Below are 72,089 nucleotides of genomic sequence, written 5' to 3' on the forward strand. Positions count from 1 at the left end.
CTTGGTTTCTTTTGAACCATACCTTTTGTCATGACACAGCTGTTCTGACCACACTCTCCTTGCAAGCCAACACTGCTGTTACTCGCTGGGTACCTCCAGCCATGATTTTATTCAGAAAACCTGAAGATGTGCTGTAAACCCCAAATTCCATATCTGTATCCATCAGAACTGTTCCTAGTGACAGACATGTTCCGAAACAAAAAATGTTTTCTTGTGTATGTAGTAAAAAAACAGCTCTTCTGTGCATGAGTTACGCAACACTCAGGTTTTTGGCAGTTTCTTTTCAAGACACCTAACTTTTTTTTACACTTAGAAAGTCAACAGAACAGGAATCTGACATGCAGAGGAGGCAAAGGAATCCTTAATTTTACAGTTAGGTTTTTGTGTTTTTTTTTTTTTTTTTTTTTTAATTTCAATCAATAGTTTAACAAGTGCTTAAACTTCCCCAGCAGTTTAATCTGGAACATAGTTGAGAAGAAAAATATCTTCTATAACTTTAGAAAAATAAAACGATTTTTTTTTTTCTTTTAAAATCCTGCACTTTAGGCAAGCACGCTCCAACTCAAGCAAGACTGACATTATATCTTAAAATACAGACTTCTGTTCATAGAAATGACATTCTACCCCAAGACAGCAGGCACAATACGTAAATGGTATAGAAACAGAGCAAGAACACTTGTTTTGACTTTTCTGATCCCTTTTGTCCTAATAGAGGCCATTGAAAACAAGAATTCCTTTAGGATGCCATTTTTTTCTGTGAGGTGGATCCTTGCGTTTACTGAGAGAAAAGCTTTCACCTGTCCTGGCAACACTGGCAGGAGCTGAAGATACCAACATTAATGGATTCCTTTTTTTAAAACCTTCTGCATTTCAGCAAGGGACAGATCACCTGGTTTGCAGGTCTTCCACTGCTAAACCACTTGCAGCTTAACTTCTTTAGCAGCCAGGGCTGCCAGCACATGAGGTCAGGTTGGAGAAATAAAATGAATGGAATATATTGTGTCACATATGTATGTGGTGCTGTGCAGCAGTTAATTTAGTGAGTGATGAAACCAAAAGAGGGAGTAAGCTTAGCTCCTTGTTCTGTGCCTGCAAGCCAGGAGAAGCCTCACAGAAAATACAGACTAGCACGTAAACTATGCACTCCAAAGACTTACAGCTTTGTCCAACTTGACTTGAATTGGCTAAAACAAAAATTAAAAATATATAGGCACATGGAGGGAAGTTGGTGCAGCAAGTGCTAGGAACCCAGATCATAAAAATATGTTTCTGGTCAACACTACAAATAAACTACAGAAGTCCCCAATCAGATTTCATGTAATGCATTGTGAAGACCTTTTAAAAAATACTTCCTTTTTAAGTGTCTTTAAATAACAGGGGAAAAGAGTGCATTTATTGCACAATTTGTACAGTGAGTCACATTTTCATGTAGTCTAACCATAAACCTTGGAAAACCTAGACCTTTGCAAGTCTACGATTCAAAACACAGCTGAGATATGAATGTGCTTTCAGAGGTTATAACTAGACAGATCTTTCTCTTGAACTGTTGCAACTTTTTTGACATTAGACAATTTACAGGGGAGCCACAAGGCACTAACAAACTGTAGATGATTGCCCAGATGAATATAGAAAATTGTGCTGTGGAACAGTTCCTTTGGTCTTCGGTTTCATCCTCATCACAAGCATGTGCAGATTTCAGCTGGGACCGAGCTGTGTGTGGCACTTACAAATAACAAGTGACATAGTCTGAAAACTAACCATGGATCTTTTTTCAGAGGTAGGACCACATAGTGGTCCATGGTGGTGAAAGCAGCTTGTCTTGTGTGATCTAAGGAATGCCACACAATACCCATCCTTTTAAATAAAAACTACTGTGAATTCACTCCTGCTGCTAGATCTTAAACAGAAGTCAGAAATGAAGCAGGTACTTAGGGGACTTGTTTCACTGTAACAGCTCAGTAACCCAGTTACAGATTTGCTGGTGTCACTCTGCTGACTACAAAACTCAGTCTAGAGAAAACCAAATGCCATGCTGTTCATAACTGCTCTGTCAGAGGCATCCTGTCTCCTTTGACCCTCTAGTCAAAACTGTGCTCCCCACCAGCAGCTAATGGCCAGCTCTTCAAGTAGGTTTGACGGCATGGAGCAGAAAACTATCAAGAAATGCTGATCAGAACAGCTGTTGTTCATAGGGCTCAACTCACCATGGTGAATTGGCTTTCAGACCTTTCCAACAGCCTGAAGAAGATCTGACATCATATGGATGGATAGACACTTTCTCTGGTGACTACTGAGCCAACCTGAGCTCCATTCCTGACTCTTAAGTAACAGGTTTTTGTGACTTTTCATTTGTCTGAGGAAAAAAATATGAAAGATGTGGTCTGACTCATCAGTGTGTCTATCTAGGATACCACTCCTTCCCTCTGTCTTCCTGCTGTCTCAAAACTTGGTGAACTGATTCAGTTCTAACTCTGAAGAAATTCACATCCATGTTTTCAAGGAATGCATCTGCTATAGTAGTCAGTATGAAGACTCACTATGTAGAGTTGAAAGACCTTCATTCAAAACATACTTTTCCTAGCATACTGAAAATAATACATTAAAGGTTCTTTTTCTGACACAGTACTGGGCTGAGTAGATAGCAGCTGCTTATATTGTGAAGAAACACTACAACTTTACTCCTTTTATTTCTTACAGATGTTCCTGCTCCTCCTGCAAGCCAAAACATGTACATCAGTAAAAGCCACAGCCCAAATGCAAGATTAAGCTATACCCTCAGTTCACTCCCCATTAAAGCAGGGGAGCATGGTTCAAATATGAACTTCTAACTCCTTGCTGGCCTTAAACATCTCCCCTACTGCTTCCAGAGTCTGCTCTGATTTGCATCAGTGCACAAAAGGATATATTCACCACTGAGGGAAACCTGAGAGTTTCCAGGGCACATTCTAGTTGACAAATGCTCTCTGAGGCTGTGTCTGTCCACCTTCCCAGCAGTGTTTCCCCAAACCAATGATAATTTAAGCTCTGTGAAACCATGGCATGTGTTGGGACAGTTCAGCGAGGAAAAAAGGATGTGGTTGCATTAGTGCATCTCTTGCTCCTCCCTCTGTAAGACTGGGCTGGTGTTCCTCCATCTGAGGGTGTATTTTCCTGCTGCTTTCTTGCTCTACAAGGGACCACGGTGTGCTTGCTGTTGTAACCCTTTTCCCTGTTCTTACTTGAGGTGACATGACTAAAAAGATGCTGCTAAATAGGCCTGCAGAACACATTACATCCCACTTGCTTTACTTTGCCCACCCAGCTGACCCAAGTACTGCACATGGAATATGTAAGGCCTCAGGAATATGGAAAGAGAAGTCTTGTATTGGCAGCTTACCTGCACTCTGTGCATCTGACAGGAAAATTGCTGCTGCTGGCTGGCTTTGAGGGGGCTTGGTTGTAACTACTCGCTAGATACAAAGGGAGGCCTCGAAGCAATTACACAGCTAAGTTAATTGAATGAGAAAATACTAAACCACTGGTTATTTTTACAACTTAATGATTGTAAAAATAGGTTAAATTACTTGGAGTATTTTTTTTTTTTTTTTAATTAGGGACATCAACCATTTAGCACTTTTTGAACAGAGCGCTGTTGATTTGCCGATTCTTTCTGTATTATGAGCTGTGAGATAATGGTAAGATAAATCTTTGTGGGTTTCCTCCTCATATACATATCTACATCAGAGCTGTGAAGTCAGAGGGGGAAGCTGCTATCACAGTACTGGCACAACACCGAGCCCTCCCCCAGAGCTAAATTCTGATGAGAAACGGGGTGTTGGGGATAAGAGTACCACAACAGTAAGACGGCAGAGATGACTGAAGCAGGATCATAGAGTTCATCCTAGCAGTTAAAAAAAAAAAAACAAACAAAAAAAAACGAGACCCCCTCCCTCCCCCCAGAAGTCTGCAGTCCTAAAGTGCAATTACTTTTGTGCAGTCGTGTCAGGCCAGGGATCAGACTGGATGAAGTTCAAAGCACAAACATCAAACGAGTGCCGTTAGGGATTCGAGGAGGAAGAGGGAAGTAAGGAAAAGAACAACAGTTCTCAGGCATTCAAGTGCATCAAGGAAATAAATGTCCTTTTCTGTCTGAAGAAAAACAACCCCCAGTCTGGTGGAATCCTGGCTTTGTAGTCATGAAAAATAAGTTTTCCTCGCTTCTAGCTGAGAATGTCCCAATATGACACAGTATAAATAAACAACAAAGCAAGAGCTGGGGTGCTGGGATGTTTTTCCGGTGCCCTGCTGCTATACAGCCTGATTTTATTCTCCTCTGGTGACTCTTCGGGTCTGGGTACTGATGAGGCGCACTGAATTAAAGGCATCTGGTAGGAAGTGGCTCTTTTCTCAGGTCGGTCGGGGCTGGAGCCATCGCTCGGTCTCTGTCCATTGTACAGCAGGTACCTGCCCCGGGCATCCTGCTCCATCTTGAAGATTTCGTACTCGGTGTGAGGTAGGCGGATGCCGAGCGCGATGCAGCCGTTTGTGTGGGTGACGTCCTGCTGAACCCCAACCTGCCAGGATCCCTGTGCTCCACACTCATTCCCATTGAAGACGTTGAGCAGCGAGGCTGTGGATATATCCATGGGAGTGACCTTCATGTGATTCACTGCGAGAGAGGAAGAGGGGAGCTGTTAGCAGAGAGACAAAGACAAAAGCAAAGCCAACATGAAGATTGTGGCACACCTGTTAAAATTGTCTCCCCTTGTTCCTTCTTAAATTAATTTTTCACATTACAGGTATGGCCAGCAAATCTATGAGCATCATTTTATGTCTTCGTCTTTGTGCAAAAATTGCTTTTTGCACAGAACAACCCCCCTCCAACTCAGTTGAAGAAAACCTGATGGTCATGCATCTCAGCCAGAGATAAGGCAGAACTTTTCATAAATTCCAGACAATCCTTTACAGATAAAGCCTGGTTGGTTATACTAGGGGATAGGGAAAAGAGGAAACAATAAAACTTTACTCCTGTTTTATTACCATCTGTATTAATTTGTGAGTGAAGCATTTATCTCATATTTCTCATAATTTCTTTACATTTGCTAACTATCCTGTAAACCTAATAAAGTAATTAGTTCCCACTGGGAAATTCGGAAAACACCACAGCTGCACTATCATCCTATACTGCCTGTCCTTTTTTGCATGAATTATGAAGTACAGATAACTTAAAGAAAGACATTTTTTTCTCATCTCTAAACATTGGCTGCAGCTTGCAGTATCAAATGTTAAACTGCTGCAGCTTCTTTAGTTCTAACCTGCTTGTATTTCAAAGGAGTTTAAGGCATATAAAATTTTGTTTTCTAGCCAAGTTAAAAAAGTTGTGAAAAGCCAAAATAAATGAGCCTGCAGAAGCTGAATAGAGATTTTTTCCTGGTGTGTGTTTGACACTGTAGATCAAGAAAAGGGTATCTGAATGGATTGGTGCTGACCAAAACAGAAGAAAATAACCATCCCTCATGCCTCCCGACATACCAAAATCCCAAATCCTCTTGCAGATAATTTTATAGCAAAGTTTGTTGGGAACTCTTCCTGAGCTTTTATAACCAGCCATTTGACTCAATGGCTCTACTGTTTACATTATTTACTCTAAAAGGTAGCTGGTGTGAAAGGTAATTTACAGAAACTGAATCTAAAAGTTTTACCTAAGCCAAATTAGTGACCTTGATCTGTAGGTATGTTGGGATAGCATAAACCAGAATTGCAAGCAGAAACTGGATTTCACGCCAGGAATTGAGCTGGGACATGCTCTAAAACGCCAAAGTTCTGACAGGCAAGGGTATCTCCCGCCTCCTACAAAAATCTCAGATTCGTAAATTATTTCTTCTAGTTGGATGCTTTTCTAAATTAGACCCATGCAAGATGCTTTACACTTCTAATATGGTAACTGAAAACAGGAGAAGAGCCTACAGAGGACTTGAGGCTACCAGAGGCTCCACTGGGGCTGGTGCTATGGTGGAATGTTGTGTTTTGGAAATGTTTGTGTGAGTGGTTCAGGCCCCTGAGCTCTTTTTAAGCAGGGTGCCATGGGGCTGTTTGCACTGGAAAGCTTCTCAGCCGTGGGTGGCGTCACCACCGAGAGCTGCTTTCCAAAGTACTCAATGGGTTTGGGTTGGATACATCTTCTCTTCCCTCTGGTGTCTTTAATGAGAGCTGTCTTTAGGGACACCCTTATTTGCTTGAGGGCCCTTTGGGAGCACATGAAAAGATGCATGCTGCTGTGTCTTGTCTTCCACAGAAAATTATTTATACCGCTTCAGATCTGAAATGCCTTCTGAAGATGCTTTTTTCTCTCTCCTGAAGGCGCCCTAGGACACAGATCTAACCACTTCTCTTAGAGGCTTGACGTCTGGCCACTGGACTTCAAGATCACTAAGTAATGTGAAGTCTTATTTTCTTGTGAGTACTTAAAAACATCTGCCTCAAATGAGTACTGCTTCAGTGGTGTGAAATGCCATGCAGCTCTATAGTTCGGCTGGGCATTCACATAATGCCTGCAAACTTCCCAAGGAGTTATGAACTCCTGAAAATCACAGAATTAAATCATCAGCAACCAAGTCATTATGAGCAAACTGCTTTGGTCCACAACTACCTCCCTCCCACACTGTATCAAGCTACTCTACCTTTGAACACAAATTCCGTGCCACCCATGACTTTAGACGAGTGGACTCCCCGGCTGTAGCGCCCCTTGGCATAGATGGTGAATGTGGGGTGCTTGCAGATGGGGTCGGAGTAGTGGTAGTAGTGGCCCTCCCAGGTGTTGTTGTTGTCGTGGAAGATGAAGTGCCGAGTCAGGAAGAGCACCTCTGGCCGCACCTCGCAGCGCTGGCTCACCCACTCTCCGTGCAGCCCGATGGTCAGGTCTGCCTTGGGGGGCAGGATGGGTGGGTGGTGCTCGTCCGAGCGGTAGATGATTCTGCACGCGATGCACGTGCGGTCGTGGTTCTGAAACAAAGCAGAGAGAAACACTCAGTGAGCATTACCTGTGATACGGGGCAATGCCTCAGGCCAGCCACTGCACGCTGAAGTGACACCAGCTCCACATTTTAAGGAATGCATCCTCATTTCTGATCTTATTAGTGGTACCATTTGGTTTTATGTGTGTGACATCGCACAGCACAAGAGCATGTAAGCGTTTAATTCCCTTGACTGCATTTGCCTGAAATTAACATTTTAGTTCAGGATCTAGAAAAGGCTGACTTTATCCTTCAAATCACATGAGAAGCTAGCAGATGGGAATTTACTATAATAGGAATTTTGGAATGCTTGTGTCAGAAATCAATACATTTGCAGAGGTGTTATTTATTTGTCTTTCTTTAAGTTGTTAACATTAAGTACTGTAGATAAACATGGGTGTCATAAGGACTTCTTTCTTTTTGGATGCCACCTTGGGAGAACAGTAACCAGCACTTTTTAAACTCAGCTTTTCTGAGCCTTAACACAAGTTTGAGAAGTGTGTGATAGGGCTGGTTGCTGCTGGACATGGTGAAAGCTTTATGGCCCCCTTCAGCAGGAACAGGGTCCATGGTGCATGCCGAGCTCCAGGGTGGCTCACCATGGCCATGCAGCAGTTTCAAGCAGCCAAGTAGCCCTGGCCCCAAATGTGAGTACCTGGGGTGTCTTAGGAGGGGTCTTCAGGCTCCAAGTCTGTGGCAGGAGTGGAGGCAATTTCAGGCTGAGGCTTCCACCTCCTGAGTGACACCATTTATAGTTAATTTACACATAGACCATTATTTTACATCCCAGGGACATAGAACAGCAGCTATTTCATTGATTTCACTATTGCTGAAAAGACTTGGGATGATTATCTGGTCTGGGATGGGGCAAATAAGACACCCTGTTTAATATGTGTAAAAGAAATATATTGTGGGTGTTGTACATTGATTCTGTGAAGCTACCTACGGTCATTTATTGGAAGAATTCAGGGCACTAATGAAGCCTGTGTGAATGTCACCCCTAAAGTGAGCCGGAGCTGGAGTCAGTGAGTGGAGAAATGCTGACTTCATAGCAGCTCACATGGACTTTAAAGTAAGAGCAGTGAATATGAGCATTAATGTTATGGAGGGTGCTCAGAGAGGCCTCAGAAAAGAGGGCTGGAAAGGTGTACAAAGAAAAAGTATTTCTGTAAATCTCCCAGATGGCTGCATGTTGAGCTTTAGCTCTTAACTCGATGCATCTCAGGAAAACACTGCACAGCTTGAGTGTAGTGGATATGAGTAATTCCCCAGTGCACTCCCCTCTCTCCAGGAAGGACTGAAGAGTATCATTGACAGAAGAAGGCGCAAGATAACTGTATTGGTTGATCTGATCCAGTGCTGGCCAACAGCCCTGCTCTGAGGAGGAAGGAGACTGGACTTGGTGATCTCCCAAGGGTCTTTTCACCCCAAAATATATGGTCTTCTAGAAACCACATGTCAACATGCTCTTAAAGGGGATGTAGTCCTTTCCCACTGTGGAGCTTGTTACCAAATTTTAAGATACATTTTTTTCAGCTAAATTCTGCAAGCAGGTGCAAGGTCCATTTGTACCTTACTGAAATACAAAGAACATTTAATTGAGTAATTTAGCTGCAACTGGTGAAGTTAGTGCAGATATATATACAAACAGTATCTTTCAACTGTAATAGAAATAATGCTTTTTCTTCCTGAAGATCCAGATGCCAGTGCCTTTTAACCACACATTTCTGTCCTGCCATGGGGTCAGACTGGCTGCGCTGTTCCCTGACACATTAAGGGCACTGATGACAGTAACTTTGTGGTTCTGATTGCCCCAGTCACATAAAGTCAAGCCAGAGAGCGAGAAAAAGACAGTACTATAAAACTAAACATAGCTTGTATAAATTGAATCCATCAATAATAGGAGAGAATTTCTGCTATAGTCTCTTCTCTGCTGAAGTGAATTTGAAAGCTTCTATCATCTCCCAGAGGAGACCCTTGCAGAGCAGTATATTGGTTTGGTTTATATTCACATTTTCCTCCCAGGAATCCATTTCTGTGATTTCTGGAAGGAAGCAATTTCTGTTGCCCTTGTTCAAAATCCGAAGAAAACCAAAAAACAACTCAGCCTGTTTTCGTTTTTGGTCACCACTGGCCACCATTTACACTGCAAGCAGAGGTGACTCCTTTGGCAAACCCTAGGAAGGTCCTTGTTAACTCTCTGTTTCTTGTCTGTAGTTCACCTAGCTCTTTGACTGCTGTGGTCCTGAACTACTCTAACTGCTGTGAAGGTCTGGCCAGTTGTGCTGCTAAGGAACGTCCAACCTGATGGCCTTCTACTCAACGATGGTGCGCCCAAATGAAGGGGCTGAGGTAACCAGGCACTTTTTTCATCAAATGCCAAGTGCAGCAGGGAGAGGTTGGGGCGGTGAGGGAGGAAGCAGAAACATCCCTTTCACAGCTGTGAGACACCAGCTGGCTCCGGCCCCTCACAGGGATGTACTCTGAATGCATTGCTTTCTTGAGACCAGCATTTGAATCTAAGCCCATACAAACCTTTTTTTTTCTGTGATACTATCTTTCACAACATTATAAACTTCTCAGTGGAAGAATATGCCATGTTTAAACTCCCTCAGTACGATTTTTGCCCTAGTAATGGGCCAGGGAAAAAGCTAACTCTGTTATGAGGCAATTTGACTTAATTATGGAGTAATTTATGTTTAACAATTGACTGTATATTTTGCTCTTGCTTTTTTTAGGTCAGCTGCTCTTGGCTCTTAATTACATTATCTGAAGCTTTGCAAATCACTCCCTTTCCATGTGTTTCAGGGAAAGATTATTTTCTAAAAACAGGCATTCAAAGAAAATAGGGAACAGAAACATAAGATGTTTGAGTCCAAACACAATTAAGAACTCTCTAATAAAAAGCTCATTGGGGCATGCCATAAACTAAAAAGCAATAAAACGAGCAGAGGACAGGATGAACATCTACGTTTTTGATTATCTTAGGTGCACAGTGCAATATTTTTAATAGTGGGGCCTTCCTAGAAGGACTGGGCCCTGAAATAGCTGGAAGATCCCTTCCCATGATGTGTGGCTCCTTGCAGCTCTGCAATGCCAAAGCCATTGTGTTCCCATTCCTCATGCTTCCAGGTGTTTCTTTAAACCCAATTTCTGAACTAATCCATGAAGCCCTGTGTGCCAAAACAAGCCTGAATCTCTGGCTGAAAACTCAGTTCTTGTAGCTGGGGAGAAAATAGCTTAGGATCTGAAAATTTCCACCAACTTTTTTTTTTTTTTTTTTTTTTTTTTTTTTTTTTTTTTTTTTTTTTTTTTTTTTAATCACTCTCTCCTGCTGTCTCAGCTGAAGTGGTAATAAGGCCAGAGAGCTCTGGAAGTCAATCTAGGGGGATCCTAATTAAAAAAAAAGCAAACAACGATGAGGTTTCTTCATCTTTTTCCCAATTGCTATGGATAGTCAGGAACATAAACCCTCCCAGCACAGTTTAATTTTCTCTTAAGTTCCGTGGAATCCTAGGGCTGCCTAGCACTAATTATCTGACCTTGGCTATGCCACACAGGATGTGACAGGGTCTGTAACGTTGTACCCAGCATATCCTTGCTGCAGGAAGATGTGAGATGAGGGACCAGGCACCGGATTTCCTCAAGCACGGGCTCAGGCTTGAACTGTGTGTGCTGTACAGATCTAACCAGTATCCTGGGGTGTTGGAGGAACCAACAGCCACAGAAGTTGGGGTAGGAAAACCCTGCCATATGAATGCACATACTACCATGATGGGAAGAGCTGAAGAAGAGGGGAGAGAAAAGCCACACCTCCGGAATACCAAGTGTCACCAGCAGGACCAGGTGGGACTGGACTGAGTCATCCCGGTCAGGATGCTTCAAACCTCGCCACCCAAGGAAACACAGTTACCAGGTGTTACTGTTAGTAACTAGTGCTCCCAGGATGAGTATAAATGGAAATTCTTGGGAGAACATCAATTCAAGGACATGCTTCCAGCTCAACAAAAAAAGCTGGGTGGCTTTGCTTCACATTGCCAAGGAGCCAAGTCCCCAGGAAGGACACATGAATTGTCCAGGATAATATCAGGCTCGCTCCTCCACCGCTGTAGATAACTGCAGACCAAGACAACACTTTAAAAAACGACCACAAATTCTCCCCAGTACAAAAGTGATAATTTGCAGGCTTTGCATGACCTCATATGAAGCTGAGTTGACTAATGTGCTTTAGCCTGGCTCTGGGGAGTTGACAAGCACGGCTGACACAGTTATAACTCAGCCTGCCAAATGGAATGAAGAAAAACGAAGATTTAAAACTTTAATTAAAAATCTTGAGGCAAGTAAAATGTTGGAGAGAGCGGTAACTCCTTTCCAGAGTTGTCAGATGGATATTTCTTTTGGTGGGAACAAAGGTGCTGCAGCAGTAAGGAGGGTGGAGATATACTCAGATTTATCTGCAAATGCGTACCATATATTCTAAGATATTGAGGAATGTTTTTTATTAACTGCTCTCATGAAGGGAAAGATAGTGAAGGAATCTCAAGGCACTACCATTACACAACTGTCTGATCCATGATGTTGATTCTGTTGCACAACCCTGCATAAATCTGAAATAAACAAAACCAATATGAAATGCAAAAACCTTCTGGTTGTTCTTTTCTGGTATAAATTACTTTAGCCTGGGCAAAAGACAAGAACAAAGAGAAAACCAGACTTCTCAGATGAATGTGCTTGCCATGTCATCTATCCCATTAAAATGATACTAAATTATGGTGACATTAATGTTTTATGAAGTATTAACAAAAATAATTCCTGGAAAACCTGAAGGGACAGCTTGAATGTCCATTTTCAAGAATAAAGTATTTCCAAATAAAGCTGCCTTATGTATTTATTATGCCTTTAAAAAGTATCCTATATAGCGCTCTAAACCATGCAGTTTCACCACTGAATCCTCCCTGCCCTTTTACAAAAGATGAAGCCACTGTGCTTAGATGCCAACCACAAGGAAGGTGTCAGTAGTTTAGATACAGATGCTGAGTTGACCTGAAGGCCTGGGGTTTATTTTTCTAGGGTTAATTGTTAATTTTGATCCCCAGTGCTGCATTTGAGTTGGGACAGCCTCTTACTGCAGCTGCAGAGCAGAGAGTGCTAAGTGCAGATGTGGCACCTTCAAAGGCGCAGAGCCACAGCCGAGAGCGCTGTCGAGCACGGCAAGGACCAATCTCAACTGAAAGCTCCTTGCTTCCTCAGCTCTGCAGGGCAACACACACACTGTTATTGTTCATAAACCTGGAATTAACCCATTTGAGCATTCTTCTGGATATTCCTATTTCGCTTCCCCTCATAATTCTCCTACCAAGAACCCTTTCCAAGTAATAATGGACAAAAGGCACCCTTCAAGTGTTGCCTTCATCTAGAAGTCTAGCGGCACTACTCAGGCAAACAAAGGAGTTTTGTCTGCCAAAATTATGCTTTTTGGTTGAGTTTTGCATATTTCTCTGAGGTGCTTCACATGTTTAACATCTATTTATTAACTTACGATTGCTTTTCCCTGGGAGTTTCACAAGTACATAGCATTCCCCTAGAAGTGAAATCCCCGTGTTTCAAAGAGATGAAGACTCAAATTTTTGAAAAGCTCAGAGAACTTTGTACACTTTGTTCTTTCTTGGCTAAAGGAAAGCCCAAGCACCAGTCTCCATACATTGAATCTGTATCAGCTGCAAATTCCAGGTGTTGCTGGAAGTCAGGTCTCAGAGGTGAATAAAGTTGTAATAGAGAATTGATTCATTAGTCGCATTTTAAAGGGAAAACATCTTACTGAAAGAGTGTGTCCAGCAACTGATTGAGCATGACAAAGAGTGAAGGTTATCCTAGCACTTCTTAGGTTTCTTGTGATGTTCCAGACCATGTCAGCCTTATTCCTAAGTAATGATCTAACCAGAATGACCGGTCATCACAGTCCTGCTCTGATATTTCCCGTTACTCTGACACACGATAAAATAGCACAAGGAGTTCTTTGTTTACAAAGCAATATTGCTGAGGCAATTACATGTAAAATAAGTCAACCCAGTACTGCTATTACACACATTTTCTGTAGTTTAGAGCAGACATTTCTGAAGACACTTTCTGTCCTGCACAGAGAAGGAATACTGCATTTAAGCCTTCCTTCATGCTACAAGTCCCTGTATACTTTTGTGATATTACAACTAATCAGACAGCCTCCTTGATGTTGTCCTAACTGGGAACATTTTGATGGCCAAGCAGTTCCCCCATTCTTCCTTTCCCACCCCTGTGCTCTCTCATGCTGGCTGAAGAAGCTCCCTGTGTGATAGCTTGAATCACTTGACAAACTTGCAATGTCAAGAGACATCAAAGATGTTCATCTCCATCCATCAGCCAGTCCTAACTAGTATCTTGAGCCAGGTTAGAAAACAGCCAAGATAAATCTATATAGTGACCTATTCATCATCTGCACTCAAGAGCTTCCATGTATTCTACAGGAGGAATTTGTTTAAGGTATGTTCTTATCTAAGAGAATTCATAAAGCCTTAAGAGATGACATATTGTATGTTTTTACAAGCTCCCTGATTCTATATGAACACTTGAGATACGGTAATCTGTGGATTTATTCAGATTTGTAGCTCTGCATAAAGCTGTCTGGTTTTTGGACAGCCCTTCTGATTTACCATCCCATGGTGAAATCGCTGCAGGAATTTGGATAGGGTCCAATTCTATTTGTTTCAAGTCCTGATCATGTGGCTTTGGCATTCCTAACATATCCAGCAATCATTTGCTTTTAATTACCATTCATTTCAACCACATAAGTAATGAATGTGGCTACCACATCCAACTTACAGGCTGTGTAAACTCTTGGGCTGGGTGGAACTTTCTTCTATATAGAGGCTTAACTATAAATTTAACTCAAAATGTGAATCCTCTTAACTTATTTTAGGCAGGCCTTTATGAGTCTAAAATATAAATAAATAAAAAGGAAATGAATAAAGCCTTAAATGAAAGATTCCACACAATACACCTGATTCACTTCAGAAGCAATTTCCTGGCCTCCCCAACCTCTTGGTATGACTGTAGAAACCTTAAAAAAACAAGTTGATTTAACGTTTCTATTTATTCATGGTGTCCAGTTTCCAGAGGAGTCTGTGACTTGTAGTTTTAAACTCAATTTAGCATTTAAACTCATTTTCAGCTGGGTCCCAGTGGAGCAACAATTAGAAAGGGAAAAGAGTTCAAAAAGGAAGGGTTATAACCTTTCAACGGTATGTTTGCCTGGACTTCAAGGAAAAAAAAGAAAGAAAGCACTTCTGTTACTATTCTTCCTACATTTGGCAAACAGTAGGTCAGAGTGCCTGTTGAGAACCTGTTGGTATAGGGATCTTCATGCTTAGGTCCAAACCAACAAATCCATATCCTGGAATCTTTCACAGCAGCTAAAGCAAAGGTGCATTTTTTATGGTATTGCTATTTATATCATGCTGAAAGCCTAGCTGAGGCCCAGCTTCTCTTAGCTAACCTGTCTCAAGAAACACACCTCTCTTACGCAAAATTTGGTCCCTTAAATTTGAACATTTTATTTTAGAGCCACTATATTTTAGAGAGAAAAAGGGATGCCACAGCAGCAGAACAGACAGGCAGGAGAACCATTACCTCAAATTACAGCAGGCCTGGGGATAACAATCCTAATTTTCCAAAGCTGGCTCAAAGTACATCTGACTGCTCTGATTGTAATGAAATTACAACAAGATGGAAGTGAAGGCATTTACTATCTTATATATCAGCCCAGAATAAGACACCTAGATTAGACCAGAAAAAATACTCAACTGCAGTGATTTAAATCAAGGTTTTGTCTCTGTTTCAAGCGGTTAGAAAAGGATCTACAATATTTTCTAGAACAGATACAATACAGCTGGTGCCTGATAATTTCTATCTACAGATACCCACGAGGAAGAGATCTAGCAAAGAACCCTCACTCTCAAATCAGTAAAATGAAAGTTGATGTGGTTCAATTGATTAAAGGAAAACAAAAAATTTTGCAGAGGACTGTGCTGTGGTACATCTGCTGCTGCTGAAACTCTCTATTTCGGACGGTAAGTTTAAAAAGAAAACTCACATTTGGCCTTGGTCACTTGAAGACAGCATAATGACAGAAATTACCACAGTGTTCATACAGCAAAAGAGTCGACTGTAAGTTAAAATGATCCCCAGGCCAGGCTACAGAGCAATTAAAGACAGAAGACATAAGGACCGGACCTACTAAAATATTTTGCTCACAAGAGACAGAAACAACCCAGGGCAGACGGTTTTGAAAGGAAGGGAAAGCCAAAGCTTTTCATCAACTCTCCCTTCTCTTGTTGTGTTTCCTGCTATTGCTGATAAGCCGTAACTGATTTTCGAACCATTTGTGATGGGATGATTAAAAATGGTGGTAACCCATTAGCTGGAAGTGATGCTGTGGCAGTGCCCAGATGGAGTACACCGATGGCAGCAGCACCTGGCAATCCTGGTTCCAATTGCTGCCTGCCTTTGAAATGTCACCAGGAAAGATCTATGACAGCATTCCTGCTACAGGCCATCAGTGCTTCCTGTCTGAGTTTTATTTAGCTTACTATGGGTTGATCAGTTCCCGATGAAGCTGAGGGCACTTTGAGGCCCCTCTGAACACTGAATTATCAAATGGAATTAGAGCCCCATTCAAAATTCACCTGGTTTTTATTTCATTAATGTGTGTGCTTACATCTGGATCCATGACCTGCACAGTCCCTCATTTATTTTTCTCTTCATGCTGCCCCTTCCATGTGTTTACCTTCCAATTTCCTTGTCTCCTCTTCAGGTTATGGATCACCCAACTTCCACATGCTGATATTCATATTTGATTTCTTCTCTCCCTGCGCCCCCCCAACACCCCCCAGCTATAGGAGTATCCACTGATGCCTGTTCTTCTGCTATCTCAGCTCTATATGAAACCTTCCTCTCAGCTGCTGGCCTACAGCCAACCACTCCCCCTTCTGCCTACAAGTCTCTGATTCCATCTTCAGAGTGGCTGTTATTGAGTTTACTTCACGAGATTACTTTTTTTGCAAATGTGCAATAACTTCTGTTATCATCTGTTAATTAAGGCTGTACTCAACCCCCTATATTAGAGGCACATCTACATTTTAGATTACACCAGTGCATGTACTCAGAAGAACTGAATGATCTGGGCTTTGTCACCAGTACCTTAAAAAGGATATATGCAACCCCCCCCGACACATACCTTGGCATTTTGAAGAGGAGGCTGGTAACTAGAGGGCCGATAGTATCTCCTCTGAGTAGCATCAGTGTGAATGTCTCCGAGGAACAGCTCCTCCACAAGGTGGTCTAAGTTGTGGTGCAGGTATTGCTTCTCCACGCGGATCAGCTGGAGTTCGTGCATTGCAAAATTCAGAGCTTTGGTGCATTCACAGCCGTTCTCTTCTCTCAGCAAATCATAGCTCACATCCTGCTCCCAGGGACTATCTTCTGGGATAAATCCAGGACACGTCTGGTTCACCAACTCACTTAATTTTTTGGCCACTGCTTCGTTGTGGCATATGATCTGGATGCCGCGGAGCTGGTAGTCGGCCTCAGTGCCCCCCCGGATGATCCAGGACGCCTGTCGCAGACGTATCTTGCCACGAATGACCAAGGTGTAGATGGGGTTTGTGCAGCGATTGCCACCGTAATAGAACTGATAGGCCTTGAACGTGTTGTTGTGGTAGAACCTGTAAGATCTTGTGATGAACTCTGGGCCTGCTCTAACCTCGCAGCTGTGGGAGGAAAGAAAGTGAGGAAACAAAATTTTAGCAAGGTGGCACATGGCGTATACTACAGGCAACACAACCCACGTGGGTCCACAGAGACACCTGGGTGCTGATATCCCTTCAGCAGGAATGGGAGTAAACAGGAACCAGGCATCTGTGGCCTGCCGATTGTCCAACAATTCCCTCTGCTGCTATTAATACACTGCCTCATGGTGAGCCTATCTAAAGGCTTTATCTTGTAGGCTTAAATACTTTGAATCGTGTTTTGCTTTTGCCTTCTGTCTGGGGACCACCATGTGACTCAATTTTCATTGAAAATAGTAGCAGCTTATTAAACATCTATTGCTCTCTTTTGCACGGTAGATTGAGCAGAATGACAGATAACATCAGGAAGTGAAATGCCATACGTCCAGGGAACAGCACAAAGAACTGGCTTACAAGCTGCTCTAGAAGCTTCTCTGTGTAACTCCATGATCTCTGGTCTGCTGTGGATATGCAGGATCACATCCTGAGCTTTCCCACTCAAACATTCAACAGCGGTGGCTGTTAATGCAAAACTTCTACTTGGCTTGAATTTGGACCATGCAATATTCAGGCCTTGTGGGTTCTTTCTCTTTCTTCCTGATGGCAACCTTTTTTTTTCCTCTGAAAGTGTAAATGGCAGTTAAATTCCACTTCCTGTAGGAAGCCCTTCTGTGCCTCCAAACTTGTTCTCCTTGTCACCTCTACACTGCTTCATTTAAACAGAACTGCAGAATTGTTAAGGTTGGAAAAGATCTCTAAGACCATCGAGTCCAGCCATCAACCCAACACCAGAATGTTCACCACTAAACCACATCCCAAGTGCCACATCCACACGTCTTTTGAACACTTCCAGAGATGTTAACTCCATCACTTCCCCAAACAGCCTACTCCAATGCCTGATCACTCTTACAGTGAAGACATTTTTCTTAATATCTAATCTAAACCTCCCCTGGCGTAACTTGAAACCATTTCCTCTCATCCTGAAATACACTTTCTGTTAAAAAAAAAAACCCAAAACCCAGTCCTTACTACTACAAGTCACTTCCAATGAGCATGTGAATATTGCCTGCTGAGACACAGAAAGCAAAACAGCTCTCTGAAATACACATCAGGTCTAAAGAGTAACAGGGCTAGTGAAATACATCTTCTTAACTTCTTTTGCTGATAAAACCTGTGCTAGACACGTGTTCTGAAAACAAGGATCCATTCAATGGATCTAATGCATGGAGACAAATATAGTACATTGTTATGTTTGAATGAGCATCCATTTTGGCAGCTTGGTAGGCGCCTTCCTATTCAGAGAGATTTAAAGATATTTCACAGCATGCCGTTTAAAATCTAGACAATGAATTAATTCGTCAAGACAGCTTTATGGCTTGCTATTTTAATGTACATAATGCTGCTCCTTCTCCTTTTATGCATAAACATATAGAGAGCATCTGGAATTTAGAACATCACCATATTAAAGAAAATATTTGAAGCCATTGAAAGTGGGAATATTCATCCTTCCCTCTCTGCTTTTTTTAATTATCTTCTCTTGCCCATCCCTAGCATCTTGTTTTATCTTTCCTTACCCAGTAGAGACCCAGTGGCCCTCAATATTGGGAGGCATCTGTACAGTGATCCGGGCTCCATTGTGAAGATGTTTCAGCATATGATGGCACTGTGACTCCTTGAAAGCCCTCCAGGCACTCTTCTCCAAGGACCGAGGGTGGGACCTGCTGTCCGGGTGAAGAAGAGCAGAACCTTCTCCCAGCCCTGTGACAGAAAGTGTAAATTATATCATGAGACCCTGCCGAGTAGGGCTTCAGTTTGATAAAGGATATTGTGACCATCTTGTATTGAATGACACTTGCTCATATTGTTATGTTTCTGGGCAGACACTCTTTATTTTCTCATCTGTAAAAAAAAATATATATATATATGGGAAGCTCTTCCTTTCTGTCACACCACTAATAATCCACTACATAAATTTATGAAATAAACTGGGGAAAAGAGCTCAAACTGAAGTGTTTTGTTTCCCATGCCCAGGAGATGTTGCTCTGAAACTGAACTTTATAGACACCTCTGTAATCTCTGGTCAGGACAATCAAAAACCTAGACTTTCAAACTTTCACAAAGTTGTGTCCAGATCCGGACACAAACTTCGTGGTTTCAGCCCGCCTCTAATTTGAACGCTTCTATAATAAACTTGCAAATAAAGGCTACTCTTTAAAGTCAAGGGAAAACAGATATTAAAAGCAAAGCCTCTGCACACAGGAAGCCTCTGTGATGACTGAGGAGGTCAATTAAAGGCAGATCCTTCTATTTTTATTTTAAAGGGGAAAAGGAATTTCAAAAGCTAACTTTATCTCCAGCACACAGTAATTTTGGTTTCTAGCAATGTATACATATAAAATCCACCAGCACGCTCTCTACACAATATTAATTGAACAAAATGAATACATAGCTTCAAAAGGAATGTGCCTTTACTCTTTTAGACACAGCCTGCTCTTAGGTATGTTTGAAAACATGGATCAAAAGAAAACCCCACATCTAGGGGGTTAAAAGGTGACAAACATGAACCTTACACAACATGTTGGAAACTGTATTACATTGCCATAAGGAATTTGAGCACCAGAGGGCTACAAAATAGATAGGGGTGGGGTGAGGGGGCTGTTTGAGTGCCTGGGAAGTTGGGGCAGCCATCTCAGGAAAGGGTTGTCTCACTATAACCTGCTTCCAGGGGCAGGGTCTGGGATTCATCCCCGTATTTTCTGCTGCCTTCTCAGCTGGCCTGGATAAGAAACGGGGCTGTTGGGGATCACCAGTGAGATCCACCCAGTACAGGATCCTAAGCTTTATGCCCCAGCCCCCATCTGACATCTGGGCACATGCCTGGTGTTAGGTAGACACTTTCTTAAGCCCTTCTCATTTCCCATTAAAAAAAAAAAAAAAAAAAAAAAAGTGATTCATTGTGTTGGCTAGGTCTTAGATTTTCTGGAAGAAACTTGGGTAACACCTGGGAAAATGGCACTGCCAAAATTATAAATACATGTCAACCATTTAAAAACAGCAATTCCTCAACTAAACAGAAGCAAAGACTTGTCCAGGAGACAGGGTAAAAAATGATCAGAAAAAATACAATAAATACCTCAACCTAAACAGTGCTCACCATTGAACAACACCAGGATTTAATGAGATTAATGGATACAACCTCATAAAATCTTTTCTGAAAAATCTGATAGCTTTGTTATGTTGCAGGTTACAAACAATTCTCCAACATGAATGAGAATTCATGGCCTTGCTTTCTATAGGGTAATAAATACTAGGGATCCTTTGATATTTGATCACACTGCCTGAGATGCCCTTACAGAAGCCTGATTTTCAGGGGTTCGGTATTTCTCCCTTTCCAGAAGCCAGAAAGTTCTCAGGTATTTTACACTGCTGAGCAGTCACCCATGCTAGCACCAAACAACTTCCATTCTGCAGCCAGAAATGACCTAGCCATGACAGGGTGATGCTCTGCTTGAATCAACTACGTCTTTGGAGAGGCAGGATTGACTGGGTTGGGTCTCTGCTTCATGTCCATGCAAGGTACTGGCAGCCACCAGTGCTAACTTTCAACATGGTGTCTCCTGCAGAGAAATTATCTCACACTGAAAAAAGACTGAAAATTCACATTTCCTTTTGAAGTTGTTAAACATTTGAAATCTGCCATCACAAGGAGGTTTTGAAATTGTTCAAGTGGCTATTTCCAAGGCATATTTATTGTACCACTTGCTTTTATGCAGTCATATTTTGCCTAGTTCATGTCATATGACTCATGAATACAGATGCATTTAGAAATGATTTATTCATTTAGACATACTTGGGGATTTAATTTCTTCAAGCAAAAATCCTTCTGTGGGAGGACACCATCTTGTATGTGCACATATCAAAGAAGAAAATGCAGTAACCACATCAGACACTCCCAATTATTCCCTGAAGGAAATAATGAAAAGAAGGAGTTTTTGAAAAGGAGTCAAACTTTATGCGGTATTTTACAGTGTCTTTTCTTTGCTACAGCTCAAAAGCAACGGTGTCTCAGCTCTCCATGTCACATGAAGGTAGTCCCGTCTGCAACTTGCAAATGATAAACTGCAACAAGGAAATGGAAGGGAGATTTGCATCGACAGCCCTAGAGGAAAGAGGGTATTTGTTTGGGACTCTATCCATCCAACTGTGACAAATGAAGGCAAGAACAAATTCAGGTAATCAAGAGAGGCATAAGAACATAATGAAGGCTGCAGAGACACAGGGAGAGATGTAGAAAACACACACATAGAATGGTCTGGGTTGGAAGAGACCTTAAAAATTATCCAGTTCCACTTCCCCCTGACCATAAGCAGGGACACCTTCCACAGGACCAGATCGGTCAAGGGCCCATCCAGGCCTTGAACACTTCCAGGGATGAAGCATCCACAACTTTCCTAGGCACCTTCTTTCACTGTCTCATCACCCTCACAGTAAACACTTTCTTCCTAAAGAAAGGATTATATTTAGATCTAATCTAAACCTGCCCTCTTTCAGTTTAAAGCTGTTCCCCTTGTCCTATTACTACATGCCGTAGTAAAAACTCCCTCTCCAGGATTTCTTTAAGTACTGGAAGGTGCTCTAAGGTCTCCCCAGAACCTTCTCTTCTCCAGGCTGAACAACCCCAGCTCTATCAGCCTGTTACCACAGGAGAGATGCTCCAGCCCTCTGGCCATCTTCGTGGCTTCCTTTGGACTTGCTCCAGCATGTCCACGTGCTTCCTATGCTGGGGAGCCCAGAACTGGACACAGTACTTGAAGTGGGATGTGAGCAGAGCAGAGCAGAGTGACAGAATCCCCTGCCTTGCCCTGCTGCCCATTCTGCTTTGGATGCAGCCTGGGATGTCTGGCTTCCTGGGCTCTGAGTGCACATTGCTGGGTCATGTTGAGCTTCCCATCAACCAACACCTCCAAGTCTTTCTCCTTGGGGCTGCTCTCAATAATGTTAAACAACATCACAGGACCAGAATATCAGAATATGAAATTCAGCATAAAATTAAGAGACAGCAATGGGACCTTTACCTATGTTGGCCTTGCTGGAGCAAGGAAATACTTAATTTAGTGCAAACTTCTTCACAAAGAAGTCATTTCAACACTCTTGTAGTTACTGACATATGCCCGTAGATACAACTGCCATACAAAGGAGATGTAACTTCCCCTTGTACCATCTGCAGGTCAAACACTGAGACCAGTGATATGCTTCCCACACAGGGCAGTAAATCAAACACCATCTTCTGTGTTTTTCCTCACAGCAGGTGCTCGGAGGCAGTGCAGTGCCCCCTGCTCCACCCTTGGCAGTGCACACAAAGTGTTCTGCAAAACTGAGGAACTGCAGGGATGATGTCACTTATTTTAAAAGATCCATTTGGCCATGTTAAATGAGACATTGCTGGAAAGGCTCAAGGTTAAAACATACATTCACAAACTGGGAAAAGAATTTCACCACTCTTTAGAAGCCCACTTTGGAGAGTAGATGCAGTTGCAACATAATTGGAGCCATTACTTTCATTCAGAGAGATCCAAGTCTGCTGTTCTCTACAGCACTGACAGATGGTAGGTTTCAGTATCTCCATGACTGAGTATCTCAGACTCAACTGAGAATATTTCAGACTCTCTCTCTGACTGACTGTTTGAATTTTTCTGTGTTATGAAGGAATATTACCCACTTGTTAAAAAATATAAAACCAAAATCCACCCACTATGTTACTACTCAAGAGCGTAGCAGACTTCAAACAAAAAAACAAAAAATCTTTGCATGAGACCAATAACAGTAATTTTGTGAAGCGTCCTGTTGGCTCTTGCTTTAGCTACACCAAAACTAGAGATGGTTACGATTGTGAAAACAAATGCTGTGGTGTGGGGGCTACAAAGGAGCAAGTCCAAAAGGAAAAGGAAAATTCTGGAATCCACCTGAAATAGCAAGTAGCAAAACAAAAGCATTTTATGATGAGCTGAGATACAGCTTCCCTTTCAAAATCAAGCCCTAGCAGTGACAGAGCTTTAGCATGAATCTAATTGAATATAGCATAAGAGGTGCTACAGCTCACTGGGGATCCCTGCCCAGACCCTCAGAGATCACACAGACCTTTGAGGGCCTGTGATCCCAGATCACACTTTACCAGGGCAGGATCCAACATCCATCTGAGTGGGAAAGTGGAAGCCTGTACAGCTGCCACGCCACTAAGACGTGGATCGGAGCATGCACCACACCAGACAGAGGGCTTCGGGCTCTCACGTTCACCTATAAACCTGTATCTGATGTGGGAACAACCATTCAAGATAAAAATAATTGTTAAGGGAAGATAGGTTACTTTCAAGTTCTTCAAAGATTTCTGCACATAGCTGCGAGTAAAATACAAATCTTAAAAGGGCAATCTGTTGGCAGCCCGTCACGCAATCGTGTTTCAAAAATGGTTATGACAAAGCTCCCTGCCAGCACTTCTGCAAAAAACTGCAAGCTGCTAGAATGAATGTTTTGGTTTTCTGAAAAACAGCATGCAAATACTGCACAACTGCAACAAAGATAATAAGTAGAGTTGTGCTTGAACACAGATAGCTTTAATTTAATTTGTGCCTCAACATCCAGGCCAAATTCCGTTCACAGCTATGCCAGCCTGCCAAAGTATAAGGCAAATAATCTTAAACTGTTTAGATTTTATCAGTTTAATGAATGTCTCTACCAGAATCTAAACCATGGTTTCAAACATGTCCAAGTGTAGCGCTTCAAACCACTCTCAAAGCTACCAGGTGTTCAGCAGGTTCATCCTTTGCTAGATGGGGGAAAAGACGTTACCTCAAAGTAGGATTCAAACCTGGATTTAAACGAATTGCTCAGCAGGAATCACTTAACCTTTTTTTTTCCTTTTTTTTTTTTTTTTTTTTTTAAATTTTCTAGTGATGTAAATACAGAAGGACAAAATTTTATTATGAAGTAAAACAACCTCGAGTGATAGTGTAAGTTCAAAATAAGCAATGGCTTCACCTCTGACAGAAACATTTTAACATTCATGCTTTACTCCTGCGGCAATCTCCTTTCAAGTCAGAACTTGTTTGAAACTGGAAAGACCTTACAACAGATAAAAGAATAATTGGCTGGATTAACTTTATAGCTCTCCTTATCTGGGCAGTTGCCCTGCACAATTAAATAAATAGACATTTGAATTATGCTCTTTTCTTGATGTGGGATAGTGGCAGATAATGCCTATGACAGGCTGTTAGCTCCAGTGCAAGCTTACATAATTGCCATGGAGAATATAATGTCCTGTTACCAAGCCTCGAGCTGTGTTTACCAGTGTTTTCCCTGCACTTGAAACTTCAAAGGGTCCTCGCAAGACTGGGGCCCAAATTAGCTACTACAAACAAAAGGGTTGGGAAAGGAAAGCCGGGTTTTATGGCCAGGGAAGCAGACAGGACAATGACTTCCTTTCACATGTATCTGTTGCCTCTCTTGTGCACACAGAGTTTCCAAGTGCAGCTTTCGAAGAGAGCCAAAATGAATGCTTCAGTGCATGGAAAATCCTGAGGAGGGATCCAAAGTATGTTTACATGGGACAACTAAAAAGTAACCCCCTCAAAGCTGACAGCCCAGCATGGAGGTCCCCTGTTACCCTACAGCTTGGTCCTTATTCAATGCCCTCTCCTGGAAGAGGTCAGAGAACCAAGTGCCAAGCAGTTACACAGCCCATAACCACTGCTTAGCTGAAGTTCTTAATTGGGATGGCTGCTGCTACCTGTGCAAGGGGAAATGGCACTGCCTAGAGTGAGGGTTTCTTTATGAAACCCCGAAGGGTCAAAGCCCATCTTCCTTCAGGGCAGTGGGAACTCTGCCCCTGACAGGAATGGGTGCAGCACTGGGATGTCAGTGCGGTACAATAGCAGTGGTACTCTGGTCTTGCTCCCTTTGCAAGAAACATCTGCCCTCTGTCAGACATGTGCTCCATCCTCTACCCACACCTTGGCACCGGGGTTTATTCATGCAGAACTGTCCCCAACCCCCCTGGGACTTGTGTCGGGGTGAAGACAGCACTCAGCAAACTCATTACATATAATCCTACCCTCCATCAGCCCTAAATAATCACCTCACTAATGAAATACTCCCCTTGCCTTGAATAGCTGAAGGTGTTTGCCTCCAGTGTGGTTGAGGCTACTTTTGGGCTCCATTGTGTGCCAGCCTTTCTACAGACACCCTACAGAGCACAAAATCTGCCCTTTCTGTTGATGGCATCTACATCTTACCACTGTGTTAGCCCACAGTCAAGCTACATGAATGAGTGAAATGGAATTTACACTGACAAACTTGTGAATAAGATTTAGTCCATCTTCTAACTCTCCCTGTAAATTCTCCAAATCTTACACTAAGCAGTGTGTCCTCCCATCTTTTTGTTGTCTTCTGGATTTTGAAATGCATTATTTAACTGAGGAAACAGACCACATATGCCTCTAGCAAAGAGCACAATATATGTTCATTTTATGGCTATGGCTATGTATAATTCCTGAAGCATTTACTTATTATTTTCTTGAAAAAGTTTTGAAATAAAACACTACTATGCAACTAATTTAAGCAACATTGCCAGAGAACTTTTAAAAGCATAAACAGTTTTGCTCTGAAAAGCCTATCAGTCTTGTTTTCATCATCTTTATTAGTACCATTTTCATGATGTTATCAACTAATTGCTTAAAAGTTTCTAACTCATTACTCTAACAGTAGCATAATCAAAAATACACTAAAGGGTTTTTTTAGCATCTCTATTTATTTAAAAAAAAAAAGTTATGTTTACAAAAGAAATTAGCCAAATTTGTTTTGAATCCACTTGACCATAGCTCTTATTATTCAGGTTTTTTGGAGTTGAATGATCTTAGTGTTTGACATCTGAAACTTCTGTGGCTTTTTGTCTAAGCAAAGAATACAGTGACAATGGACAACTTCCAGCTGCAAACCGTTTTTTTGTTTGTTTGTGACACCATACATATACAGGTTTTATTTTGATTAATGAAGCCTAGTTTTTCCAAATTTCAACTTAAAAGTAGGCATTTCTAAATGTAATGAAAGCAGAAGCTTTAGCCTTACAGGACATTTTAACTTGTGTCACAAAGCTCTAAGCCCTAAAAATCCTCAACCACCCATCCACACTCACTCACTATTAACCCTTAAATTGCCATATGCAATAGAAATCCAGAAGAAACACACTGTATGCTGCAAAGAGGCTTAACACTGCAACCCCCTGGGATTGCTGGTTATTCTTACACATTCCGGACAGCCGCTGATCGAAGGATGCTTCTGCTGACTTTATGGCATGGACAGAAAAGCTCTAGACCGAGCTAAAGCCAACAGGGTAAACACATTTCCATGGGCTACATTTCAGTGCATTATATGCCACTGATATAAATTTCAAGTTTGTAAGAGGGCAATAGTTTCCAATGACTTACTGAAACTCTGATCCAAACTGTGAACTGCTACACTACCAAGGTGCTCATCTTCGTATACAAGGCAGTGAGTTGTATCTTTCTACAAGAACTTAGGTTTATGTTATTTGGTGAAATATAACTGCAGATGGAAGAAATGGATGAGTTTCCTTCATCATCCTCTTTTGGCAGCTGCTGTTTTGATCTGATCACTGGCCCTGATTTGTTTCCTGCTCCAGTCAGCATTCAGCTCTGCTCTGTAATTCCAAGCAGATGAGCCAGGGAGTCCAACCCTGCAATTACACCTCCCCTCTTTACCCTCTAACTTCAAGTCTCCCATTTCAACTTTTACATCTCAAATCACAGAGCTAAAAGAACACCTCTGGCATCCTGTCAGGTCTGGCTCAGCTAAACATGTTTCTACGCTCTCCGGATCTCATAGCTGAGCTGTGAGAAGAGTATAAAGCCCCCTCCTGGGGACCAGAGCCTCCTACTCTTTCTCTAAACAAAATAGATCATCAGAAGCCCATGCTTTTTATTATTTATTAAATGCCATAGTGTGTGCTTAGCACTTGTACAAACACAGAGAGAGACAATCCCTGCTTCACAAAATCAACCCCAGGAACAGCTTTGAAATCCTTAACCCCAGCTCACAGATCTCCCACTGCATTCATGTAGGTCACTTGCATTTCAACAGTTTAAAAAAAAAAAAAAAAAAATCTCCTTTTACGACTAAGCTTGGGGTGCTAAGAAATTTAACCGACGGATGCTGGATGCTACAAAGGACTTCAGAATTAGGAACACTCTTCAAAATGATGCTGTAACCGAGTGGCTTGAGTCACACTTTCAGAAGGATATCATAACACAGATTTTTCAAATCTGGCTGCCAAATGTTAGCCATACCTAAGCAGCTCATTAAACGGCCTCCTTTTCAGAAGTTTCTCTTGAAGAACACTGGCTTTCTGGAAAGATGGGTTACCTGTTTAAGGGTCTACAAGTGAATTTACAAGCTGAACTTTCAAGTTCAAATACGCTGACTTTTCTCACTAAAATTTTGCCCACTGCGCAGTTTCAGAGAGATGTCAGTCCAGAGTTAAACTGAGAGGCTGTCAAAGCAGGACTGTGCGTAGTAACACCCAGAATTTTTGTGCTTTGCAGCAAAACAATTTTAGTTGGGCACGAGATCCGGTGCTGGCACACTTCGCCTCCGAAGGCTTCCCGGATAACACCTTCACGGCAAAAAACTTTTTCCCGATAAGAGGAGGAACGCGGGCCCCGCAGGGTGTCTCGGCCAAACGCGCCGGAGTTCGGCGGCGCCAGCTTTTGCCCGGAGGTGAGCAAAGAAACTTCGCGTGAGGTGCCCGGACCAAGTGCTCCATCCAAGCAGTCCCAGGCTGCAAGACAATCCGCCGACACACGCTCGGGAGCGGGGCGCTTTCGGCGTGGCTTTACCCCCGCCGGCGGCTGCCGCTCCCACGCGTGCTGCGCGGGGCTGCCGCTAGCACGGGCTCAGCACGGGGCTCAGGCAGAGCCGGCGGGGGCCGCCCGCTTCCCATCCTCTGCCAGACCTCTGCCCGGGGCAGGCGGGACCCAGCGCCCGCGGCCACGACGGCAGAGCGCACCCACCGCGCCCTCTGCCCCGCCACAGAGGCTCTGGGGCCCCCCGGCACCCCGGCCGCTTTTCGGGGCACCCACCCCGCGGGCCGAGAGCCCCGCACTCACCGTGCAGCAGCAGGGCTGGGAACAGGTACCGCATGAGGCTGCCGTACGGGGCGGACATCTCCCCGGCTCGCAGCGCTCCTTGCCCGCTCCGGCCGCCGCCACTCCCGCCGCGCCGCCCGCGCCTCAGCGCCGCCGCGGGCAGCCCACGGCCCGGCGCTGGGGGGCAGGCGGCTGGCGGGCCGGGGGCCACGGGCACCCTCCGGGGCCGCCGCCGCCGCCGCCGCTCCTCAGGGCTCCCGTCCCGCACGCCGCCGACCCGGCAGGGCTCCGGCTCGGCCGCCGCCGCTCGGTGCCCGAGGATGCCCGCGCCGCCGCTGCCGCGTCCCCGCTCGTCTCCGCGCAGCGAGCCGACGGCTCCGCTTCATATTTCCCCTTCCAGCAGGAGGAGGAGGAGTGGTCGGGAGGTGGGGACTCCTCCCGGGGCGGGGAGGGGGCGGCTCCGCCGCCGGGCCGGACGGCGCTCCCGCGGCGGGGGAAGGGGCGCTCGGGACCTGCCGGGCGCGTCGGCGGGGGCGGGAGCGGGATGGAGCGGGACGGAGCGCTGTGCGGGCAGCGGGCATCTCGGCGGCTGGGATGTGCACGTGGCGGGCTGGGGATCGCGTGGGACAGCGTGCGCGGCTGGTCCGACCTCCCGCGGCTGCGGGCAGGGAGCTGCCGCCTGGGCTGCGGCTCCCGGGCCCGAATCTCTTCTTCCCTGGGAGTGCGAAGCGGGACTTCGCCGTCGCGACCGTCAGCTGAAGAGGAAGAAAGTTGGTGTGCGTCCTCTCTTCGAGAAGAAACCTCTGTGTGGTTACCGCTTTCCGTGTAAATCCGGCATTTTATAAGCTAAAAGTGCGTGTCGATGATGCCTTTGGTGCTGCACTCTCCCTCGCTCATTCCCCCATGTCTGTTCTTGATTAGTTTCACTTTTTTCTCTAGTCTTAGGCCCTGGTCATGCAAACACGCATGGACTTAAGCTACCTGTGGGTAACTCGTGCCTGAGTTTGATCACAGGAGTTTTCATTTGTGAGGTCCTCTGGATAGGGACATCATATTTTCCAGTTTGTGTTTGGTCTTGTCTCAGCTGTAGGGCCTCATGGCAAAGAATGTGTAACAAATTTGAGGAACCGTTGAGAAGATCAACAAAACTATGTTTTGAACAGCTTAACTGAGCTAAAGTGTTTACACGCTGCATGCTTAAAAAGAAGTACAAACAATGTTGATCCTTTCCAAGTCCCGTGAGAGGGGAGAATAAACTTAATCATCCTCACTTGTACAGGGAGGAAACTGAGACAGAAGCACGTAAGTGGTGAGTCAGTCAGTGCTCTGGTGCCTTGGATTCCCAGGGTTACGCTTGCGCCTCCACACAAATGTCTTTCCAGCTGGAAAGGATGGTTTCTGGAGCACTTGGTGGCGGTCTGTACAAGCCCGTAGTGATCAGATATCCTCTCAATGGCCTGGATAGACACGGACAGAGAAAAGCAACATCCTCCAAGAAACAGGTGTCTATGAACATGAACAAGTAACACTGGGTAAGGCTGTAAAAGTGCCTTTATCCCTTGCTGGTTGCTCATCATCTCCTGTAGTTGCCACAAAGGTGTTTGTCAGGTGAGCGTGCGAGGGGAGGTGATTCACTCTGCAAATGCGCTGCATTTGGAAAGTGTTGTATATCCAGGTCAAAATTCTGATTTTGCCACTTCTAACAATCCTACAATAACAGACACCCAAGTAGTTTATCTGCAGGTTCAGTAAGCGAGTCAGATACAGTGAGCAAGGAAATGACAACATCCACTCAAAATACAGTACAAGCATCTGCATTCCTGAATCTTGAGGACCTGTGTTGTACTTCTGATCTGTGTGTGCTGATTGCCTCTCCTAAGAGAAGTCCCTGTTCAGGTTATCAGTAATGTACGCTGGGTGGGCAAATGGGTATTAGGAGAAAGCAAAGGTGGTACGTGTGGGAAAAAGGATTGCCCTTGTTGTTGGTTGACCAGGTTATTATTAAGGGGTCCTGCCTGGTGTAAGAAGCCAACCTGAGGAGTCTCACATGTATGTAGGAAATATCCTAATGTACCTTCTGCTATTTACCTGAATATAAAAGGCAGGCTGGTGTCACTGTGAGCAGTAATGAAGGGTTAGGAGTTTTGAATAAAATTGTATAAAAGCAGCAAAAGGAGAGGCTTCTTATAGGCACAACCTGTTTTACCATCCCCAGATCGAGCAACGTAATAATTTGCAAAAAGATGAGGCTGAGAATCGCCTGCAAAAAAATATTTCTTACAAAAGGCAGTTATCCCCAAAGGTCAGGGTTTCTCTCCTGGGAAGTGACAGCCCCCTATGACAGCATCACAAACAGCTTTTCATAAGAGGAGAGGGCCATGGCTTTACTGCTCCACTGGACAACTTTGTAAATTAGGCTCTGCTTGTGATTTACTCTCAGTGCAGCTTCAGATGTGGTAATGAAATAAAATGAAATCAATACCCAATGGGTTCAGATATGGGAGAACTTGCAGAAACAGCACAAACTATATTTTTTGTTTTCTTTGTCCTTTTTTTGTCCTTTTTTTTTTCTTTATTTCTTAATATTTTTTTTGTCATTTTAAGGCTATGTGTTTTGTCAGCCTGATGCATGTTACTTTTCTTTAAATATACCCAGTCCTACTTGTTTCATTGCCTTGTCCCTCTTCAAAATGTGCCGTAATGGGAAGCAGCAACAAATAACAGCTCTCTGCACTTTGATCTAGGCAGCATGTCACATCAGTACTCATTAAAAATGGCATTAACCAATCCAACCATGACTTTCTGAACTGGAGTTCCTGGGGTGTATACCTAATTTAGGTATAATGTAATATCATTCACAAAGGCATCTCTCATGCATATTCTCAAAAATACCATAGAGGTCAAAGCATTTCAAAAAGGAAGTCATTGGCAGAAGTTTGCACAGAAAGGAGCTCTTTTGAAACAAAAAACCAACCCCCAAATATGATGGGAAATGCACTTTGTGGCTGAGGCCCTCTGTAAAAAGTATTAAAATAGGAGGAAAACTAACTGGCTGGACTTGTTGTGTGACACTTCAAAGTTCTAGGCATATCAGCATAGCAGTTGTCTAGGTAAAGTGCCGGTTGGCTGGCTGCCAATGCCAATCTGGTGGTGAAAGATACTTAAAGGAGGGAGAGGATGGGAAAGAATGGAGGCAGCGAGTGTGTGGGACACCTTATGCTATGGAGAAGAATGGGATGGGGCAGCTCAGCTAGGATTTGCTAATGGCTGTATTATGTTTTTAAAATGAAGGGACCTTAAGATTTGTTGAAAAGGAGTGGAGTGCACAATTTGCAGAGAATTGAGCGCCTATCAGGTTTCTGTGGGTTGCTCATGGCAAATTAATCAAAATAAGTAGAGAGAAGTTTTTCTACACATCCAGCTTGAGTTAGAATCCACAAGATGGGCCTGGAGCCTGTATGATACAGAGAAATATTCACTATGTGGCTTCTTATTTTGGCTTCCTCTGCTTGAGGAAGAAGTTAATCTGTTTAACGATGTAAAATAAATGGTAATTGGTTTGTTTCTTCTTTCAATCTGAACTGAAAATGCCATAGCTTATGGGGTTTATCCATTACTTCCTCTATAATTTTTAAATATTTAGAATAAGGTGTTTAATCTGCTGGTTTTTTTTTTCTTATTCTTTGTTAAAAGAACCTCTAGCAATATTTCCCGAATGTTTGGCTTCCAAATTGTGCAGACCAATTGACCTTCCCTTACCAGAGATTTGATCTTTAGTGCATTTTATGATTGTTTTAAAGGATGCTGAATCCTTTGGCTTTGTCAAACATGTTACCAGTGGTAAGGCTGTCCTGGAAACTAAGGCTCTGAGGTGGAGCAGATTACCATAGAGGTCTATCCTTTATTGCTCTTCTTTGTTTAGGTAGATAACTAGTCTGATAAGAGTGTTTTGGACATGAATTTATTTTGGTCATCTAAGACACAGTGCACATGTTGAAGTCCTGTTACCTGGAAACAAACATAGAAAGTATACACCAAGCATAGTAAAATGAAGTTAATGTGGCCATTGTTGATAGGCTCTTTTCTCTCTCTTTTTTTTCAGATACACGAAGAGATGTACATGCACATGAAAACACAGAGCCAGTCTGCTAGAACAGACTTTATGGTTTCACAAAAATGAAGTTTGTTATATGAATAAGGTTTGTTTCATTTTTCTAGAATGGTTTAAGAAGTAGATGGAAATAATGGTATAAAATGATGTATGAGTAGATCCTGCAGAGCCTGGGCCATCCCAGACAAAAAAATCAAAGATGTAAAGAGCTCAAGCATAGCCAATGGCTCTTCATGAAATAAGCTCTCTCCTTCTTGTTTCCCCACTCACTTCTGGAATTTAAAATGTGATTTTGATTTGATTATTCAGAGACAAAGAGGAACTTCTCTGTGTAGAATTACTTTAATGCAGCCACAAATTTCGTGGTGCTGTTGCTGCAACCAGAGCTTGAGGGCCAGGTTCAGCTCCCAGTGAGTTTGGCTGGGGTCCTGCCATTGACCAGAGCAAGAGATGGATCAGGCCTTGGATGAGGCTGCTGGAAGCACCAGCTGGAACAGCCAGTGCTGGAATGTTGGTGAATCTCATCTGGAAGCACAGCAAACAGGGACCAAAGGTATTTCTTCACCCGGCATACGGGCAGCCATCCTAACCCTCTGCAGCGCTGCCATCCATTCATGGCACTCAAATACCATGAAAATGGGTGTGGTGAAAATGTCTTCATAAATGTTGTTTAAACCTCCCACTGTTTGCACAGTGGCCTAGTGATATTGTGACTTAAGAGAACCACCTCAAACAGCTAAGCCAGCTAATTGAAAATCTGTTGCAATCTGGACAAAAAATGCCCTTCTTATATCTTCTTTCTCTGAAGAGCCATGCAAAGAGTCAAAGAAATAATATTTTTGATTCCTGAAGACAAAGGAAAACTTCTGGAAAAATTTAAATGCATGTAGAGTGTTGTTCATTACTGCTTATATTTTATCAGGCTGAAATTGAACTTTGGTTTTGATTAATTTCTTAGAGAAAATGGAAGTTCTGGCAATTATTTATAAACTATCTAGAGAAGCAGGTGTCATCCACAAACTGAAAAATGGAGTAATGTGATCCGACAAACTTGTGTTTAAAAGTCTCAAGTAGCATCTAATGCACCTGGGAGCTACTTTCTTAGTTTTTATTCTTCTTGTAGCCCTTTTGGGGCCAGTGCTTCTCCAGGTTAATAACGTCCTTTGGGAGATGGGATTTTCATCTCTTACAGAGCACTGCCCATGGTCTTCATTTCACTTGGCAAAATTTGCAGCAGGGGATGGACAAAGAGTAGGAAACTGAACCTGTTCCAGGCAGCCCTGTTAAAAATAGAGCTGTTCCCTAGTGAGGGGAGGAGGAAGCCCTCCTGCCCTTCTGACCACATCTGAGCCAAGTGGCCGGCTGGACTGGGTGGAACATGAGTGTTGCCTTGAGGAAGCAGGTGGGAAATTTTCTTTCATGGTTTTGTTCAGTGTTTGTATTTGGTGATGGGTCTCTTGCAATGTGCCTTTGGTACACAAATGGCCAAAAAGAAATTGAAAGCCTGACCCTGTTTTACAGTGCCCCTGGGTTTTTGTAGCAGCCCTTTGGTCTGCTTGTATCTGGTCTCACTCTTATGCAAAGATTGGTTATTTCTCAGTGTGGTGTCACAGCAGCCACTTTCAATCTTGATCTTGCATCGCAGGTCTGACTGTCCTGGTGTTCTGCAGATATCTCAAACATACCCACGCTGCAGGTAATTTTTCTTTTTTCATTAAAAAGCTGAGTTTTGTTCAAAGCATTCGCTGGATTTTAGACTTAGGCTCTCAAAACCACTCCTATGTTAAAGCACAAGTGCATTTTACCAAAGCTCCTTCCCAAAGGGGGCTAACCAACACTTTCAGCAATGATGTACTGAAGGTGTCAGTATGGCCACCAAGGGCACAGTTGACTCAAAAGAAATGTAGAAGCATTTGTTTTCCCAAATAGTTTGCAAGTAAGGAGGAGGAAAATAAGTAAGAAGCAAGAAGTCTTGGAGAGTTATGATTTCTAATCTTGTCAGCTGATGTGGAACAGAGGCCTGGGGCAAGCCTCTGCTCTGGTTTGATGTGCAAAGCCAGTGCAAGACTCTTGGTTTCTCAGGGCCTCAGTTTCCCTAACAGTGCAGAAAAGTAACTAATCTGTGAATAACGTCATGAACTAAAAGGAATGTTTGTACAGTAAGAACTATTACTTAGGGTGGGAGCTCACATACAGATAGAATGGTATTAATATGCCTTTCAATAAGAAATATGACAGAATGGTTGAGGTTGGAAAGGACCTCTGCTGTTCATCTGGTCCAGCTTCTCTGCTCAAACAGGGACACCCAGGGCCAGTTTCCCAAGACCGTGTCCAGATGGTTTTTGAATATCTCCAAGGTGGGACACTCCATAACCTATAGAGGACAGCCTGTACATACATTTTCTCAGGGTATTCCCACTCAACTGCAGTAGGTTTTGAATTCCTTCCATCATTTCCATCTATTTACCAATGTAAAATAGGTGTTATATACATATATTTGTATGGGTGATGTATGTACATATACAGTATGTATATATGTATAAAATATGTGTATTTTCTATATACATAAAGTATACATCTGGATAGTGCATTATTCATGCATATGTGCTTCAAGTCCATATGCAGCCAGCCAGCTTGCTGACTGCCTGAATTAAACTGCAGCCTTCCCAGACAATTCTGTCTGCAGCTGTAAGGTGTTCTATAGGTTACCTAGAAGCTGCCAGGTTCTGTAAAAAAACCTCTTTATCTGCTAAAAAAATGTTACCTGCATCTTCTTGGAGAGAAGCTCTGAGTTTCTCAGAGCAGTGGCTAAATTACAGTTTTAGGTAATAAAAGGAGAAAAGTAGAAGGAAAGGAAAGGAAAGGCACCAACAAGATGAATTCTGGCTGATTTCTTTCCTCTTCTGTGTCTGTGCTTGGTACAAGAAGTAGGAAGATAACAGCCAGGGTTTTGTAGGACGGGTCTGTTTTCTGTGGCTGATGCTATTTAGGGTCTAGAAAAATAGCAAATGAGTAACTGCTCGGAGTAACAGAGGGCTGCTCTGTCCCTTTTTGTGTGTTTGCCTCTTGGCAACTGTGCCAAGAGTTGCACACTCTCTGTGCCCAGAGGATCACCGAATCACAGAATCACTTAGGTTAGAAAAGACCTCTGAGATCATCGAGTCCAACTTTTGACCCATCACTACCTTGTCAATTAGACCACGGCACTGAAAGCCACATCCCGTTGTTCCTTGAATACTTCCAGGGATGATGACTCTGTGACCCCCCAATCCAAAGCTTAACAACCTTCTCCATGAGGAAGGTCTTCCTGATGTCTAACCTGAAGGTTCCCCAGTGCAGGATAAGGCTGTGTTTGTGCTCTCACCCTCTCACTGGTTGCCCGGGAGAAGAGGCTGATCCCCACCTGGCTGCATCCTCCTCTCAGATAATTGTAGAGGGAGATGTGGTCTTCCCTGAGCCTTCTTCTCCTGGCTCAAGAACGCCAGCTCTCTCAGCCGGCTCTTATGGGACTTGCTCTCCAGACCCTTCACCATCTTCTCTGGATGTGCACCAACACCTCAGTGTCTTTCTTGTGTTGAAGGGCCTGGAACCAGACAGAACCCCTTTATCTCTATCCCATCCACTGTTTTTGGTCCTGGGAGATCCAGCACCCCTTTCCCAGCCCTCCTTTTAGCCCCTTTCCCTTTGCACTGCTTCCTGGCCTTGCACCAGCAGGAATCATGGATCTGTGCAGAGTTATAAAACACCTGGCAAAAGGGACGTACTCACACCTGCATTGCCTCGTGTGGTATGGGCCTGCGCGTGTGGGATGCTCCAGGAGGGAAACAGAGCAAAGATGTGGACCATGGAGTCGGTAGCCAAGGTGCGCTGACCCTTGCATTGCTGTTTCCCTGCTGGACACATGTGTGCACAAATAAACACCCCGTGTGCAGGTGACCTGTGGAACTGTTTTTCCCATTGGAATAATTGCAGCTACTCCAATTATAACCACACGTGTGTGCAACTTACTCCTGGCAGATAATTCAGTGATTGTAAAGCTATCAAGTTACTAAAAATATCCCCTTTAGCCCGCTCTTTAATTACTGAACTGTTCCCCATCACATTACAGGATGAAAAAGTGCATTTGGTAGTAATTGTCTGACATGAAGGCGTCTACACACAGAGTTCTCTGCTCATCATGCAAGTGTGGTAAACTCCCTGAGATATTTTTAAAGGAGACTTTTACAGAGGTTGCCTCCATTGTGAATCAAGGGGCAGACAGCTGCTGCTGCTGCTGCTTTCACTTTGGTCTCTCCAGATCTGGAGGAAGCTGATGTGGTCAAAGCAAGCAGCCCGTCGGTGAGTCTGCATTGATGCATGTCTTGGGAGTAGAATTTTCTTCTGAGCATTGTTGTGTGTGAAATGGGAGCAAGCTGCCTGTGATGAGTGGAACTGTTTGGAAGGAAGAAGAAGGGGTGAAGTTCATATCTGTATACGTCTTGTGGATTTTCATTCTTCCACAGGGGGCACAGAAAGACACAAACAATGAATGAGAGCTGACATTTCACTTAAAAGTGTAAAAGAAAATGTAGTCTAGCTACTGCCTATATTTATAGTTGTGTATTATGAATATAGACAGTAACATGACTACTGGTTTCTGGCAATGCCACAGGGCCCACATTCCTATGGGCTAACACCTCCAAGGAATATGGGAGGAGAGGAAGAGGAGTACAGACGGCTGGATGTAAAGGGCCCTCTGTAATGTGCTCCACTACTCTCAGGCTCTCTCTTACCTGAACATTAAGATTGGGAAAACAAGAACTTGAAAGAAGTGAATTTGATTGCTTACGTGCTTTCTTTCATAGTCGGCCATTACCAAACCGTTGCTACTCATTTTGTTACTGTCTGACATGAGAGTGTAGCTATTTATGAACTTCCCAAGCCTTATTTGACATGTTTATGCTTGGGTTTGGGCATCTTAACAGTATAGGAGCTTGCTCTGAAGAGCTGTGCATTCCTCATTCACTGGCAGAACGCCCTAGATATAAGCACTGGGAATGGTTCCTAGTGTGATAAGCACTTGTACTGCCCAAGGTGTAACCCTTAAGGCCTTTTAATAAATACCTACTTTATTCTCTTAGCTCTGTCTTCTCTGTTCCAGGTCAGCCTTCCCAAGGCATCACTTCAGCTCGTATCCCAGGGACAAAGAGATGCATGGCAGTCCTTAAATAAAGGATGGTGATTAGCCTACATTTTGCCAACTTGTGCTCCCTTCCAGCCTTACCCACTCTGTGAGTCTGTGGTTCTTTGATGATGACAATATTTATCTTTTTGCTTGTTATGTTTTTCAATTTCCCAGCAAACCTCTATCACCAAGTACCATGTTGTTCCAGGTTTTGTCCAAGTTTATACAGTTCAGAAGTTCTCTGCTGCAGTCAGTGGGAGTTTCGCCTCTGATTTCAACAGAAGTGGGGTAGGTTATAGGGCTAGTGACAAACCCTTTTTAGTTCTGTCTGAAAGCAAGTGCAAACAACTAGAAGAAATCTCTTAATAATTTGCATGTTGAAACTTACATTGCATAAATGTACCATTAATATCGTTAATATCTTCCTGGAGATAAGATGCAATGAACTTCTTTGAAGATGAATTGCTCAACTCACCCTTGGCATGACTTCAGTGGAATCTCACCCACTTCTGACAGTGATTGATTTTGTCTGAAGCACTTTCCTCTGGGAGTCCAAGATGTCTATCTTTTCAAATCCACACAACCTAACATCAGAGAACTCAGGAGCAGGACTCTCAAGTTCCAGTACTAGCTCAGCCATGAACTAGCATTATGCCAGTTATCTCATTTAATTTCTGTGGGCCTTGCCTTAATCATAAATCTCATAGGCATACTTATTTCTTGCAAAACTTATCAGAATCTCACTTTGAAAGGTGTACTCATGAAAAATTTAAATATCCACAAATTAAATGCTTCTAAAATAATTTGCAAGTGGAGAGGAGATTCATTCCCACAAAAAGGAAAGGAGGAGATGTTCCCTGAGGCGGTTGAATAATTTTTTGATTGTGTCTAATATGGTAGAATGGCAGAGAAATATTCTTGGTGTGTTTGTTTGCAATGGAAAGGAGGCCTTGTTCTCAGCTTTCTCTGTTGTTGTATTGGTGCTTATCTGTGTGTGTGAAAGTTAAAAGCATTGCTATTGTAGCAGGAAAAGTGGCAACAGTCCAGGCTTGAGCATGAGTTGTGATGGGCTGCGTTGAAAATTTGTCACATTTGACATGGAACGAAAAATTCTCTATGCAAATGTTAGTTTTAGAAAACAATGCCAACATTGTAGTCCTTTATGTTAAGTGAACAACTGGGTTTCTTTAACCCACTTTTATGCCTCCTTGTTGCTGGCTCGGATCTGTTTTGGGTCTGCAGTGGCTGTAAGTGTTCATTTTACAAGTAAGAACTTCTAATGTTTCGGAGGCTTTGCCTTTTGCTTCCAGGAAGGTATGAATGAGAGTGGGAATGGGCACATTTCCATAGTCTAAGTGTCAAGGAAATTTGCCTGTATTGCAGCAGTGCAACATGCACTTTAAAAGTGGAGTCCTTTGCTTTTGCACCTCCTCTCTTTTCATACCTTGAATTTATGTTGTAGGTGCTCAGGCTCCTTTTTCTTTCTGTGATAGTTAACACCAAGGGACCCGTGGTCTAACCTGACCTCTTACTTAACAGGAGGGCTTTATTTAATAGTGCAGCCACTTGCTGCTGAAGCTGAAAGAACCATTACTTGTCTAAACAGTCTCAGACACTTGGACACAGCAAAGACAATCCCAAACATCCACAGGCAAAAAAAAAAAATTTTATTATAACGATAGAGGGAGTGACACCTCAGAGATATGGTGGCATTTAACACTTAGAGAGATCTGTTAACAAGAGAAGTTTTATAAGCTGTTTGTAAAGAAATATTTATCTGCTGGTGAAGGACACTTAATAAATCGCTGCAGCTGAAGAAATGCTAGGTAGAATGGGATACGGTTTGTCATACAAACTGCGTTGTATTCTCCTGTAACTATTTCTCTGCTGCATGTGAATATTAGTGTTAAAATACTTAAGGTGTATCTTAGGGTCTACTCAGAGATAGATAGATAGATATATATATACACACACACACACACAAACGTATATATATATATATATATATATATATATATATATGTGTGTGTGTCTATGCCAAATCCTTTTATGTCTGAACTGCAGATTGTGTCACAAGATTAAACAGCTTGTTTTTGTAAAAGTAAAATAAAACATCTGTTTGGAAAGGCCCTGGCATTGTAAGAATTTTTTTTGCAGGCTGGATCTGCATTCAATGAACATTAGCCCACATAAGTTTTTATAATTATTTCAACTTAAATAATCTTATCACATACATCCAGAAACTGAAGCTAAAGGATCTGTTGTTGAACTTAAGCAAAGGCTTCTCCTGAATTGCAGTTGTAAAGTTTGTGTAGCTTTCTCTGTGGCAATCTGCTGTTTTCACTGGCATCTAATTTTCTGGGCTGCTTTAGTCAGCTCCCTGCTTTAAGATGAAATATGTTTTTCAGTGATTTAAGCAAAAAAATATTAGTTTTTCACCACATCTGTGAAATGCAAGAGAGAAAATCTGCCATACTTACCACAAAATCCTACCTGTGAATCTACTGAAGAGGCCTGGGTATAAAACAGGGGACCTGGGGATCATAGCCCTTCTGATACAACCAAGCATCTTTAAGAAAGGCTTATTAAGCATGCAGAAAAATGTGACTCCATCTGAGGAATTAAAATTAGTGAGCATTTAAAATCTACATTATTTATCTCAAGTCTTACAGCCAGGTCTTGGTACCCAGATTTCCGGGATGCTCAGCAGTGTTTTGTCTACAAGACATCCTTGCTTCTCAGACTGAAATGATTCCAGATTCTGTTCAGTTCTGTTTCCTGGTGAGCAGAGGATATATTTACCCATCTGGGACAATCCCTTTATGATCTACCAGGGAAAAACGCATTGTAATTGCTGTGCTTTCTTACTGCTGTTGATACAGATTGGCTGTCTGATGTACTGCTCAGCAGCAATGGAACAGCACAGCGGGTGGAGGCCGGCTTCTCCTCTGGAAATCAGATCACTTCATGTTGCACCATAATTTCTTAGTCCTTTCTGTATTCCCCTCAGATAAGACAGCTCAGATTCGAATGCTTGCTCTGGGAGCAGGGCAAGGACAAAGAAAACTGTTGTCTTTTCATCAACATTCCACAATCTGTGTCAGAGCAAAGAAATCCGGGCTCTGAAAATGAAAGTTTTTTTACTTTATCAGCCTGAGTAGAAATGAAAGCAGAAAAATAGCAAATTGCAGTTGTGAAAAATGTCACAGTTTTCCACCTATAACTGTCCCTCAGTAAAACGTACAGACTGGGAAGCATGAGCGATCCAGTTGTGTGGGCATTTCAGCGTGGAGCAGGCTGGGTGTCGATGCTGTGTGCATTTCCCTTTTGCAAATGGGCTCAGCGGGGTGGAGGGGCTCTTTCAGCCATTCCCACTTTGTACCACTCCTTTTGCATGGCTTGCTGCACCCTACCTCGGGGCCTTGGAAAGATCATTATTTACGAGCACCTCCGAGTTCTTAGTGATCTCACGTGATTCTAGGAGTAAGGCTGTTCAGTCTTCCACACAAGGCTGTGGATGCAATTACGCTGGACCGGGTCCTGGACCTTGTAGGTGTACAGATAGAGAGGGAACAAACACAAACAGAAGCTTTTAGCAGAGCAGAAGTCTAAATGCATACCACATCGGTCTACACGTGCAGGTGGGGGTTCTTTAACATTGTTGTGCATCTAAATAATTGCACTAGGCTTCCAGTGCTTGCCCTCCTATCCATCAACCACACAGACTAAGCAATCAAAGCACAGAATTGCTGGTTTTCAGTTTTAGACCCCATTCTTTCCCATATGCTTTGTGTTTTGGTTAGGTGACTGGCTAAGACTTTAGAGGCTGCTTATTAATATCCATGTAGATGTAATTTAAGTGTCTTTTATTCCAGTCATGCTTTTATTTGAAATTTTAAAAGATAGTGGTACAATACTAAAAAGAAACAAAGAAAAAGAATTTAACACATGATTCCTTTCAGAAAAGACAAATTATTCTATTAAATGGGGGATCACTGTGCAAAATAAATTAGTCTATTAAAGAACAAGAACTAAAAAATAGAACCAGTGAATCATAAGTATCAGTGTCCAACAAATACTGATCTACAGACTAGGCACCACAGACAAGTTTATGTTCCATTCTTGCAAGTTCTTATGTTCCTGAATAATCTAATATTTATGGGAATTGTCTATAACTGTGTCTGGGGGATGTGGTTCTGTGTGAACAACTCTGCTACTTGGAATAAAATGATGTATCCATTTCACTGTTAGAGCTGTAGGTTAAGTGGCACTAAAACATTGAATTAAATTCAATCAGATTAAAATGTTCTCGTAATAACCTTAAGGCGCAGGTAAGCCTTATCATGTACATTCAGGAAAAGATGAGACACACCATAAATTTTCGTGCACGTACTCTGTGGGCCAGGCAGCTAAATTAATTTTCAGTGAGGTCTGTTGCCTGTCTTTGTTAAGTGTATTGGATCCAACAGCGGGGCACACTTTTAATGCGGAATGAAGCAAGATCCCACGTCCACATAGTTTGTTTCTGATGAAATCTCATCTTACACATTTGTAAACATTGCTATTTCTCTCCTGGAAGCTCCTAGCACTGTGCATAATTTCATCAATTCCTCACATAACCATATCTGACAGAACACGTACTCGGGCACGCAGCACATGCACACGTAGCGTTTAGCGAGGCCAGCAGCAGCCGTGCTCTCACGAAAGGATGGATTTGCTTTTGCTAATAGGGACTTTGGGCTGTGGAATGGCCACATGGAAAGGGCAGAGTTGTGCCTCTTGGTAGGCTATCCCCTCACAGCACCCTCCTGGGGCTGCCTGTTCCTCCCCTGTGGCTGCTGGCGCCTCTGGACCAGGACTACGCTGCCCTCATGGTGGGAGCTGGGAAGTTTGATCCAGCTTTCCTGGAGATGGGCTCTGTAATTTAACAAACAGGTCCTGGGAGAACTGACCTGGACTTTCTGGTTTTGGATGCTTGTTTCCACCTGGGACAGCAGTTGCTTCTTCTGGCCAGCGCAAGCTGCTCTCTGGTGATCCTGACCAGGGAACTGATCTGCCCAAAAAATAAACACTCCTCAGCCCAGGCACTTTTTAGCATGAGGAGGTCATGTTCACACCAGTGTAGTGGTAGGAAGGACTGGCCAAGGATTAGGTGGTATCCCAAGGGACATACTCCTTGGGAAGAAAGAAGAGGGATGCTGAGCACCATGAGTCCTGGAGCGTGGGGAGTTCCAGCTGAAATGGACTTACAGTGCATCATATCAGTTACATTTTAAACAATTCTTGTTTGACACCCTTGTTGTCTCGTCAGTTTTCCAGAGTTGAGTATAGAAAGGTAAAAATATTGATTGTATTTTTTATCTTTTTTTAAATGACCTTTTCCTTTTCAGTGCAAAGAAAAACATAAATAAAGATAACAAAGAGAAGATCAGGACCTTTCTTGTGCTTTTGAAGTAGCAAATGTCAAAGCTTTTAAAAAGCAATTAAAAAAAAAAAAGAATCATTTGGGGTTGTTTAAATAACACAATCATCAAAACTCTATGTTTACAAAGTCACATTTTTTTGGATTGAAGAAAATCCTATTTAATTGAAAAAATGCCTGCCATCACGTTGAATGAATTATACAATGCTTTGGTGACAGTTGCAGAAATGAAACACATAAAATTTAGTTCTCCATGTCAAGCAGGCCACGTTGTCCCATACTTTTCCAAGCAGAGCTAATTTTTAGTGCAGGATGTCTCACTAGCATGAAAGGCCTATTTTGAGAGCCTTCTGAAAAGCTGACACTTGGAATGAGTCCAGGATAAGTGTTACTGACCCTTTTAAGGTTGAATATTTATTAAGTAAGCCCAGAGGATTTTTAGCTTGACCCTGTCAAATTTAGCAACAAGGATTTTTGTTGGAAGTTCCGTTGTTGCTGCATTGATATTTTTGCTTTCACTGTGTATAAATAAATAAATTTTAAAGTATCTTTTTTAAACAAATAGTGGAATGTTTGCCTGTAAGTAAACAAGACAAAATGTTCACAAGCCCTGATTTTTTAATCGCAGCTGGGCAAGCTTGAAAATATCACTCTTCATCTTGATGATCAAGTGTATTTATCTGTTTCCTCCATAATATCTCAAGCTTTCCATGAAATAAAAAATTTTAATGGCTTTTCTTTACCTTGGGGGACAAGATAATCCAATGTAGCTATTGAAATGTCATATAGGCATTTATAATGTGTATCAGTAAAGCAGGATTATTTCATGGGGGTTTTTGTTTACTTGTTTCAGTTTTCTGTGTTGTTTATTCAGAGTTTTGATTGTTTTTTTTTTGTTTTCGCTTTTAAAGTTGAAATATTTTGCTTTGGCTTTAAATTTACAGATCGGGTTCAGACCAGCCTATTCCTTGGTCATTCTTCTCTGACAAGTCATGCTGATTAAGTGCCCAAAGCATGGGACATCAGGTGCTCTGTGGATTAATTTGTCCATTTTCTTTACACCTTCTGTACTTTGCATGTAAGTGCCAAAGTCTGCAAAGTTTGTCATGCAACTTGTGCAGTTCTCCTTGACATCAACACAGTTGTGTTTCCTTATCAGTTGCTGGGATGTTCCTCAGATGACTCCAGAGAAGATTTATCCCCAGAAAACTCCTTTTCTGTGGCAAAGAGGAAGGACTGAAATGTTGCAAGCAGGTGCAGAAAGGAAGCTGTTCTAAGGAGAAGAGGGTCGGCAGGTAACTTGGATATGAGATGGTTTAGATGCTAACAAAAATCTGTCACTAGAAGTGGTTTTCAGCATCAGAGATGGAAAATAGGTGTGTAGGAATGGCAGTACTAGTCAGACCAGACGCCCATCTAACCTAGGGTCCTCTCTCTGGTGTTGGTGAGCCATGGATGGCTAGGTAAAATGGAACAGGGCTTAGTGAGCAGTACTTGCCTGGTGTACTCTCCTGTCAGCCAGCAATTTGAGGCTCAACCTCCCTTGGGCTGGAAGTTGCATCTGTAAAATGCAGCAGTCCCCTGCAAACCTTTGTTCTGGGAATTTGTCTGTCTGCTTTCTGAAACTGCTGGTATCCACAGCATCCTGAGGCAAAGTGCTGCAGAGTTTAATAACACGTTGTGTGAAGAGCCTCTGCCTTTCCTTTGTTTTCCACCTGCTACCTCCTCTCTTCACGCTGTGCCTCGGTCCCTGCCCCGAGGGTACAGTGCTCCCATTGTGCCCCGTTTGCTCCCCCGGGACACACGTGTGTGATTTATGGACCTCTGTCCTACCCCCACTCCGTCATTTCATTTCCAGTCTATTCTGTTCAGTGATTCCTGGTGGGGAAGCTGATCCACACCTTTGATCATCCTTGTGACCTTTTCCTGAACCTTCCCCAGTTCAAACATATCCTTTTTGGCGTCAGAGGAACAAAACTGCGCAGGGTATTCAAGGTGCAGTCACATGAGAAATAATGCAGAGGCATAATAACAACTTTTCAGTATTTTCTTTAAAAACCCCACTGTTTTATTTCCCTTACTGATGGCTTCTTGCTACAAAACCTGTATTTATGTGACAATACCCACATGAAGGATTGTACTCTGGAGGGATAATTGTCTTTGAGATCATAATTTTGTATCAGTCTGGAGAGCTAGACTAGACTAGCCTGGCTGAACCATAGAATAAATTAATAATAAAAAAGCTTTCTTTCAAGATGGATAAGATGATTTTTTTTTTTTTTTTTTTTTTTTTAATCCAGAATGAAAATAAACTCTTCTAGGGCAATTCACTAAAATTTTCCTTTCACTTTTTTTTTCCAAAAGTTTTACTCAAAAGTTTCCTTTATTTGTCTCTCTTTACTTTGTAAAGAAATATTATAGTGATTTAGAGATTATTTAGAAAGTTTCAGTCCAGGAACCTTATATTCAAGCCTTGCAAAAAGCTTTGAACTACTGAAACAAGATTAATCTAGAAAATCACAATGAGTGTTTGCAGTGGAGGTTGTGGTGGGCAAATCCTTGGACTTCTTTGACTATGTCAATGAAGTGGTCAGTGGATAAATTAAAATGAGTTAATACAATTTATTTAGACTTTGAAAGACCTTTGACAGCAGCTATTAAAAAATTAAGTAGTCATTGTTGTTATTGCTGAAAAAGCAGGAAGGAATCAATTTCTATCAGTGATCAGCTTTCATTATTACAAAATCCTAAGAACAGGGTCAGACAAGTTTCTGTAGTATGGCCAATGTTTCGTGTATACAATAATAACTTGGAAAGGATGGTGAGCCCAGAGGCGGTAAGTCAGCAGATGGCCTCCAAATAATTTAGACTAGTCAAGATGATAGATGTAGATAGGAAGACAAAAACTGGGAAAAATTTGGTGAAGCTTAAGAAATCTAGATAAATGCACTACTCATAACAAATAAAGTTCAGTATGGCTAAATGCAATTTATAAATGCAGTATTAGTTATAAAAACAATGGAAAAGTACAGTGCAAATGTATGGAAGTGCTCTGTACACTGTAGACTGTCTTATGTTACAACAACTCAAAAAAATTTGAAAAATATCTGCTCAGCATGTAGCTACTAAGCTGCTACAAGTAGCATATGCAGTAGGGAAAATCCTATCCAAAGAAGAAATAGAAACTATTCATGTAGTCAAATCTCTCCTTTTAAATTTAAGAAGTCCCTGAACCACAAGGGTTTGGAAGACAAAACATTCATAAAGAACATAATTTTGAAGATATTGTTTCCCTTGCATAATTATAGTCTTGGTAACTAGCTAGAAAAGTGTTCTGACTAGTGAACCCCCTGACTTTAACTAAATTAGGTTAATTATCATTATAAGTAGTATGAAGATTATAAAGATAACTATCTTTTGGTGTACCAATGCCACCTGTAAGTCTGAGAAAGTTCTCACATCACCGGCTTAATTTACTTAAGACTTGTGGAATTGTTTCTCTTTTGTGACTGACCTGTGTAGCAATATAATCCTGGCTGATTGTCAAGTTAGGGGATAAAGACCATTTAAAATTTGTTTTTCCTCAATATGCAATGTTGTGCATTTCTGTCTCATGCAAGCAGAGTAAAACCCAATATCATAAATATCCAAAACCCCCACAAACATAAAGGAGGAAAAAGCAGCTGGGAAACATTTGTTTAGAAAGTTCAAAGATCAAATATTTGCACACTTATTTTCCTTCTCCCCTGTATTCACTTTCCTGTGGAGGCACAGAAGTAGTTTTCTTTAGGTAGGCACAATTTTTCATGTAGACAATTCAACCTGTTTTGCAGACAACAAGCAACACGTAAACTTCCCTTACATTGGTGTGAGCTGAACTGCACTAGCCTGTGGCGTGAGGTAGGCACTGCATACCGATTAGAAGCCACCTCCCCAGGTTTTGGTACTGTGCCAATATTGTATCAAGGAGGAAATAAATGGCAAAAGTGGAATTTGACCAGCAGACTTGAATCAACATTGTCATTGCAATGAAGAATGTCCTAGATCTTTCTGTGGCTGCAAGTGGTGAGGTGCTTCAGCCAGACCCTCTGAGTGATTCACTGGTGGGGGAGGGATTGCAGCACTCAGATCAGAAGTTTGTTAGAAGTCCTGTGGTACCTTACAAACTCCTTCCAGCTTTTTCTTCTGTCAGAGGGGGCATTTAAGGCACTAGAGAGCAGTCACTGTGGATCATACATGGGGCACTCAGTGAATTGCTGCCTGCCTCTTCTTTCTGTTTCTTTCTTCTGCTCAGGTAGATTTGCTGCAGCTTGAATCAAATGGATTCCATTTGTCAGTCTTCAGGGTTGATGCAATATCTTGCCTTACATCTTGATTGACTTTTCACTCTGTGCCTTTTGCTCTGCAGCTGCTCACAATTCTTTACTGTAAGTTGTCACAGATGCAGGCTTTGACTCACATGCTTGCAAAGTGAATCAGTGGTAACATCTGTTCCCCCAGAGGGATGGGTGCACCGGCCTCGAACCACCCACAGCGGCAGTGCCTATGGAAGCTGGTATTTCCTGGCAGGCATGTTCATTAAGGGGGGAAAAGAAAATCAATCCACACGTCTTTTGCTTTTGTGCATAGGTGTGAAGATCTCCCCCATGTTCAGGAAATCGAGGTCAGGGAGAGGGAGTCAAGTGGCCTTACTACTAACAGGCATCTGAAATTTTCAGTTGAATCCAAGATTCCCTATATGGTTACTGCAGTCAGAGGTGGCATTTTTAATCTGTGACAGATGTACCAACACACCCTAAGTAAATATTTGTTATTAAAAGAAAAACATTTTGTAGGATACATTTTCCCCTCTGTTGCTTTAGTGGACCTGCATGCGTGTACCTTAAGCTGGCCTGTGTGGATCTTCCATGGAGAACTGAATGTGGATCCTTGTGGGATTCTACCAATCTACAGTGACATCTGCAGTCTGACAAATGAAACAGTGGGATTCTGGGCAGTTCAGAAGAGGAGATACCAAGAAGAGGAGAGCATGTGGGAGGCTGATCAGGCGTCAGTTTCAGTCCTAAATCATGACCTGGGTTTGCAGTTCTTCTGTGATTAGATGCATATTCTCCTTTGTAGACCACATCTGAGAAAGTTCATGTGATTGAAAACTCTCAGACTTCAACGGTAAAGCAGGAGAAAGCCAGTGATGAACGGACACAGAGTGAGGAGCTGAGGCATTGTGTTACGAGGAAGGAGTAAAATGAAGGGAGGTTTACCAGGATGGCTTGGTTTCCCCTTCCCTCTGTTAGTAACACAAGGAACACTGCAAATTGTGGGTGAAGTGGTTGTGAAAGGGTCATGGAAAGGTGTGGTTTCACATCCTTTTTGTGGCTGCACTCTTCCATGAGCATCTGGGTGGTCAGTGGAAATGTGCCTTCGGTCCTGAGTGATCATGGGTTGGGCACCCAGGCTGGCAGGGTGAGACATCTTGGCCTTCTTGTATTTTGAGGCTTTAGACTTCTTATTTCTGTAGTTTAAAGGACAGGAGTGCATAACGGCAAGACAATTCTCCTCCCAGACAAAATCTTTGGTGTAAATCCTCCAGTCCTGGTGTGAGGAAATACAGAGCAGGCAGTCTGAGATCTCTGAGGTTTGCTGGCAGCATCTGTGCTGAGGGAATCACGAGGGAGTTACCTCTTCACCAGACTCTTAGAACACTGGCTTACAAACAAGAGGAACAAGAGCTCATGGTACTTAAGAGGTGGCTTGATGGGAAGTTGATTGCAGGAGCAGGTCTGGCAATCAGAAGTGGGGTCATGAGCCTGGAAGTGCACTGGGAAGTGAGGTCACGAGAGGGAGAAGCTGAGAAACTGCCCAAAGATCTGTGTTTAAGCGCACTGCCGCCCTCGGCCTCTCTCGCATGTTCCTGTCTCCGTGTCCATAATGCTCCTAGGGAGGATTAACAAGCCTCTTCCCCATGCATGAGAATATTCACTTGAATCCCATTTCTTTGGTATGGTTCAAAACACTTGCCAGCAGGCTAACAACAATCTCCTTTTGTCAGTGTGAGGAAAAACCTGGGAACTCTGTGATCAAGGACTATTTCTCATTTTCATGAGAGCAACAGGAAGGGGTTGAGCCACAGGGGAGACATTTAGAGTCAAAGAATAGAACTTGCCTCAGCAAAGCTATGATGCATATACACACACAACATCTAGCAGAGCTTAGAAATCACAGTCTTGTAGCACCAGACCAGATTCTGAGAATAATCTTGCATAAGAAAGGAGACTTAATAACTATTTGTAATTAAAAAAGGCTGTTTATATGTGCTGTTCTCATGAACCCTGTTTTTTTCCTGTCTCAATAAAGAGAAAGTAAAATAATCTCTCATATTTTCCTTTGTTTTCCTATGTATTAATAAAGAAACCAAAGTTAAGCTTGTGTAAAGGCTAGTGACATGCTTAATTAATACTAGAGCATTAGAAAGGGAGATGGCAAATTGTTCTATGCAAGTAATAGAATAATTTTATGTGCTATCCTGCCCAATATTTGTGGCCCTGTAATTTATACTTTATCAGGAGCATTTTCCTGAATGTGCAATAGGATCCTTAATTGTACGTGTTAACACTGTTAATACCGCTGTGGATACCACCAGTTTTAGAATGTCCTCTTACAAGGAGGCCTTAGAGTTGTGATCTTTAGGAGAAGCAAGCAAGATGCAGGATTTCCTTAGGACTGCATTAATCTGTAAACAAAGTTTCTCTCCATATCTCTGAAAGTTTAAATGTCACCTCTTAAGCAAGAAACAGTAGAAGTATCTCAGGGTTTGCTCATTTTGAATAATTATTTTAATTGAAATGTTGGATTGTGATCTAATTCCTACACCAAAATGTCTTGCAGGCATAAAGAGGAATTATTTGTGGAATGCAGTGTCAGCCAAGTCTCAACACACACTTGAGAGAATTGGCGTAGGCTCACCTGGTTTTGTGTGCAGAGGAGTCTTGAAATGTAGGAGTTTGGACTAGTTTTTCTTTTTAATTCTTTTCATTAATGCTACAAAACAACAGATGCAAATTTCCCATTGCCTGCTTGCTTTTCACATTTCTCAAAGTCAGAATAACTGTAGCTGTCAGTAGGATTTCTCTTGTAAACAGTATCAGACAATCCTCTTCTCAACAGTATCAGACAATCCTCTTCTCTTCTCTTCTCTTCTCTTCTCTTCTCTTCTCTTCTCTTCTCTTCTCTTCTCTTCTCTTCTCTTCTCTTCTCTTCTCTTCTCTTCTCTTCTCTTCTCTTCTCTTCTCATCCTCAACCTCATTTTTCTTTTCCCCTTTTCACCTACCATACAATAATCATATTTTCTTCTACTTAAACATGCTTAGTACACCTTTTCCAGTTGCAGCAATTTCTTTTGTAGTCTGGAGTTCTTACAGAGGCTGGGGAAATGAGACTTAACAGTTGGAATTGATTTAATGTATCACTAAGGCTATGTGAAGAATTGATTTTGTTTCCCTCTGGTGATGAGGTGAAAAAACCAAATCAAACCACAAACAAACAAACAAACAAGATTTTGGTTTGGATTAAAATAAATCTAGACTTTTAAACTTTTTTTTCTCCTCAAAGAAGAATGAAAACTCCCCAAATTACATTTTATGTCAAATAAAACCTTTTATTCAACCCCAAATGAAATATTTATTCTCCCAAGCATTTGCAAGGAAAGCAAAGGAAATGAAGGGATACAGTCACAAAACTGGAAAATGAAATGGATAGTCAGACAGTTTTAGTTTAGTGCCAGAGAACTGTTCTGTCACTTTTCAACTTTGTATAAATATTTATTAGAAAACACAAATGAGCCCAGAGGACTGTTCCAACTTGCAGGCTACCTATGCCTCCTCCTGTGCCTATTTCCCTTGAAGATTTTTTAAAAAAATATATTAAACAAAAAATAGACCAGAAGGCAGCATCTTCACTCCCATCCATTCCTGAAGCACAGCAGTGGTAAAGACAAAGGGTGAGTTCACACACACCTTCTTTGCATGGCATAACATTTCACCGCTCCTGACACGTACAGCTCACTTTTCCTGTGCATCCAAGCCCCTGGAGCACAAAGCACTGATTCTTAACTCAGATCTCTGCAGCAAACATCCAAACCATCAGGTTTTAATGGTGCTCCCTCAGTCACTTCTGCTGAAGCTCTTCCCTGTTTTTTTAGATTTTTAGCAGCTAAGAAAACTAGAGGAAGTGAATGTTTCCAAGGGGTAGGATGCTCAGATGGAAGGTGAGAAACCTGCATTTCAGGGGTTTTCTTAAGTGATTGATTGCTAGTGAAACAAGATAGCAGAGCAGATTGAGGTAGATGCCCTGTCCTGAACAGGAGAAGACTTGATTTCATGGGTGAACTCCTGGGAGGTGAGGGCCATTGCTTACATCTCCTCTGGGAGAGGAAGGGAACCAGTGTTTTCTCACATCCAGCTGTGTTTTCCCACTGGTATAATACTAGTTAAAAGTATACCACAACTAATACTCTCCCAAGTATGCCTTTTTAAACTTTTCTTCAAGCCAAAATGATTTGGTGAATTTGACCAGCCTGCCCTTTGCTACATATATTATACGGCAGGTATTCCACCAAATAAAAAAATGTCCTCAAACGTGTGAATTTACAGTACAAGTCCAGAATGAACAGTGGGCTGAATTAAGCCTTTAAGGTGAAATTCATCTTTCCTTTCAGAAAGTTCTAGAAATCAAAACCATACATGGCATTTCCCTCAACACATGAGTTATAGAATAGAGTTATAGCAGAGTTGTTTGTAGGCAGCAAAGATATCTGAATTGTAAATTTTATAAGGTAGATATCATATCTTCTAGGTATAGTTTTATGCTTGGACTAAGACCTTGGATGAATCTTTGCTGAAGTTATCTGCAGCATTTGGGTGTCTGTAGAGACAATATCAAAGAATAAGAGGAAACAGTCACTTCAAAATACTTAACATGTGAGGATAAGTTGAGAGAGGCCAAGCTGATTAAGTTTTCCAGAAGTGTACATTTCTGTGGTAGTATATTCATGAACATGGAAGCTTCTTGTGTCTTCCTGATAAAGACAAGGAAAAAGGCTGAGACCAAGCCAATTGCTCTGCATGGAATCAAGTTACTCACCCCTTAGATTGTGGAAGCTTGCAGTCTATTTCCAATTCAGCTTTAATTTTCTAATTTTCTGCATTTTGTAGAAAATGGTACCTGTACATGTGACTTTGTTTATGCACATGAAGAGCTTTTGCTGGTAACCTCGGCTCATGCTCACAAAGTCTATTTAAGTTGAGCAAGCTGCATTAATAGCAGTCAAGTATTAGCGTCCATAGCTTGAGGGTAAGCAAAGGGAGAGAGTGAAAAATTAGATTTTTTTCCTACTCAATTCTTTATTAGAGCTAGAAAATGAAAAGTAATTTTGAAAAAGTGAGAAAGTTTCTTTTTGTCTATAAAATGTCAGGAAAACCAGACAAAAATGAAAAGGGAGAAGCAAGCTCTGACCCAAGTGTTCCATACAAGGTCTCCACTGAATTTTCACTTGGGGAGCTGAATTGAGGACACTGAAATAGACTCTTTCTATATTGGTGACACCTAAGTGACCAATACTTGTTTGTATTTGTACTTGTACTGTTTTGCCAGGACTCAACATCGGGACTTTCTTGTGGCATTAAAATACAAAATTTCAGTTTATTTCGGAACAGGCAAAGAAGAAAATTATCTTCTCTGCATTTTACCACTGTGGCTGAATAAGTAGATACACATAATTTGCTTTGTGTTTTATGTAGTATATATGTGTACAAAATATGAACATTTATGCTAAAAGTCACATAAAAAGTAATTTGTAATTCTACTATAAAACTGAAAATAATTTAGGATTGATCAAAAACTTTCATTTGACAGAAAGTCAAATATTCAGTTTCCTTTGAAAGGTTTTAAACTCTTTTTAAAACCCCTTCAAAGTAATTGGACAGCTTTAAAGCAAAAATGCCATTTTAAAACAAAAAAGGGAAATAATACTGAAAATATAAAATGAAACACTTTGGCCTGTCATTCATCTTTCTAAGATCTCACTGTCAAAACTGTTAATTAAATTTCATTTGGCCTTCCGCTGGCCCCTTGCAAAAAGTGTTTTTCAGCATGTAAAATACTCACTGAGGATAAATAACCTAATCTACTCTAGAGACCTCCTGCTGCATGCTCCCCTCTCCAGTTTGCACATGCTTTATTTGCCATTATTTGCATGCTCAAATAACTGCCATGGTGTTCACTTACCCATTGAGCTGTGCACTGAAATGTACAAGGCACACTTTTCGGAAGTTTACACAGAAAGATCTATGATGACAATACGCTACGACTGCTGCAGAATTTGAACAGCTGCCCTAAAATATTTCCAAAAGTGCAGTGAGCAGCGCTAAACGAAGCTCCAGTAATGCTGTGCTATCCTGCCTTTGGCGGCCTGCCTCCCATGGGTCTTTCCTTTCTGCCTCCTCATGGTCTGCCACGCTGGTGCTGCTGGATCTGCTGAACTTCAGGATGAGGTCTGTGTGCTTGCAGAGGAAATTGGATTACTTTTTGCACATTTGCATGCTTGTTTTTCTTTCTTCTGTCAAAAACATTTTTGACCTGAGAAAGAAGGAGTTAATAAAAATAGGCTTTTTGCTCTTGAAATGTCAGCCACAGCTTCTCATCACCCCATGAAAAGCCCTCTTGTTTCCTTGCTCAGCTCCTCCTGAACTTCAAACAGTCCTATAATCCCTTTGACCTTAGAAGGTCAAAGATATATAAAAAAGTATCATTCTTTGTGTAAGAGCACATTAATCATTCTTACCTAGCTTTTTATTCTCTTTTGAGGGCCCTGTGATATTTTAATTCATGAACCACCTTCTAGCATTAACATATATAATTTCAACTCTTTTCTTAAGCAGGTAAAAGAGGAGAAATCCTTTCTGTCCCTGCCTTTGCTGACTCCATGAGTACAGGCATCTAATTTATTTTCATGATTAATTTAACTGCATAATTTAAAACATTAATATTCACTCAAAATGCACATACATATGTCCAATTGTACTATAACTATTGTTTAATTAAAGAGTGGAAGCAGGTATTTAACTATGCTGCTCTCAATTTCTATGAATTTGGCAGGACTTGAAAGTCCTAGGAATAAATTCTGATGTCGATGCAAATCTGGAGCTTAATTTAGGTCAACAAAAAAACTCCTCTGGACTTTCAGCTGAAGACAGAATTTGTTTTCCCTGAGAAGCTGTATCCTACAGTGCGGGGGGAAAGGGAATAGTTGAAATGAAAATCCCTCTAAAAATGAAGCATCTTTAGACAAACTTAATTAACGGTGTGGAGCCTGTCAAAGGTCAGGGCGAGATCACGGCGGCAAATGCAAGCAGGAGACTGAAACACTGGCAGAGGGAGAACGAGGGCAAAGGCAGAGATGAGCCTTTCAGGCACACAAGAGCCAAGCCACCCGTGTGCAGTCAGGGAAGAGCTCCTGCCTCCGTAGGTCCTGCCTCTGTCTGACAAGCAGCTCGATGCCTGTTGATGACAGCAGGCAGCAATCGTCACAGAACAAAATCACACCACTCCTGTCATTACGACATGCTCGGTGCACTCCTGCATCAGGCCCTCAGTTCAGAGCAGGCGGAGGAGTGGGCTGGATGGACAAAGCTGGGGAGAACTCGGCTGGCGCTGGAGCTGTGTTGAGCCTGACTTGTGCTTTCTCAGCTACCCATGCTTGATGCTCTTGGAGGAGTAGCTTTCTTGAACTGAAATACCTGTTCCCTAGTACTTTAGTTTCCTTTTCTAATTTTTTTTTCTCTTTCTATTTTCTAAGTAAAATTATTTGCCAGTGGATTGGCAGAACAGTTTTTGACTCTGGTTTCGTGAGCAATGTTGTGACTGTCACATATTTGGAGCAAGCCTGCATGAGATGCTTGGAAAGGGAGTGCACAGAAGCATTTTTAAATGGTGAGGCTGGAAGGAAAACCACAGACTGCAGACCGGCATCAATGTGTCACAGCTGGGGAAAGCCCCTCAAGGTGATATTTACTACCCTTTGTATTGATTTTTTTTTTTTCCTGGGTAAACAGCATTTTGTTTACCTAGCCTTTAGTGCCTTTCACTAGAAGAATACAAGTAGCAATCGATTGTTGTGGCGATAAGCCAGGGAGGTTATATTGTTGATCTGTCCCCCTTTTTCTTGACTCTGCTCTTTTAGGACTGGAAAACTGTCTTGGGGACATACAGGGGCACAGCAATGTCCTGAAATTTGGGTGTCTGACACAGCTGTTCTCAGCTTCCTTCAGCTTTCCTGGCATTATTCCAGACTCAGCATAAAGCAGCCACTAATCCTCTTAAATCTTTGGAACAGAACAATAAAACGATGAGAGAAGGACAACTCAAAGTAGATGAGCAATCCAGGGAAAAATGTGCATTTTTAATGTGCTGTGCTTCCCTACAGGGAGTGGCAAAATGCCTCTCACTGATGGCTGTCTCCCGCTGGCTACAGAAAGGCTGCTTCTGACAGTTGTACAGTTCCCTGGTATTTTTATCTTGCCTTCTCTCCTCCCCTTGCCAGGAATCAAGGGAAGCTGCAGCAGCTCTGATTTTTTACCAGTAAGTTCTGTAAGCTGAAAATGAAATAAAATTATGGATTGATGCTGGGAGGGCAAGGGTGGACTACAAACAAAGTGTTCTTTTTGTTGATAGTGTGAACTGATGAGCCATTGGGCTGCTCATGCCGGGAAAAGCATGTTGTAAACCAGAGAACTGAAATACAATTGTACCTGTGAGAGTCTCATGACTGTAAAATACTCCTGCTTCTTGGCATGGGATCCTGCATCAAATCAATCTCAGACCATTAGCACTTCACCCTGCAATAAACATTGTCTTCCCAGTCCTTTGGCACTCACCACCCTTGCAGCTTTCTGGAGCTGTGATGGGTGCCTTAAGCTCAGATCGACAGCTCCCTTTCCCCCTGAGCTTCCCTATCAGCCCTTTCTTCCCCCCACTGTGGTGAGGACCAGCCTCCTTCCTACTGCAGCTGCCTCCTCTCAGTTCCCAGTATCAAAATCAAAAGTCCCACCACTGTCACCCACCAGGACAAATGACTTTAACACGTTCTTTCCCTGGGTCCTTGCAAGGGTGTAGGCAGCACTGTGCCCTCGGGCTGTGTCTCCGGGTTTTTGTTTTATTTTCATCTACTATTACATTTTAATTTTATTTTATTTTCTGAAGCTTTAACTACTTTTGTCCTGAAATAATTCAGGCACTTCTCTGCCTCCTAGGGAAGTGATCCATTTTAACCTCCTACCTTCTGCACTGATCCTGGCTTTTATCTACCCCACTGCTATGCACTGCTTCGGCCATTGAGCCAACAGACTGTACAGGAGAGGTTTTCCCCAGACCATTTCCCATGTATGAGGACTCAAAATCACATAATGAGAGATGTGTATTTGCTGTTCTTTGTCAATACCTATTTCTTTGCCCAAGCCATGAGGGGCTTGCTGTCCTAACCCTGCTAAAGGTAATGGCCCAGCCATTACGAATCCCCACCTGGCTCAGACATTTGATATTGTGCATGAATTTCACTAACTTACCTCCCAGAATCTGAGAGAGGTGGGTCAGAAGCTCAAGCCTGATTCGTAATTCCAGCCCAGCTTGGAAAACCATTGAAATCAAACCCTCCCTTAAGGTAGAGGGAGCAGAACTCTCCTCCAGACACTTGCAGAGGAAAGTACGTCGTTGCCTGCAGGTTTATGGTGTGTGTGTGTGTGAGTGTGTGTGTGTGAGAAAAAGCATAAAAACTTAACCTGGGAACCATCAGGCCAGGTGTTTTCCTCGGTGTTATGGGTTTCAGGGTATTGGCAAGCTGTGATGCTCTTAATGGACGTCCCAGGTTTCCTGCTGGGACAGAGAAACGGGGCATTTAGATATTAGCAAAGAGCATTTCCAGATACACATATGAGGGAAAGAATTGAAATTGTAAGGGCTTGGGTGAAAGCTGAAGAATCTCTTGTTAATATATTTGGGAACAATGAACAGTTTATTCTGTGCATCTCAATGTGCAGGAAAGGTTCCTCCTAAGCCCTCTCCTTCCAGTGGAAGACCTGCACACCACTTGCCTTGTCCTTGCTCAGATCCTTCCCAAAACAGACAGGAGTGAACATAGTCGGAGATGTGCACCACCTGTTTCTGGTGAATGTGAGGAGGAGTTCAAGAGAAGGATTTGAGGCAACCTCCTCATCCAAGCCCTTTGCTTTCTTTTCTTTTATGGTGGAGCAAGGCTAGTAAACGTGCCTATGAGAAAGACTTTTCATGTGTTACAAAAAAGCTGGCTGGGGGAAGCTGAAGTTCATTGATATCCAGGAAGAGGTAGATTTCCTTCTTTGTAAACATATCAGAATAAGGCTATAGAAGTAATAAAATATTAAACCTCCACGTATTTACTTTCTTGAACACTCCGTCAGAAGAGAAGTGAGGGAAAAAGTAAAAAAAAGTCATCAGTATGCTTATGCATACATATTGGATTATGTCTCCAGAAGGGAAAGAAAAAAGTCAGTCTGTGAGTACCTTCCACAGGTAAGGAGGAAAATCACATAACTTCTAGCTGTTGGATTTACAAACATCCACCCAGCCCACCTTCCTCTACTGGAGAAGCCCACAACTTTCTGGATCACACTGCTTCACAAATTTTAGGAGATGATTAAAGAAAGAATCTGGTACAGGATCTAGAATTTATTAGAATTGCCTGTGACTTTGAGAAAACCTGCCTTTGTGCAGCCCGGAGAAGAATCTGTGGGTAATATCTGTCTTGTTCTTATTTAGTTTCCTATTATTAGGCATGAATGATCATTAGATCATTAGAATGATCATAAAATCGTTGGAATGATTTTTCACCTCTTTTTGAGTACCCTGTTATGGGAAAATTATTCTGAAAAGTCATGACTTAGCTAGCAGCAACTATAGTAAATTTTGCTTTAGTGGCTTTGAGCTGATTCAGATTGTGGCATTAAGGATGGAGACAATATTTTTCCACCAGTCCCATACCAGTTTACAGAGCCCTAATTTAAGCTCTTTGGGAGAGTTGTAGCACCCATGGCTTGGGTGCTTCCAAAGAGCTTGGGCATGCAGGCAGGGAGCATCTTGGCTTCTTCCCCCCATGCCCCTGGAAAGAGCCAGCAGACCCAGCCAGGGTGTGGACAGGGGAGATATATTTGTCAGTGGGGCTGGGCTTCTCTTGCTCAAGAAGTGGTCCACCCTGAGAAAAAGGACTTTAATTTCAGGAGATGCAGACAAAAGGAAAGGCAATGTCCTCATGACTCCTCGGTGTATAGTCACTCTGTGATATTGCTGAATATTCAGACGTGTGACAAGTGATGATGTGCTGTGCAAGACAGGATCAATAAAAGGATGGGACCTGAAGGAATCCTCTCTTGGTCAACACACTTGTTGAACTATGAAGATCAGGATGGAATCACGAGATGGCACAGGAAAGTATCACAGAAAGTATGACAAGACTGGAAGGGTAATGTTTGAATGGCTAGAACTGCCTTGGGCTGACGATCTCTGTTGCCAGAAGATGTTCTCTGTTGCCTTCTGCAGCAAAACAGAGAAAAACATCTTTTACTTGGCCTGTGCAAGATGGATCCAGGCTATCTACTGCAGTTCAAGGCCGCCACTGCGTTCACATGCACAAGTACAGGAATGTAAAAAGGAATGCAAAAAATTTCAGCCCAAAAAACCTGCCCAAAGGGAGAGAATTTCTGATGTAGAAGAGATGGGGTGGCTTAGCAGTGCACGTACACTGGATATTGGTAGTCCTCATGGGTGACTCCAGAGCTAATCTGTCAGGTTCCTCCACCTTGGCAGATAAAGCGCATGCAGAATGACAAAGAGAGTCACACAGTCACACTGGAATGAGGTTTAGAGGTGGGATGAAGGTACTGCAGTCAGTCAGAATCTGGGAAATATGCTGCATTTTTCCAGAATGTCTGGTCAAGAAGGTCCTTAGAGGCTTACCACAAAATTAGGGACTATAAACTGCAGAGCAGATACTGGGATAGCAGATGAGACAAGGTTTAAACAATATAAGACAAGCAGGTCAGGGTTAGGAGAAAGAAAATTAGCAAAGGTCAAATCAGAAGTCTGTGAGGAGGGGTCAAGAGCTAAATAGGGAATTAGAAATGAGGTTCAAAGGCCAAAGCAAAGATTGAGCAGACAAGGAACACTGTATGCTGAAAACATATATAAAGCCCACAGCAGAGTCTGCCTGTACTGGATTAACTAGGACCAGAAAATCTGATTTTGTGCTGTGTCTCAGATACTTACAGGGGCCCAGTTTGGAGGCAGCACTTGTCTTTCTTCGAAGAAAAAAAGTCTTATTTATCACAGACAGAATCCTCTGAGATTGAGATTATCCCTTTTCTAGACTATATGAAGATAACTACCTTTTGAAAGAAAAAGAGCTGAGGCACATGATGGTAGTTCTTTCTTCCTGTTTGAGGCAAATATTCAAAATAATTTCCAGTGCCCAAACCTCTCTAATCTAGATCTTTCAAGTCACCCAAATCTGACTACAGGGATTTCTGAACGACTTCTGTGCTCTATGTGCCATAAGCTGTGATCACCACAGTCCCTCTTATCAACAAGTGTCAGGATGCTTTAGAGGATATCACGCCTTGTGGCATGTACAAGGGCGCCTTACCTGTTGCTGTTGATTATTCTACTTAATATTCTCTTTCTTCTGAGTCAAAAACTGGCAAGCTGAGAGAAGAGAGTAAAGTCATTACCATTTTTCTTGGCCTCAACATGCTACAGACCGGTATTATCAACTGCAATAAAACGATGCTGGAAAGGAATTGAATACTTTGGTGCAGAGCACTTGAATGAGCTTCAAAATCTTGTGTGTTCCAGCTGAAAGATCAACATAATTTTGGTTTTAAAAAGCTGACTCTGCTCTGGATGGCTGCTGCTGTTATGACTTCATTAGTGTGGCACAGAATCTTGTCTCCCTCACCCTGGCTTTACTCTAAAGTAGCTCTGTCAGCTCAGTGGAGATATCTGACTTAATTCAAGTTGAGAAGAGAATCAGGCCACAAATGTCATCTGCCTAACTCTTTCAGACAGGAAGGAACTTCTGGTTTGGATCCCTTTGTGTTAAAAAAAAAAACCCCAAAACAACAGGGGGAGGGAAAAAAAAAAAAAAAAAAAGCTTTAAAACCTCAAAAACAAACATAACCTTTCCTTCCCCTCAGCAGCAGGTTTTGCTTATAGAGTGATAGTATATGGCTCTATTTGGTGTGCTGGGGCTGCCCCACAATGAGGCAGTACATTTTCTATTTTTCCTTCTGGGAAGCAGCCGGCTCCCCAGCAGGGATGTGTGGACACAGCTCGGTTTGCTGCTGGAGCAGGAAGCAGTGGGTTTGCAGAGCTGACGCACTTTGGCTGCCTCTCTCGCCTTCCATCCATGGCACAGACCAAGTTCATCCAGAAAGATATGACCTAGAAGGATGCTTATGCAATAAAACAATGAAGTATTTGTTTCAGGCAGCTCTGATGACACTGAAATGATATCACTAGAAAAGCATCTTTTCTGATAATGATTGCAGCCTACTGGTAGATCTAGATTTTGACAGATTTTTTTTTTTTTTCCAATTTTACTGCCTACATGACCCAATGTGGGTGTAGTGCAAAATATCAAGCTAAAGCAGAGATGATGAGAACGACAAAACATTCACATGGCATAAGTAAGGTCCCCATGCAGAGCAATGGCAGATCTGGGAGTTTGTTCTGGGTTTCCACAGAACCTGAAGTCTCCTTTGTGCATGCAACCATGATTACAGTGTTGTGGTGGGTTGTCCATGGCTGGATGTCACTCTATGCCACCCAAGCCATTAAATCACTCCCCTCCTCAGCTGAAAAGGGGAGAGAAAACATAACAAAAGACTCAGGGTCAAGATAAAGACAGGGAGAGATCACTCAGTATGAAAGCCATGGGCAAAACACACCTGACTCGGGTAAATTAGTTATTTATCAATAGACAAATCAGAGTAGGGTGATGAGAAATAAACCCAAACCTAAAATACCTTCCCCCTGCCAGTCTCTTTTTTCCAGGCTTAGCTTTACTCATGAATTCTCTACCTCTGTTCCCCCAGCAGCACAGGGAGAAGGGGAATGGGCATTGTAGTCACACCTCTCCTGCTCTTTCCTTCTCAAGGGGAGGATTCCTTATGTTCTTGCCATGCTCTAATGTGGGGTCCCTCCCAAGGGAGACACTCCACAAAATTCTCATAGGTTCTTGCATGGACTGTAGTTCTTCGTGAACTGTTTCAGTGTGTGTCTCTCTCACAGGGTGCAATCCTGCAGGAATGGATTGCTCCAGTGTGGGTCCCCTGTGGAGTCACAAGTCCTGACAGAAATCCTGCTCCAGCACAGGCTTCTTCATGAGGTCACAGCCTCCTTCAGGCACCCACCTGCTCCAGAGCGGGGTCCTCCAGGGTCTGCAGGTGGATCTCTGCTCCATCACAGACCTCCATGCCTACAGGGAGAAAACCTGCTTCTCCATGGTCTTCACCATGGGCTCCAGGAGAACCACTGCTTCGGGCATCTCCTGCTCCTCTTTCTTCACAAACCTTGCTGTCAGCAGTGGTTGCTCTGACATAAATTCTTGCTCCTCTCTCTGGCTGCAATTTGCTCTTGTGTAGTAGCTTTTCCCCCTTTTGACTATGTTATTCCAGAGGCTCTACCATTGCTACTGATGGGCTCAGCCCTGGCCACCAAAACCTTGCCATGCAAGCCCAATACAAGCATACAGGTCTGGTGGTTTGCCAGAGGAAAAGAGATTGGAAATTTATTCTCTCCAGTGCAAGCTCTTTTCTTGCGAGTACAGTTGAAGACGTTGGTGCAGAAATCTGTGTGACAATCTCACACAAAGCCTATTGAACTCAAGGATTTTTGACTCCTTACACAGGCCAGAAGAAGACTTTTTGAACTGTTACTTGTCTTTGCCAGGACAAGTGACATGAGTGGGTTGTTAGTATAAACAGTGGCTTATTGGTATTAATTGATTATGACCAACTAATGGCAGATCTATTAATTGCAGATACCAACCAATTATTATCTTAAGGAAAGATACTACTCCTGCAACTTTTCTCCCGTTGATCTAGGAGAATTTGAGGCTCCTGATCTTAAGACGGTACGAGGCCCAAGGTCACTCCTAGACTTCTGTCTGATGAATGAGATTTGTTGCCTGGATGGTTTTTTACTCAGTAGTTTGGTTTAAGCCAACATACGACATTGCCTACACACTGTCAGAGGCTTTGGAAGTAGAGGCATCCACAAACCAGTCATCCTAGTACTTTGTAGGCTGTGCTGTAGCTCATGGAAGCCAGCATTTTACTACATGAAACAATAGGCTGAATTCATCAAAGTGATAGCGGGGTCAAAAGGGCAGGGTTGCCAAAGCATAACTCACTGTAGTTAAAGGTAATTTTAGTTTTATTTCCTTGTTGATTAATGTTTAAACTTTGATTAAGATTTTTCCAGGGGAGAACAATAGAGCTGTGGGATAGATGTTTAAGTTCAACTGATAATGCAAAACAATTAAAAATAAAAAGTTCCCCTAAACTTCCCAGCAGATTTTTTTTTCCAAGAGAAGGCCTTCATGTCATAGCTAAACAGGCTGTTCCCTTTCCACCTCTGTTGCTCTGTGAATGAGGGCTGTCTGTAAATAAAACTAACATGTTGCCCATCTGTTATGCACAGCTAAAGGAAATTTAAAGACAATACTACCAGAACTCCCAAAGATACCATCTAGCCTCATAAATATTTTATTTTTACAGCTCAGATCAAAGAGCTCTTGGATACTGGACTCATTCCTTCATGGCGTGCCCTTTGGAAGAAACTCCCACAGTCATGTGATTGTTTTTCCAGTGCCCTCTGAAAAAGTCCTCAGGCTCAGAAGTTCCCTTCGCTCTGACTTCCTCTCCCGTCCCCTGGATTATGTTTCATATCGCTTTTGCTGTGGCTGTTCAAACTATCCCCTCTAGATCAGCAAGGACTTTTACTTTTCCTGGATGGGGCTGAGATCTCCTGTTGCCCCAAGGAAGGTGTTGGGTAACAGTATGAGTGGTGGACGGTCAGAAGCAACTTGAAGAAGGAATTTTCCATCCCGAAGTGTGAGGCTTTAGGAAAATGTTGGTGCCATTCATACTTCTAGATAAAGCAAGGAAGGATTAGGTTCTCTTTGTGGACCGTGCCATGGCCCGAGGGTTCAGCTCTTGTCTAGTGGGTTAGAAGTGTATCGTGGTATTATCACCTGTTGCAATATTTTTAAAGCAGGCCAGAGCATGCAGGGTTATGTGTCATGTTGGGTTATGTGTCTGGTGTGTCAAGCCACAAAAAACGGAGAACATGCTGCATGGAGTGGAAGACAAGTGTCAGCTGAGGATACTCATGACGGTCCAAGGCAAGTGAGCAAACAAGATACTGACTTTTCAGTGCTGACTCTGAGCTCTGCGGCTGCTCTGCATCTATGGACAAATTAGAGTTCACAACCTGAAGCAGAATAATGCAGAGAAGCCACACAAAATCGGTCTTCTCATTTCTAGTTAAATGCTCACTACTGATTTTTCTCAGGAAATAAGGCATATTGCTTCATCTATATGGTAGCCATGGATAATGGCTGTCATACTGCTCCCAAGCACTACTTTTTGGAAACTAGTCCTTTAAATTTGGCAGAGGAAAACATCTTTGGTTCTAACACAATCATTTTGAGATTTGATCTTCCTCTCAGGCTGGTAATCGTTCTTAAATTCTTTTTCTTCCTTCTTTTACTTTGAAGCGTTGCTGAGGAAACTTGATGACTTTAATACGCTGCCTGGGATAACACTGATAAAAATAATCTCTGTTGCAGTCTGGAGTCCTCTGAGAAGCAGACTGCACTCACATCTCAGAGAGCCTACAAAGCTGTGACAGTAGGAAAACGTGGCTGCAGCCCGAGATGTGTGGAAGAACAAGCTGTGTTTCTTGTAGCCTGTTCAGCCAGGAGGGGCTGGGGAGAATGGTCGCACTCAGGTTGCTTTTGCAGGTACTGAACTTTCCCTGTTTGTAGCCACTTTTCATGCTCTGGAGGCTGTGGTCCCTATTTGGTGTGCTGGGCAAATCTGTTCTGAGTTGCCACTCAATGTATGTCTGAGCAGTGAGACGAACAGCAGGGCTGCTTGCAGTGCAGATCAACGCTATGTTTGCTCTCAAAATGCCAGGAATGGGACCACTTATTTTTGGGGAATCTTGGCTATACCCTCCTCTAAGGTCTAATTATTTACATATACACAGGAAAAGAGACTTTTCTTAATTTTACATATTTAAGGCAGTAGCTAACTGTCTAAGGATCTCATTACTTTAACATGCTCATTGCTTTAATTAACCTGCTTTAATTTATTTACAGTGTTGGATCCACATCTTTTAGAATGACAAAGGGCAATATGAGTAATTGTAGAGTAGCAACATCTGCATTGAATGATTCATATTGCTTAATAAAGAACATTGAAAGTGAAAGAAAAGATTAAGGCTACCATGATATACCTGAACGTAACTGACATAGCTTTTACAGCCTATTAATGAACTTCAGTTAGATCATAATAAAATAAAATAACAGATAAATAACAGATAAATAACATATAAAGAAAAGTTGATACATTTTATTTAATTCTCATCTTGGTAAAAAGCTTGCATAAAATGTTTAGACAGTTATGGTGTGAGAAACAAAGTGTTTTGAGAAATACCCCTTCCTGCCTTGGCAAACTCCAAGAATATTATACCAAAATATTTCCAAAAAGGGAGTTGAATTCATATCTTGTGATAGATGTTGCTTTATATGCAGTAAGAGACAAAAAAGTACCAGGTAATAGCACAAAATTGTTTCAATGAGTGTGACTGAGGAGAAAAGTCAGATGGACTTAACTTTCTTGAGTGAATGACAGATAAAATTCAAAGAAAGGTAGAAAGTATCATGTTTTTGAAAGAAACGTCTGGAACTCTGAACTACCCTATCACCACAGAAAAAGATCTTAAACAAAAGCCAACCAGCAGAGATAAGGGAAATCTCTGCAATGGGAGGAGAGAAGATCATCTCAGTTACTTGCTGTAGGTCTCGTGTGCCTCCCACTGAATCACCTAGACATGGTTGGAAACTGAACTGCATCCTGAGAGTTTGACTCTGACCCAGTATGGAATTTTTTAGATCCTGAAGATGGGCATTTGGGTGATGTCGTGAAAACTTTGCATTCAGCATATAAAAAAACACCTTGGAATCAAACTTCTTAGTCAAATGCCTAAGAAATAGGATGTCAAACAATTAAATGCTCTGATATCTTCACAATGATGTGGCCTCATCAGAAGTGTAGTTCTCAGTTTAGTCAGCCAATCTAAAGACCAGCTTTAGAGTTTGTTCTAGAAAGAAAAATGCCTCTGAAGATGCTGAAATGGCCAGTCCTGATGATGAGGCTGTGGACTATCTGGGGTGATTCCTCTGACACACTGGTGTATTTCCTTTGTCTCTACCATGTTAAATATTTAAGCAATGACCACTTCATTTCCTGAACTCGCATTCATCTTGTTTAAAGATGCACTTAACTGATGTTTAATAAAATATCGTGGATACTCTTGAATTTAATGAGTTGCCATGTCAGATTTCATTTAAATCCTTTGATTTTTGTCTTACATTTATAGCCTAAAGCTCTGTTTTTCATTTTGACCAGAATTATTGCTCTAGCTATTGGCACTGGCTTCCCTGTATTTACATACCTGCAAAATAAAGATTGAGCCAAACTAAATTAAAACTTAATAATAATAAAACCTCCTCAGAAAATGAAAACAACAACTGAGCTCCATACTTCACCTCCTCAGAAATCCTAAACCACAACACATCAGCAAAAAGTACCTTTTTTGCTTTATTACTCAAGGCATGTTTATGTATTTTGGACCTGAAATGAATGGGCCCTTCTTAAATACGACATCTGTGTATTTTAAAGCAAGCTAAACCTTTCAGTGGGGATTATGCTAAATTGACACCCACAGAGATTACAGTCTCCTCTTTTCATGTGGAGAGGATGTCACCCCACGTGTTTGTTTTTGTGTGTGAGCATAACCCAAGCTCCTGCAGTGCCTAAAATAGGTGGTTTGCTGGGGTTGATGGAAGGATAACATAGCCTGTGTTGCTGGAGCTCCGGGTCTCCTGGTATTTTCATGCATGCCTGTGCACCTAGGCAGTCATGGACATTGGCGTGTGCTACGTGCCGTACCTACCTGTGGCCCTGTTATCATGATCTGTGGCTGTAGGTATCCCTTAGTTACAGCCACACTCTGACTTGATGATCCTGGCAGGTCCCCTCCAGCTCAGCATATTTTATGATTCTACATAAAGAGCAGGCACAGTGCTGTGCTACTTCACTAGAACCCATGCAGCATTTTGATAAGACAGAGCAAAACAGAAAGAGGTATGTGCTGCCCTTGCTGCTAAAGGATTTGTCATGGAACAAAATGTCTCTGACTTTTTCTTTTTAAAAACTGTTTCTGTTTGAAAAGAATTTTTGTAACAAATTGTAAGTTTTAAAAAATGCTTGAGATGAAAATTTTTATTTTTGCTAGGAAAATTTTAGAGATGTATTCTGATGTTTCAGATTTCCAGGGGAGGAAAACCTGTGGTTCTGACTTTTGAATTATGCTTTTGTTCTGTTTGGTAGTGTCCCTATTTGCAGGTCTGTATACACAGGTATGTAAACAGGGAGGTCACCAGTACAATGTAGAATAGCATGGAGGAGCAGGAACTCCAGAGTTTACCATGTGAAATCCCAGTCCCCAAGACCACTATTCATTTTATGTTACATAGTTGTTGGAGTCCAGGGCATTCCTTTGGTTGCCCTGGAGGGTCAGGGACCTGGGAAGGGGGTCTGGGACCCCAGCCCAGAGCCCAGGGCTCAGAGAGACACTGGATTTGATTTCAGTCCATGGGAGAGGCTTCTTGCACTGCAGGAAGCATTGTAGGCCACAAGAGTGTGAAAATAGTAGTTTAGTATATCACAGGGTGAAAAAGCAGTGAGTTTGGGATTCTTGGCATTGAAGTGAATGGGCCAAGATGGAGAATTTAGGGCGTTGTCTCTTTCTTCTTCCTTCTTGTTCCCTCACTCCATTTCTGCAGTGACGTTGGCACAAAGTAGTTAGTGAGGATTGGGTCAGAGTAAAGATGACCTTTTTAGTAATAGTGATAGACATTGGTAATAAATAGTAAATATAAAATACGTAGCAATTAGTATAAAAGATAAGGACAGCCCAGAGACAGGAGGAGTCACCAGATGTCCGAGCCGCGGCAAACATCTTTTGGACACTGAGAAAATTGTAAGATAAGAACTAATAAACGAAGCATGTAACCTTGAAGACTCCGTCTTTTCCTGCGTTTGGCACAGAGCTTTGCAGAGGGCCAGAACTCTAAGACCACCTGAATGCCGGGGAATTTAAGCTCCTAAAAAGGAGCCCCTGACACATAGTGTTACCTGAAAAACAGAAGCAGGCATTCAATATAGATGTGATTAAGATGAACAGTTTATATGAGAGTGCTTTTTGGAGATTAAGTTTTGGCATTTCCAATGCTCATATTTGCCTTTTTCTTAAACCACAAACTCAGATCGTCTACTAAATTAAATTTATAATGAGAAAGCTGTTTACAAGCTTGTTGCTGATTTAAAGTAGTGACTTTGTGAGTGTATTTTTGGCCCTTTTTATGAGACCTTTTGAGTACTGCCTGACAGGCAAACAGCTACTGCAACCATATTCTTAAGAAGCAGATGCTCAAGTGTGCTCTGGTCAGGTAGAAGCAGCCTGTGAAATTAATTGGTGCATGCAGTTATTCATGCCACATTCATTGTAAGATGTATTACCTTAATCTCCTGGCTAAATCAAGAGCCACGTAAAAATTGTAATCAAGTGTTTCCCCACCGCCAGACTCTGTTTAACTAAGTAGCTCATGGGAGAGGTTTATTCCCCTTTTATAGTGAGTTCAAGTGAGACAAAGGGTTTGTGTGGCCAAGTACTAAGTGGAAAAGGCCAAGCTAGTCTTTCTGTTTTTGTGCCCTTCTCTAAACCAAAACCCCAAATGGTATATAAAATATTTCCTCTCTTAAATTCCAGTAAATCACTAAGTTATTTCCCCAGTTTTCCTTTACCTCAGCACAATATATTTTACTTTTAATGTAGAAAATATTATTTATGTACTTTTGTGCTTTCCTTCCCTTTCTTTTAATACTTTTCCAGGGATTACAGAATAAGCAAACTACAAAAGTCATTTGAGAAAGTTTAAAGTGTATTAAACTTCACCTCATTTATGAAGGAGAGGTGATTAAAGGGAAACATAGATGTGTTTGGGGTTTACTCTTTCAGGGTTGATAATGAGATTTAAAATAAGGGTAAGTAAATGCTCTTTAATTAGGCACCTGTTATGTTCCATCGTGATCAGCGCTTTAAGGGACAAAAATGCCCAGTGGCAGTGACATTTTGTACAAATTTGAAAAGAACATTTCTGCTCACCCTTTGCTTGAGAAATACAGTGAGTCTGGCTTTAGTGTGCTAATAGATATTTAAAAATCAGTTTGAGAAAAGTTATTCCATGAGGTAAAGATCCTGTTTGAAGTGGAAGCTGTTCATCTGAAGAAACATCCATCACAAGACAAGAAAAGAATGATTTCTTTGTGACTGGGAAATCAATGAGACATCTGTTTTAATGTACAGGCCAGAAATAATGCAGTGAGTTCAAAAGGGAATCACAAAGAAGGCTGCTTTTTGTCTCTTCTCTCCAGAGTCTGTAGGATGGGATTCAGCACAGTATTTTGCATTAGCAGGACTTCTGGAGTTTGTGTCCTTGAATAAGTGGTTGAGGTAGACCTTTTGAGGATGCTGATGTTTGAGGTCATATGAGCTACTGGGGATTTGTGTTTACTGACCTCATAAAAGAACTCCATTTGGGCCTTGATTTTGCCCCTGTTTCCCATTGCTCCAATGGCTGATCCTGCCCCATTCTCAGTGGGGAGCAGGAGCTGCAGGCTGTACAGGAGGTGGAAGCACCGACTCACCGCGGGCTTGCCCTTCATGGAAGTACCGTGCCTGAGCTACAGGCTCCCCATTTGGAGGGGCAGTGGGACATGCACAGACATCACAGCACGTGTCCATTTGTTCTGTTTGCTTCCTTTCTCTCCTCTGGAGCCCCTGTAAAATTTGTTTAGTCACTGTCTCCTGTCTTTACACCGCATATGCAATGAATTCAGCTTTTCATTTGCAGGCTCTTCTTTGCAGTCTCTCTAGCTTCCCTGAATAGCAATGATGTGGGAAGCAGCCAAAAAAGGCTCACAACCACTATACATCTGCTTAGGCTGGAAGGACCCTCCCCACCAAACCCAGATGCCCTGAATGAGACCTAACCCTTACTTGTAAGGTTTTTTGAGGACGAGAAGAAATGAAACATTGCGGACTCGATTACCCCGAGGCACATTGGATTGGTAGCGTTTTATAGTTCCTCAGTGTGCACATACTGTATGAGATATGAGTCCAAGAGGAATCCCCAGGCACTGGGTAATGGGCTTGTTAGAGCCCCACTGGTGTCTGTAGTGTGGAGTCTCCTTATGGCAAAATTGGGTTTGCAGATGTCTGTTTCGAAAGGGAGGAGAGAATAGCAAGAGGATATGCAGCTCTGGTGATGTTTGAAATCTGAGACCAATGGTCACCCTGGAAACAGCATGCTGAAAGTCTGAAAAACCTCCTGGCAGTGTGTGGGTGGAGTAAAAAAAAAGTCCTTGGGTTTGTGTGTGCAATTCCAACAAGTTGTGCTCGGCAGGAGGGAAAACATCTACTGAGGGGACACATGCATACATTCTCTGGGGAGCCGTCTTATCACCCCTTCACACAGAAAGCTGAAAAAAATGATGATGTTTAGAACAAGTTTTCCCTTGGGAAATGTCAGTGAAATGAATGCATTTTTGTTCCTGTCAGCACAGTCCCATGGAAAAAAATCTGTGGAGAGATGCACAGAACAATAAAACAAAATAGTCAAAGGTGGGAGAGCTGTGCCCTACCAAAGGCACCAAAAAAGCCATGCTGTTCCCTCTGAAGAAGATGCTTGAATTGCAAATTCCAGCCTGGCTGGTGACAGAACAGGGTTCCAAACCCCCCCGTTCCCTGAAGTCATGTATGGAGGAATGAGGCAATCTGACATTTATGGGCTGCCTGTGGACGCAGACCCGTGGGAGTCTCCCTGTGCTCAGGAGCGGCACAGCTGTGTGTTCCTCACGTACACACGGCTCAGGGGCCTGGCTTCTGCTCCCCGTGGGACAGCTGGTGGTGACACTTTCCTGGTGCATTCTTCGAGCTTCAGTGAGATGTAGTTCAGTGGTTTCCTGAGCTAGCGATGGGTGTCCTGACATCTGACAGCTCATGAAATACTTTCTTTCTATGAATTGGTCAAATAATGTCTTTAACAATGTGAATTTTGACATCCACCATGTTGTCTGACTGAATGACTCCCCATTTTAAGCATATGATGCTTTGAAATTTACGCTTCCTTTATTTACTCTGACATTACCACCTGGAAACTTATTTTGATGCTTTTATTTCCTGTATCATTTGGTATATTGAAGCCTTTGCTCACATCCTCCTTCTCACTCACTAAGTGAAGAGTACTAGTCTTTCAAATAAATTTTTTTACAAAAGTTGCTTCATGATTTTTGTCATCCTTATTTGTCTTTTTGTGTGCCTTTTCTAGCTATGGTATATCCATTTTGTGATGGAGGGATGAAAACCTCATTCAGTGCTCAGCAGGCAGGTGAACATAGGTTAATGCAATTGTTTTGATGTCTACTCCTTATTGACAAATTCTGGCATTTGATTTGCTTTTTGGATGGCTTAGGGGCAATCAGGTAAATGGAATTAACCTAGTGTGATCCTAAAATCTCGTGTCTAAGGGGTAATAGTGAAGTTTAAGGTAGGATTTGTTTAGTACATACACATTTATTTACATTGAATTTTCTGTTTTTACTTTATTTACACTTTTTTTCAGAGGCCATTCTGCCTTTGGTGAGACATTTTCTGGATGCTCAAAATTACCAGATCCAATTGATTTCCTCTGTTCCACACTTGTTGAATCCTTCCAGGAGCTGCATCAGCATAGTGATGGCACTTCCTTCTACAAAAGCAGCATGGAGTCTTCCCAGCAAAGGAAGTTCCCCAGCAATAAAATGTAGTGGCTTTCCAGGACTGGCAACAGGAAGCTCTATGGTTGACATGGGAATCACTATTCAAAGGAAGCTGCTGAATTTCTATGTGTGTAAAGCAAATCATACTTTTCCACTTTTAAGTCTTCATTCACCACTGTTATTAGATGGGGTGTGGGTGGACCTTACTGTAATATTCCCATTTTGTTGTGTTGCAATGCTTGCTGGAGCAAGCACTGAAGATCGCAGCCCCACGTGTGTTACTTGTGAATACATCCCATGAAGTTTTTTTTTTTCCTCTCTTTAGGCTTTAACAGAAATAAATACTGGAAATGAGGCCAGTGCTGAAATACTAGCTGAAAAATGCAAGACTTGAGGGGAGATTTAAGTCTTGCAGAATGAACTTGCAATTTCAAACATTCACTGGGTTGTTTCCTGCAGGGACTTAATAAAGAAACAGAAAAAACATACCCCTCTAGAAAATTAAATCCAGTTACTGTTTCTTGCTTCACTATTTGCATACCCTGTGATGATTAAAAAGTAGCATCTTGCCTCGATTTGTCATCTTTTTGGAAAAAAATGTGGTTAAACCAAAGAATTTTCCCAGACTTGTGGACTCCCTTAAAACATAATCTTTATTTGGATTTTCTTTTTCCATGGACCTGGATAAAATATAGACTGCACTAAGAAGAGTCTGTTTGTTTGGTACTTCAGAGACTTCTTTGACATGTGTGAAAATGACCTCTGAGCCAAGGATGCACAAGCCTACGTGGAGATGAAATAAAAAGGAAAAAAAAAAATAATCTGAGTGCTTTAAACCAGTGAGAAAGAATGATGTGCACAGGAGCATTAGTGCTGCGTTTGATATATCAGCTTGTGCTCTGAACATTACAGAATAGGTGCAATGCAATTTATTTTCCTGCTATTTGTCCTTTTGTTCTTCGTGAATCAGTCAGCTAGGAAAGGCAGAATAAATCTGATATTAAATTTACAATGCATGGAAAACACTCCCTTTCACACTTTATGGAAATATATATGTATATCAAGACTTTCTTTTATTTATGTGTACAACTAGTCCCACTGAATTCCAAGTACTCTACGTGAGTAAAGATATATATATATATATATATGCACGTTTGCAAATTCCAGACTTAA

The 72,089-nt window shown here is 42.2% G+C and overlaps 1 protein-coding gene across 1 annotated transcript; it reads right to left on the bottom strand.

Moving 5' to 3' along the window:
* Window positions 1–435: 435 nt before the first annotated feature.
* APCDD1 (APC down-regulated 1) lies at window positions 436–28,108 on the bottom strand. Its single transcript, XM_040080276.1, has 5 exons — window positions 27,988–28,108; window positions 18,385–18,568; window positions 16,261–16,792; window positions 6,660–6,981; window positions 436–4,648 (listed from the first exon to the last, which is right to left on the bottom strand). The coding sequence occupies exons 1-5, from the start codon at window positions 28,043–28,045 to the stop codon at window positions 4,200–4,202; spliced, it is 1,545 nt and encodes a 514-aa protein (XP_039936210.1). The 5' UTR covers window positions 28,046–28,108; the 3' UTR covers window positions 436–4,199.
* Between the last annotated feature and the right edge of the window lie 43,981 nt (window positions 28,109–72,089).

The sequence above is a fragment of the Hirundo rustica genome, chromosome 1 (assembly GCF_015227805.2).
Source record: "Hirundo rustica isolate bHirRus1 chromosome 1, bHirRus1.pri.v3, whole genome shotgun sequence".
In the NCBI taxonomy this organism is placed as follows: Eukaryota; Metazoa; Chordata; class Aves; order Passeriformes; family Hirundinidae; genus Hirundo; species Hirundo rustica.

Coding starts and splice junctions, on each gene's coding strand:
- APCDD1 (XM_040080276.1), bottom strand. CDS start 28,045: ATGTCCGCCCCGTACGGCAGCCTCATGCGGTACCTGTTCCCAGCCCTG. Junction 6,982..16,260: donor CTCCTCTTCAAAATGCCAAG/GTATGTGTCGGG, acceptor GCTTTGTTTCAG/AACCACGACCGCACGTGCAT. Junction 4,649..6,659: donor CACGGAATTTGTGTTCAAAG/GTAGAGTAGCTT, acceptor CCTCTCTCGCAG/TGAATCACATGAAGGTCACT.